This window comes from Lycium ferocissimum, chromosome 10 (genome assembly GCF_029784015.1).
Source record: "Lycium ferocissimum isolate CSIRO_LF1 chromosome 10, AGI_CSIRO_Lferr_CH_V1, whole genome shotgun sequence".
In the NCBI taxonomy this organism is placed as follows: Eukaryota; Viridiplantae; Streptophyta; class Magnoliopsida; order Solanales; family Solanaceae; genus Lycium; species Lycium ferocissimum.
The window spans coordinates 34971097-35043185 of NC_081351.1; the positions used below are offsets into that span (position 1 = coordinate 34971097).

The 72089-nt window shown below is 36.2% G+C and overlaps 1 protein-coding gene and 2 long non-coding RNA genes across 8 annotated transcripts; 2 read left to right on the forward strand and 1 right to left on the reverse strand.

Moving 5' to 3' along the window:
- The first annotated feature begins 3785 nt into the window (after positions 1 to 3785).
- On the forward strand, positions 3786 to 35524 carry LOC132033583 (uncharacterized). 3 transcript variants are annotated; one of them, XR_009408819.1, is made up of 5 exons: positions 3786 to 3964; positions 4337 to 4635; positions 16416 to 16490; positions 24508 to 24602; positions 35139 to 35524. It is a non-coding gene; the product is annotated as an uncharacterized LOC132033583 (long non-coding RNA). The 3 variants fall into 3 exon arrangements; XR_009408818.1 differs by having other exon boundaries at positions 3814 to 3964; positions 4561 to 4635; positions 35139 to 35518; XR_009408820.1 differs by lacking the exons at positions 3786 to 3964; positions 4337 to 4635 and adding an exon at positions 15776 to 16045 and having other exon boundaries at positions 35139 to 35519.
- On the reverse strand, positions 24853 to 59059 carry LOC132033582 (MADS-box transcription factor 23-like). Of its 4 annotated transcripts, none has more exons than XM_059423588.1 (9): positions 58831 to 59059; positions 58509 to 58690; positions 35433 to 35511; positions 27691 to 27752; positions 25774 to 25873; positions 25652 to 25693; positions 25479 to 25562; positions 25186 to 25337; positions 24853 to 25096 (listed from the first exon to the last, which is right to left on the reverse strand). In XM_059423588.1, the coding sequence occupies exons 2-9, from the start codon at positions 58688 to 58690 to the stop codon at positions 25081 to 25083; spliced, it is 717 nt and encodes a 238-aa protein (XP_059279571.1). In that variant the 5' UTR covers positions 58831 to 59059; the 3' UTR covers positions 24853 to 25080. The 4 variants fall into 4 exon arrangements, with proteins under 4 accessions (XP_059279571.1, XP_059279570.1, XP_059279573.1 ...); XM_059423587.1 differs by having other exon boundaries at positions 58509 to 58694; XM_059423590.1 differs by having other exon boundaries at positions 25521 to 25562; positions 58509 to 58696.
- LOC132033584 (uncharacterized) lies at positions 35795 to 45497 on the forward strand. The gene is made up of 3 exons (XR_009408821.1): positions 35795 to 35924; positions 44566 to 44681; positions 45210 to 45497. It is a non-coding gene; the product is annotated as an uncharacterized LOC132033584 (long non-coding RNA).
- Positions 59060 to 72089: the final 13030 nt, after the last annotated feature.

A 72089-nucleotide genomic window follows, 5' to 3' on the forward strand; every position in this document is an offset into this window, starting at 1 on the left:
AGACAGTTAGGGCACATCTGCATTTTTCTATTTCTCTATCAACCTCCTCTTTCTCCAATTGGACCACAATCTCACCATCTACAATTTGAGGTGGTATATAGAGCAAGGATAATCCATTTTCTGCAGATCTATTCTTCTTAAACAAGTTCATCCATGTTTCTGTTGGTTCATCCCTATTCGCATTCTTCATCAAACCCTGAGCATCATCTGCTTGAGTTAACAGCTGCATAGTGGGGTTGTGGCTGCAGGGGCACTCGTCTGCACCTCAGGTGTTGCTATTGTGGCCGTACTCATCTGCAATTGTCAATTCACCCCCCCCCCCCAAAAAAAAATTTGAGGCTGACCCAACCTCAGTAGTGCTTTGCTAACCAGAATTCGTCGGGGTAGCCACAGTCCCATTACCCACATTCTCTGGTGTTTTAGGGACCCTAGTACTCACTGAGCTTACAAAAGTAGCTAGGGGGACTTTCTTTGGATGTCCTCGCCCTCGAACCGCTTGTTGTTGATCATTGCCTTTACCTCTGCCGCGTCCTGTCGCCATGCTTACCTCACCGACGGTAGTTAGATAATGTGCGCCGGCCTCATAGAGAGAGAATTTTTTTAGATCCTCATTCTTGCTTATATATAGTAGTAAAGTATAATGCTGTAAGTCTGTAAGAACTATTAATGTCTCACAAGTTAGCGAACTCAAAATTCGTGTACCCAAGAGTTTAAGATTTTGGTCTATCTACTTACAACAAAAAAATCACACAACTAAGTGGCATGAATGAGTCACACAACAAAAAATTTCCTGACCGGCCACAAGTTCTAGACACGACCATGAACATTCGTTTTTGCTCCACTCACTACCCAAAGGTCAGTGTTAGCGACTGAGAGTTCAAGTTCATAACATGTGCTCAACACACACATCTCGTTAGTCATTTGGATCCTTACCATGAAAAAAGGTTACAGAGTGTTTAAATTTTCGATGGTTAGAATTTAGGCCGCATGCTTTGACACATGTGATATTATTCACCCCATTATTGTAAATGAATAATTATAAGTGATATGAAATATATACAAACACACGCACACACCCCATTTTTGTGTTTCGTTTATATTTTGACCTTTCTTAATAAAAATTTGGCTCCATCACAGTATATATATAAATGTACGTATTGTATGTTTTAAATATTTTAAACTATATACATAGATATTGAGTTGATTTAAGGCAATACTGCTGCTTAATAGCTTGCATTCAACCTTGAACATACCAAGTAACTTCTACCAACTTCTTGTTTTCAAAACTATAAAATCAGAAATATGTGATCTGATAGGCAAGGTTGAACTTCATTGGATACAGCTAAAAAATTACTGTAAGTATCAACCTTAAAATTTAAATACATGAGAGTTACAAGATTGAAATTTTTTACCCCGAATTCAGAATATTTATTGATTTGAGAGAAATGTAGTAGTAAATACCACTGAAGTATATATCCTTATTGCCTTAATTGCGGATGCCATGTCGGTGCTACTGTTCATGTCAATGACCACATCCCGATTACAGTTTGTCACGTGCCATTTTCACCCAAAGGAATTTAATGAAATAAGGAAAATAAAAAGGTAAATACATAAACACAAAAGTTCATATCATGCTCTCTTCTGGTTCCATGCCAAAATATCTCATCTTTGAAAACCCTAACACGTAATGTTCCCATATCCACTTTTTGCAACCCTATTTCCTTAACACGTAATGTAATCAAATCCTATAACTAACACGTTTCAACTATCCATTGGCAACAATTCACCAATTTCCCCACTTTTGGCCTAATCTGTACGACATGAGTCCATTTTTGTACACGTAGTCAATATGGAATTCCCAAATCCATGTGACGCTTTTCTCATTGGTTTTTTTTTTTCTTTTTTCACCTGCCTAATTGTGATAGGTACAATTACTTTGTTGCGTTCGTAGGTTTCTCGTATTTATTTTCTGTTCTAATAAGCTTGAGTCCTTGACATACTCCCGCACCACGCAACATCTTTTTATTATTAGTCACCCTAGTAAATAAATTGACATAAAGTCTAAAGATCTTGTACAATACAAAATTAATTTATGTACATATCGTACAGAATCTAATTTTCATCCCACCAATAAACAAATCTTTATACCAAATGGTATTCAAATTTCACTTTCCATTGTCTCGCTTAACATGAGAGAGAAATAAAAATCTTCATGTTTATTGTGTTTTTTAATTGGTTTGGAAGGCCCAGGACTTGACACATCTCACATTACAGGTCGGCAGGGAACATCTTTTTCTTTTACATTAAACAACTATAGGGAGCCTTTTCCTTTTATCCTTTGTGTTTTTTGTTTCATTTATGTAATGTTTCGCGCAGAGAAGAATAATAATAACACGTGCTGAATCATAACTGGTTGGGCCTTTTTTGCTAGCTTCCATCATCAGAGACCTAAACGTCAGCTTGGTTGTAGTAGAATGTAGAGGAGAGAACGTGGTTCTTTGCTTTATTTACACGTGGAGTTCATTTTTCTAAAAATAATAATATTAAATTAAGGGTGTGGCTAACGGAGGAGAAGATAAATATCTACAAGTATACATGGCGCGGCTCGGGTTAAGATTAAAAGATTATTTATCTTTTCTTTGTATTCGAAAAATTGTCCATGAATTAATTAGTTCAATCATAACTTATAACCTAGGTTCTAAACTCAAGAGAATGAACCTACCCATTTACTCCACTACATTCACATACAAGCTAGTCTACGTTTAGAGACACTGTTCATGACGAGCTTTTGCTTTATATATCTCGCACTGAATCCTTATCACCAAAAGGATTATAGGGTGTTTTGATTTTTTATAGTTTTTAATAACTTATATACTCTGACGCATAAAATGCTATAAAGATATATAGTGGATTCTAATTTAAAACACCTAACTGTAGGCTGTACACGTCTCTATAATATTTTAGCGTGTGTTTGATATGGAGAAAAATATTCTTCAACTTTGTCATGTTTGATTGGTTTTTCTTTAGGAAAATACGTTAAAAATGATTTTCATAGTGAAAGCAGAAAACAAGCTTCATAAGTAATTTCAAACTCATTGTCTCCTTCTCAGCCCCAACGGCCCCAAGACTAAAATGAGATGCAAAAAAAATGAAAGCCACTCTTTTATTTAAATTCCTCCCAGATACATGTCTTATACATCAGACTCAACAATCTTGGAAAGCAATCAAATCGAGGTTCGAACGAGAATCGACCATTCAATGTTGTGAAGTATTAATCGAGATCAAAATTGGAAAAAGAGATACAAACGGAGAGAAATAACCATTTGATGAAAGAACAAGAAGCCATTATGTTTCAATAGAGGTACTGGATGTGGGATCAATAGGTCAAGTAGTTGGATTTTGCGAGTTGTTCCAACCACTACTGGATGTGATTTTAAGACCCGAATGAGAATGAATAATACACATAAGAGTCAAGTGCGGCTACCTAATTGAATAATTAACCGATCCATTCCGGATTGACCGAATTGGTGTGGAACCCACAGCTTGACCATTCCACCCTCGCCACCCCAAACTCCCACTCCCCACTTCATCCCACTCCCATAATGTTTTCTTATATTAAATATAAATGATCTTGAGATAGTTTTTTTTTTTTTCTACAAATATAACAAACACACTTAAAGTTATATGAATCCATAAGAATAAGAAAGAATTAAATAAAATATGAAGAAATAAAATAATACCAGTTGGCCACTGTGTCCCCAGTAAGCAAAAAGGAAACCCGGTTTCTCATAAAATAATGACTAGTTGGCCACATTGAAACAGCAGCAAGCCCAAGAGACCCGTTAAACCCAAACCAACCACAGTCCGTGCCTCCCCTATATAAAGCCCTCTATTCACCAGGCAGATGTTTTTCCTGCCTTTCTCTCTCCTCTCTCTTTCCATCTCTACAAAACTATTTTTACAGGTACGTAATTCAATTCTCTCATCTCCTTTTTTGCGTCAAAATGCCACAATAATCATTCTTCAATAGTTCAATCGAATTGTCCGATTAATTTTTTGATGCTTTATTTTTTTTTTCTAAAGGTTTTGTTCTTTGAATTTCAGTGTTTGTTCTTGCGTTTATGGTGTTGATTCATATGATTTTCTATTTTTGCTTAATTCTCACTTTTTCGTTGTCTTTCTCGAAAGCTAAACGCAATTTTTCATCTTTCCTTTTGTACGGACTTGAGTTTTCGATACTTTTGCGTCATATTTAATTTTTCTCCCATCACGTAAGATTGTACAACTTGGTAGTAATTTTTTAATTGCTTTTTCATTTTTCTACTGGAATTTTCAGATCATAAACTTTTTGAAAGTCATGGCATGTAACGAGAGAGCATTGTGGAAAAGTAGTTGCTTAATTAGTTTCATTTTTCTACTGGAATTTTTTGCGTTTATACGGACTTCGGTTTTCGAACTACCTTTAATTTGCGTCATATTTAATTTTTCTTCTATCACGTATTTTAGTAAACAACTTGTTGGTCGTAATCATATTTTAATTGCTTAATTGTTTTTCTACAGATCATAAGTATTTGGAAGACATAGCATATAATAACGACCCAGCATTTGTGGAAAAGCCGTTGCTTATTTTCTCAGGTGCGCTATATATAGTACTCAAGACCAGAAGCATCTTATATTAAACTTTTAAAGTAGCGTTGTTAATTATATTTGCTTAGTCGAATCTGCATATTTGTTATCGCACGTACACTTTTCTTTTGTTTGTTTATTTGCATCTTTCTTTTAGTACAACTGATAAGAAAATTATAGTTTGGGGTCAAATTTGGTTCACTGCTAGTACTTATTTGGAGATCATTATGTAGGGATAGTTTATGAGGCGGTGATTAATTAATATAGGAATTATTTTGTTGTAATTATTAGTAATGAGTAATAACGACAGGAATTATTGTAAAGTGATTACTTACTTTAAGAATAGTTTGTAAGTTTATGATCAGGTGGTGATTAAATAATGTAGGAACCACTATGTTGTAACTATTAATAAGAGCATTGTTATACAGTTTTTATTTTTTATTTTTTATTTTTAATTACATAGGGATAGGGGAAGGGGAAAATCGGGGTGGGGATTCGAACCGTCACCAACAAGGTGAAAGTTCAGTTAGCTAACCAACTGAGCTATTAAATCCCTACAATTGTTATACAGTAATTACTTACTTTAAGATGATTTAAAAGATACCCAATTTGAAATACAAAACTTAGTGCTTGACTATTCAATCTGATATACTAGCGATTGAATCATGTCACTAGTCAACTAGTACTGATAATTGTCCTAGTTCTTTGACTTCTCGTTTTCACAATAAGAATAAGAAGAAAATTTTCAACTTGAATATGAATATGACTAGTAGTTTGAAAATCCCTCATTGATGGGATATTTTGATCCCTTTTTCCTCTCATTCTCCCATGGAGGATCAGGAAAGGGTCAATCCAAGTATCTTATTTTGAAGCAATTTCTGGAGTTTTTCCTTATTCGGACTGGTCTTGCATTGAGCCCCAACTATACTTTATAGGGATGGGATGGCTCCTACTAGCGCTCTCCCCCTAAGAACCGCACATGCGATTTCCCCCCACATACTTCTCTAGTGGAGAAGGCCCTTTCCTTTACATCTGGTAAGCGCTTCGATGTAGCCAAGCTTACTGCTAGCCTGTCGGCTAGAGCCAAGCTTCGACGTGATCGCTCATCGCTTTTGGCCACCTTATTCCGTCACTCGTGAATCAAGTAAGCACCAACAAATATCTATTTATTCATCACATTCGAGCCGGCTTGGAAGCAATCTATGAAAATAGAAGGTATACGAGAAAATAAGAGATGAAGGGTATTCGAAATTTACTTGGGCTGAAAGAGGAATAAAGGAATGAATCGACACATTGTTTCACGATTTAATGCTCCATTTTGCTAAGTCTATTGCTAGGGGCCAGAAAGAGCAACTTCCTTTCCAGCTTTGGAGACTCAGTCGGGCTTCCGCAACACCTCATTACTAACTAGGTAGCCAACAACCCATCTTTTTATTTCTTTTGAAACACACCAAATCCTCCCAACCGAATCTAGATCCTATCCCTAGACGATTTGAGTAGTTGGAGAATGACAATTGGGCCCTATAGTGGTAAAACCTTGTAAACCTTGAGTGGCTAGATAATTATGATGACCAGATCCTTTATACTCTTACTAAAATACACTTCTTTTTATGACACGGGAACCCGCAGCCGCTACCCTTCGGGTGCGCACAGGGTAAACCCAACTCCTGTGCCATAGCTCGCAAACCACACAGAAGAGTACTAAAATACACTTAAGACTCAACCAATCTTGAAAGTGGTGTGGACAACTACATATCTTGAATCTAGATTGCAATCCTTTCGTACTTTTCTTATCAAATTTTTAGTTAGAGAGGGCTCACTGTTGCCAAAATGCAACGATTTTTCTTATATATGATAGTACCTCTTGCGCTCCTTATTCAAGAGCAAAAGGGCATAGTGAAAGAAGGGAAATATATCTTTTAAATATATTCTACGCATAAAGGTTAGGGTTAGCCCTTGCAACAAACATTAGCCGGAAATGATTATCCAAGAACTAGAAGATGGTTGGTGCGACACACTTAAATCCCCCAGAATCAATCCATAAGACTTTAGGCGACTGGAGCAAGTTTTGAAAGAGCTCGACCTTCTTTACCCATTTAGCTAAGTATTTTCCTTTTTCCTTTAGGGAGTCAAGATTTTAAATATGTGGGCCTTTATCACCTTAAGACAATCTATCTAAAGAGCCTACCTTATAATAGATTAGCTAAAGCGGCGTTTGAAAGATTTCTTTCTCAATCATGAATTTGAGCTTAATACTTGAATCACGAAAGACGCCTTTCTCACTATCTATTCAATTCAAACTTCAAGCTCGCTTATGAAATTAAGATAATAAAGCCAAACAACAGAGCATGGGCCCACTGGTATGAAAACCAAGCAGAGTAGAGACATAAGCGCAAATCTAAAGCGATAAGCCGGATTCCTATAGTTGAAACTTTAGAAATCAAAAGTAAAGAAATGCAGAAATTGAAAACAAAGAGAATTGGGGATGAAAGGATTAAAGAATATGAGCAAGACCCAAAGGATAGTAAATCTATGGGCAAATTTAGGTATATGAAACCAAAATTCTCCTAATTGGATTCAACCCTAAGAACCTATACTATCTGAAATCAAAAGAAGACTCAATTTGAATTCCCCAAATGAGCAATCCAAGTATGAATTTAATGGAAAGGATTCATGTAGCAACTAAGAAATAACACTTAATTAACCAAACAAACTATGATTACTACTAAGCTAAACAATCTCTCAAAAACACTCAAGTTTCATCAATCTTCAAGGTGCATGAAAAAAAGGCTAAGGGTTCTATTTATACTAAAGCCTATTACAACAAAGCCTTAAATAGGCACTTTGCGAAATTAACCCAACATGGGCTCTTCTCCACTTGAATTGCAATCCTATCTTTGAACTTGCGATTCTAGCCTTGAATTGTATTCTTAGCCATGAACGGCACTCCTTAGCCACAGATTGCACATATAGCCATCTTTGCGCTCCTAGCCACTTTGAGTAGTAGCTTCTTCTTCAATCTCCTCCCAAGCTATCTCCCAAATGTTGTACGCTCTTGAGATCTTCTCCTCAAGCTTCTCCAATGCTCCTTTCCTCATGAATATGATTTGAAGTACTTAGAGCTCCCTTGCTTGGCTACGAGTGAAAGACCTTGAAGTAGTTGTGCCAATTGGGATCATATCATCCTCCCCTTCTTGGAGAAGATTCATCTTCGAATCCAAAGGCATACCTTGAGGCCGAGTGTCAAGTGTCTTGGCCACTCCAAAATGTCACATTATCTCTCCACTATGGGCTTCTTTTACAAACAACTCTCTCTATGAGCTCATAGGAACACACACCTTGCCATCCTTGAACAAGAGCCCATCAACAAGTTGGAATCGGTCAACCCTCTTCCTTTGAGTCAACTCCGCATAAATCTTTTTGAAATCGGGATCTTGAGAATAGAATCCCTTGAGGCTTTCAAAACCCATCATCCTATAAGTCATAGTATTTAGCAAAACATACCTTCTACACAAATCATCCGCAACCACATTTTCTTTAACCTTCTTGTAATGGATTACATAAGGAAATGCTTCAATAAGTTCAACCCATTTCGCATGCCTTTTGTTGAGTTTGAACTGGCTCTTCAAATACTTCAAGGACTCATGATCCGAACGAATCACGAATTCTTTGTACTACAAATAATATTGCTAATGGGTTAATACCATCATAAGTGCATGCAACTCCTTATCGTAAGTAGAGTAATTCGACGAAGCCTCTTTTAGCTTTTCAATAAAGTAAGCCAATGGTTTGCCTTCTTGCATCAATACTCCACCTATACCAACTCTGGAAGCATAACACTCAACTTTAAAGGTCTTTTCAAAATTGGGCAATTGATACAATGGCGACGAACTCAACATAGACTTCAACTCTTGAAATGCCTTCTCTTGCTCATCCTCCCAAACAAAAAGAACATTTTTTTAATCAATTCGGTCAAGGGAGAGGTAATAGTACAAAACCCCTTCATAAATCGTCTATAGAAACTTGCCAACCCATGGAAACTCCTCGCATCGGTTGCATTTTTAGGAGTTGGCCAAGTTTTAATGAATTCACCTTTTCTTCATCAGCCTTCACAATATTTGCACTCACAATAAAACCCAAGAACACCACTTTATCAACACAAAAACAATATTTCTTGAGATTAGCAAACAACCTCTCACGCAACAAGACGTCAAATACTAGTCTCAAATGGTCTATATGCTCCTCAATTGTTTTGCTGTACACAAGAATATCATCAAAACAGACAACCACAAATTTATTGATAAATGGATTCAAGACATGGTTCATTAATCTCATGAATGTGCTAGGTGTATTAGTTAGGCTGAATGGCATGACAAGCCACTCATAAAGGCCAAAATTAGTTTTGAAGGCCGTTTTCCACTAATCACCGGGGTTCATTCGAATTTGTGATAGCCACTTCTAAGATCAACCTTCGAAAACACACTTGAACCACATAGCTCATCCAACATATCATCAAGTCTAGGAATAAAATGTCGATATTTTACTGTTATTTTGTTGACGGCTCTACAATCAATGCACATCCTCCATGTGCCATCTTTCTTTTGAACAAGAACCACCGGTACGACATATAGACTAAGACTTTTCTTGACTAAACCTTTCTCAAGGAGCTCTTCAACTTGCCTTTGCAACTCCTTAGTTTCCTCCGGATTGCTCCTATATGCCAGTTTTTTGGGAATTTGAGAACCCGACACAAAATCAATTTGATGTTCAATACCCCTCAATGTAGGCAATCTCTTAGGCATCTCCTTCGGAAATAGATCATCATATTCCTATAAAAAAGAAATCAAAATACTAGGCAAAGTGCTAGTATCTTGGTTAGCATGCAAAAAAAGATATTTGTTTACAAGGCACACCATGAAGTGCCTCTCATCAATACTTTTCAAACAATTGCTTGGCCTTGCCAACATACACCTCTTGAGTCCATCTTGAGATAACCCTTCTCCACCAATAGCAACTAACGTCTCCTTTTCACGCTTCTCCATTTTCTCCTTTTGAACCCTCTCTCAGAGTTCCTTCATGATTCTATAGTCTTTGCTCACTTGATAGGGTGTTAATGGGGCAAGAGTAAACTTCTAACCCCCAAGTACATATGTATACTTGTTGGACCTTCCACTATGTTGAGCATCTCTATCAAATTGTCGAGGCCTCCCAAGCAAAATGTGACACGCTTGCATAGGTACCATATCACATAAGATCTCATTTTGATACCTACCAATGCTATACTTGATAACAGCTTCCTTGGTTATCCTTATTTCACTACAATCATTGAAACATTGGAGTTTATAGGGACTAGGATGTTTTCTTGTGGGGGATTTCATGTGTTCAACCAAGAATTGGCACCGCATTTGTACAACTCCCACCATCAATAGTCAACGAACACACCTTGTCAACTATCTTGCATTTAGCATGAAATAGATTCTCATTTTGATCAAACTCTTCTCTAGATAATGCACTCATGATTCTCCTAGCTAAATTGGCAAAGTTCAATCGCTCCTCTATCCTTTTTTCAACTTTACCCTCGGATTCTCCCTCATGCTCACTCTTTTACTCGTCATCATTAGTACCAACCCACCCTTTTCTTCATCATCAATACGGTACCTATCACGTAAGGCCACAATTGACCTCCTATTGGGACAATCACTTGCAATATGGCCTCTACCTTGGCATTTGAAACATTGAAAGGTAGATGGACGAGGCAAGTTAGGTTTAACATTTTTACCTCCTTTGGCCTTGTCATCACCCTTGGTCTTGTAGTCAAACTTAGCTTGAGGTGATTGAGTAGTGCTCTTGGACTTTTCCCAAGTGGACGATTTCCACTTATCTTTGCTCTTGCTCTATGATGAAGTCGTAGCATTCTTTGCCTTGTACGATCTTTCTTCTTTCAAATCCGATTCAACTTTAGAAGCATCATGGAAAGCTTTATTTAAACTCCTATAAGGTTATAACCTGATGTGTTTGGAAATTTCATGATTCAAGTTAGATACAAATCTTGTGAGAGTGTAGTCCACATGTTCTTCGATTTTGGACTTCATCCTCACATTTTTGAACTCGTCAAAGTACTCTTCAACACTCTTGCATCTTGTTTCAACATGTATACCTTCTTGAGTACTTCTTGGTAGTAGTTAGGAGGCACATACCTCGTCTCCATAAGCTCAACCAATTCATTTCAAGTAGAAGATCAAATATTCGTTATTGAGCCCTATCTTGCTTTTTGGATTCCCATCAAGTCGATGCATACCCCTCAAATTGAGTGAGGGCATACCTTGCCTTCAAATCTTCCGACACATTGTTGGTGAGGAATATCCTCTCACTTAGCAACTTTCATTCATGAAATTCTTCTGGATCACTACTACCTTTGAACTTGGGTAGTGTCAGCTTGATGGTATTTAACTTATGATCATTCTCTCCACACTCCTCATATCCTTGCCATCTTCCTCGATCGTCATGAACTTGGAACCTAGCTTCATGACCAAAAATCTTACAAATCCACCTTGTCTTCCTCTACCCCTATGGGCCATTGGACCATGCCTTCCTCCATTACGCGGTTTATCCCACCACATTTTTTGTTGAACCTCGTCACCTCCTCATCAAACAACGGGCTTTGGAATTAATTTTGGAAGGGATCTTGTTGTTGGTTTTGTTGAGGTGCTTGGGGAATGTTCTGTGGAGTTCTTTGGGGTATTGGTTCACTTTTAGTTCGGTACATTTGGGGGTAGTTTTATGGATTAGTGTTTTGGAAGGGAGGTTGTGTGGTTTGTGGAATCTTTTGGGTAGGTAAGGTGGTGGTGTGGGGAAAGCATAAAGCTCGTGCTTGTCGAGGGTAAAGGGTTGGATTCGTCTCCGGATTCTTACTCACATCACCTTCAACTTGAGAATGGGGAGTGTCCACTCTACTTGAACTCTCAACTTGCACCACCTTCGTCTCCAAACTCCCTATTCTCCCCTCTATCCCTCCTACTTTCGATGTCAACTCCGCTATTGCCTAATGATCATGTTCAAGGAGTCCGCTACATAGACAGGTCCTCCACACCTTAGAGTTGTTCACCTTGATTGTTTCGGTTAGACACGAGAACCTGCAAAAACTAGCAAATGATGTTAGTGGTAAAAGCCTCACGTCATTCGTATTAAACTCTCAAGCCTTACCTCCCGTGCTCTTTCGAAGTTGTTGATGAATCACTTGACTAATCAAACTCACACGGTTTCTTATCCTTTGTGAAAGAGTGGATCCTTGTTTAGATGAATAAAGGACGACTCGAAGCAATGGACGAGAGCCAATAAAGTTTCGACGAAATAAATGAAAAAACTTAAGAAGAATTAGCACGAACTAATTAACATACTCAAGAACTAGTTAACAACAAGTAACATCGATCACGAGTTGCTAAAAGAAGTGAAAGAAATGGAAGTTGAATCAAGATACGATTACCTTGAAATATACGGTTGGACCTTGGATTTTTTTTCCCTTTATACGGTTGAGACTTAAGAAAAATACGACCAGTATTTATGATGTATTATTGGAGCAGGAAATTATACGACCCGTACTTGTTATGTACAGTCCGTATTCCTTTGGTCGTACTTTGATGTCACAAGTCAGTAGTTTTGAAATCCTTGTTACTAGATACAGTTGAATTGTACAGTTCGTTTTTCTTTATACGGCCAAGATGTAGGGGTTTGACTCCAACAAAAATATGGTCCGTTTTATTTTATATGGCTAGTATTTCGCGGTAGTATTTTCTTTGTCACAAAACAGTGAGTTCCAAATCCTTGTTACTGGATATGGTTGGATTTGTACGGTCCGTACAATTATGTATGGTCCGTACAACATGACGTACTTCTCTTCAGTGAAATCTTCTTGTACTTCGTTCAGCTTGAGATTTGTGTTGGATTTTTTGAATTAGCTGACTTCTTGGGCCCTACTCAACCTTGTATTTACCTTTTTGAGGTAGGAAAACCCCTTTTCCTAACTTGACTTGAAAACTTTGGATCAAATGGTCCCTTGGAGTGTCTTCTTCCTTATGAAGGTTACTCAAGATCACTAAGAACACCCAATTTGCTAAGTACCTCAATGTCAACTCAAATTTGCTTCGACTTTCGGATCTGAATTCAATACGAATTAGACCCAAATAAGCTTCCAATCAGCAAAACCCAATTTGTGTTCTTCAAAGCTTGAAGACCCTCCAATGGTAGATTACTCCAAACTCGTCCAAACACTTCCAAACTTTGTATCCAACTATATTTGACCCTTGTGAACTCAATTCTACACTCAAATCAACACAAATTAACTCCTAACATCAATTTTTGATTTTTTTTTAAACTATGAAGAACCTAGGATTAAGAATTGTAGGAACAATCCTTTAGCCTAAGCTCTGATACAAAATGATAGGATTCCTATAGCCAAACTCTAGAAATCAAAAACATAGAAATGCGAAAATTGAAAACAAAAAGAATTGGGGATGAGAGGATAGGAGCAAGACCCAAAGGATAGTAAATCTATGGGCAAACTTGGGTATGTAAACCCAAATCCTCCCAATTGGATTCAACCCTAAGAACCTATACTATTTGAATTCAAAAGAAGATTCAATAGAATTCCACAAATGAGCAATCCAAGTACGAATTCAATGGAAATGATTTATGTAGCAACTAAGAAATAACGCTTAATTAACCAAACAAATGATGATTAATACTAAGCTAAACAATCTCTCAAGAACACTAAGTTTCATCAATCTTCAAGGTGCATGAAAATAAGGTCAATTTTCAAGGTGCATGAAAATAAGGCTAAGGGTTCTATTTATACTAAATCCTATTACTACAAAGTTCTTGGAGTGGGACTTTGTGAAATTAACCCAACATGGGCTCTTCTCCACTTGAATTACAATCCTATCCTTGAACTTGCAATTCTAGCCTCAAATTGTATTCTTAGCCATTAATGGCACTCCTTAGCCACAGATTGCACATATAGCCATCATTGCGCTCCTAGCCACTTTGAGTAGTAGCTTCCTCTTCAATCTCCTCCCAAGCTATCTCCCAAATGTTGTACAATCTCGAGATCCTTTTCTCAAGCTCTTCCAACGCTCCTCTCCTTATGATCATGGCTTGAAGTACTTGGAGCTTCCCTGCTTGGCTATGAGTGAAATACCTTGAAGGAGTTGTGCCAATTGGGATCATATCACAAAGAAAAGAAGCAAGATGACTACTTCCATTCCTCTCCTTAGACTGACGGTAATACAAGAAAGAAATAAATTAATTATTACCTACATGAATAATGTGAATTAGAATCATAATACCTCACAAACAAGATAGATGACTTGCTTATCCAGACTATATCGACCTTAGCCTTCTTTACTTTTTAGATATCCGTTCGTGATTGCCCTCCATCACTCTCTCCATCAATCTGTGTCTGTATTCTTTTTATTTGTTTTTGACCTTTTTAGCTACTATTTCATTTTCGAATCAATGCCGTGATAAGTCAAGTATTACTACTACAAGGGGAGAATCAAAGCTTCAGACAATTGCGCCTCTTCCTTGCTTCTTTCCTAATAATTAACTTCTCATGTGGGAGGCTTGGTAAGCAAGCTATCATCAACATCGGTAAATTCCTATCAATAATAGGTCAGGATGGTGGGAAGGAGGCCTTCCCTACTTCTATTGAAAGGGAAAATTACCATTTTGCAGCTGCTCCTCGACAACTACCTTCCACCCCAGTTGGTCACGAACAAAGTCAGAGAATTGCGTACATAAGAGGACGAAGCAAGGATATGCTTAAAGCTTTAACTTCCCAACAAGTAAATTTGAAGAGAGATTCTCAAACATCTGACATACAAAATTTCCATGGATGCGATCTTCTCTCTTGTCCTCAACCATGCATCCTTTTTTTCTTCTTTTGGCCATTCTTAAATTAGGTATTGAATCCTACCTTATTGAATCCTACTTTAATGACATCTGGTAACTACACTTTAATGACATCTGGTAACTAAATGTTATATTTTAATTACACAAGTAACTAATACTTCTTTTCATTGTATCCAATCTTTTCCCTCAACCTTCTCTGTCTCTTTTCTCCCTCAACTCTCCTCTCCAAGCATGACACATCTAGGAGTAGATTTCACTATTTTTTTTATTAGACATAATTCTCCTAAATTCTCCAGCTCTTTTCTCGTTGATCAAAGACCCACAGAGCTTCATTTTTGATCTGTGGCTTTTCTTCAGTTGTCTTCTATAGCCCTTTTCTCCTCCATGATCGTCATCTTCTATGGTCGAAATTCATGACCAATCGATTGAATTTTTCTCAGATCTGAGTATATTTTCTCAGATCTAAATGTATTTTATTTCTTGTATCTCAGATTTGAATGTATTTTCTTTCTTGTATCTCAAATCCGAGTATATTTTATTTCTTGTATCTCAGATATGAGTGTATTTGTTTTGTTTTTTATTGTAAAATATAGTGTTTCTTATGTATTTTTCGCTTGTATTTCGAAGGAGATCTTTTTGTATACAAATAAATATCGTGAATTTTAATACAACTGAATATGCCTGTATTTTCTTGTATTTGTGTTGTTTGAATACAATTGAATTTAAATATAATAAGTTGAATACGGTGTAAAAGTAGCTACAAATGACTACAAACGAATTGATTGCATTCGAAATCTTTTAGTATAAAAATGAATACAATGAATTTGAATACAGCTGATTTTTTTTTTTTACATTTATGTGGTTTGAATATAACCGAATTTAAATATAATAAGTTGAATACAGTGTAAAGTAACTACGAATGAGTATAGCCAAATTAAATAAAACGAAATACAGTCAAATTGAAATACAATTGAATTTAAATACACATTACCAAAAATAATTGCTATGCGTAGAAAAAAAAATTCCAAAATTTAGTCATTTGTGAAAGTTACCCCCAAAAAATACTCACCTGACCGGCACCCAGAGAAAAAAAAATTCCAAAATTTATTCATTTGTGGAAGCATAAGAGCGCGGGCTTGCCACAACTATGAAATGTAATTATTAGCAAAAATATAGTTATTATGCCTAAAAAAAAATAAAAAAATAAAAAAAATCCCAAAGTGTTGTAAGTTGCCCCCAAAAAAAACTCACCTGACCGTCACCCAGCGGAGTATATGAAGGCGGGTTTGCCATAAAATAATAAGGAGTCGGGCCACCGGGAAACAGCAGCAGCAGTCCCCAGAGAATCCTCAAACACCCCCTTTCCTCCTCGTGGGGACACCCCCCAAATTTCTCATCCGAATCTCCCCGTCCTTTGTAATTTTTATTCTTGACGCAGATATTGTTATTCCCCTCCCTATTCGTTACTCCCTCTCTTTCGACTTTCATCTCCATGAAACCTACTCTTGTACTGGTAGGTACACTCTATAATTTCTCTTTCTGCTGCTGCAAACGCAAATCGATTTCTTTTATTCTCAGTGCATCTTTTCCACGGATTGTCCGATTGATTTTTCGATCACTCCATGACGGAATCCCAATGCTTGCTGGTTCAATTCACCGACTTTCTGTTTGGTTCCTGATAAAAAAAAACTACTTATTATCATATGCTTTTTTTTTTTTGTTGTTGCTGGAAAGCTATGCACTTTTTTTCTCCTTGACTTTTAAATTGACTGCATTTTGCGGTAGTTTTTACCTTTCATTTTCATCATTTGATTTATCGCAACTTGCTGATCAGAATCATTTTTCGTTTTGCCTTTTCAATTTCCTTCTGGAACTTTTTTCAGATCATAAGTTTTAAAAGATACTAATATGTGATCACACTTCCAGCATTGTGGAAATTCGGTTGCTTCGTTTTTCAGGTGCGTAATGCTGTCTCTCATACTTGAATTAATATTTACGTTTCAGTAAGTTCGCATTTTCTTATTTTTGCAATTTATTTTAGCTCACAAAGCTTTTCCTTGTGAGTTATTAGAGTTTTCGTTTCTTTACGAGGTCCTGAAGCATCTTGTCTTGGTTTTGATGTTGCACTTTGAAGTACTGTTGGCAATTAATTTCGCTTCTGTATTTCAGTAAAAAAGAATTACTTCAACGTTTCTCGGTCAAATCTCTGTGCTGCCTCCATATTTGTTATTGCATGTACACTTTTCTTCTGTTTGTTTGTTTTGCATTTTTCACTTTTGGCACTAATTCGTCACAGTTGTTAAAAGAATAGCATGAAGTTATAAATATAACTTTTGCTTTATGTCATGCGTGTGTTAGAAATATGCTTCCTATCTGTGTTGTATAATCTTAGTGCTGCTGTCTTATGTCTCCTCCTGGGAGCTGTGTTATGGTCTGCCTGCATTATCTTGTTAATGTTGTCATAACATTTGGTGTTTTTGATCTAAAGTGTATCCATGCAACATCATGTAAAATACAGATAGCTAGACACATGAGCAACATGAAATTGACTGTTTTACCACTTTAATAGCCTACAGTGGAAATTGAACACCTTGTTAACTGTTACCTATTGCTCTAAGAGTATATTATTTAATGTTAACTAGCTTTTGAGCTGAGGGTCTATCGGAAACAGCCTCTCTACCCCATAAAGGTAGAGGTAAGGTCTGCGTACATCTTACCCTTCCCAGACCCCACTTGTGGAATTACACTGGGTATGTTGTTGTTGTTGTTGTAATGTTAACTAGCTTTGTTCCTCTAAAAGTGTTTAGAGATCATATTCCAAGAAATTTACCGCGTCAAATGGATTGGCTACCTAACCTACTCTCTTGTATTTAAGCACTGTACTGACATAAATTAAGGATTTTTCCCTAGAGAATTGAAAATTCATCTTGCGTAAATGATTCCTGTTGTTTAATCATATGTTGTTATGGTTGAAGTTTAGGGCATTGTCCATATTGAGGGGTAGAATAAAGAGTTGTAGGCTTGAAGGATGATCGTTTTTTGTCGTATTGGATCTTACAAGTTGCTTACGATAAGAAAAAATATTTTATCAACTAGTATTGCAACTTTATCAATGCTCTTCCTTTTCCTTAAGTTTTTAACATGTAAGTCCTACGCCACAATATTAATGGTTTTCTAGCCTATGATCACGCATAATAATTAATGTAAGTCCTTTTCCCCTCCTCACTGTGAACTTGTTTCTATACAAAATTATTGATATCACTATTTTCTTTAACTGCTTAATGGGTTTATTTGATTAATTCTTGGATAGAGAGATCTAAAAGTCATATAAACAAAGTTGAGTGGCGATAGGATTTATAAATGTTCATATTAGAATTTAGATAGGTGTTGTACAGATTGAATTACAGTAGATGAATTCATATTAGGATTTATAGAAAGAATTGCTAACGAACTCACTTTATTCACTTGATAAGGAGACCGATTCAATGCCTGAGCGGCACATCTGATTTTTGAAAAAAGAAGCAAGGATTAGCATTCGAGTAATGCCCTTTTACTTTACCTCTTCTAGCTTGTAATTTGCTTGTTGCTAGTGCTGCTATATCATCCTTTTTTGTTTGTAGTTGAAAGAATTCTATTTTATCTTTAAATTTGAATATGAAAATCATTGAAATAAGAAATATGAGAAATATTCGACTTGAATTTTTTGTTTCTAATGTAAATATATAAAACTGGAACACAAGTAGGTGAGGGAGTGGATGCAGCCAAGTGGTTAAAGGCAGTTATTTGTGAATCCATCATGCACAGGTTAAACTGTTTTTCACCTGTAACTTCAAAATAGTTGTTAGTGTATGGACTATGATCACGTCACACACATGTGATAACTCCTCAAAGCTTTATTTTGGAACAAGAAGGATTACTCATGAATGCTTTTATCTCTCAGATTGTTGAATTTAAAGTTTGAGTGATCATACAATATTTAACTGTTTCTCTGTCTAGCTCTCTAGCAACCTCCCGCTTGAAATTTATGACATTAAATAACTGCTTCTACCAAAATGCTTTCTTATGCTGTCGCCTATTTTGGTTACTGACCTAGGTCTACCTTTGTGAAGGTTAGGGCAGAATGTTCTTATAATTTGTTGCTTTAGATATTAAGGATGCATTAAACTAATAGTTTGAAACGGTAAGAAAAGCACAATATGTCACATTAAAGTCGAAATAATATAAAGTATTACTTTAAATTTAATTTGGCTGTTAATCAAACGAAATGGTTGTGGATTACATGTTATATAATAGTAATGTATAGCATAAATTAAAGAAACCTGTAAGATATTAAGTACCGAAACATATAAATATTCCTTATCTTTATAAACCACAAGTTATTGTGACTCTTGTTTTTTAGAATATTAGATTAGATATTGGTCGGCACATAGAAATTTCAATAGTTTTGCAACTGTTGAGTTTTAAGGATTCAATAATACTTTGTTTTTATCTGTGTATTTTGAATTTTTGGAAACATGTGTATACTATTAACAAATATAACTTTAATGAACTTAGTGTACTTAAAATTTTGTTAGGAAATTCACATTTAAATCATAATTTTGTACTTCCACATTTAACAAAAATCTTCAGAAAAAATTAATGGTATTATTGGTAAAAAAATTCTACTTCTCAAATTAACTCGCAAATACTGCTCCAATTAAGAATATTGAGAATATCTTGTTCTGCTATTACTAACATGATGTATATTTTGAACCAAATTTGAAATCAAGTATTACCATGAAAGTAGTTCTTTTTCCTAATCTTTTTAAAAATAGGGACATTAATTATTTTCCTATCAAGCATACTAGTATAAGAGAAAGTGATTCTGATATAGACTATGTCAGTTGTCTTTGATGTTGTAGAAATTATATTTTAATGGTTGTATGTAGTATATATTAACAAATTAACGAGATATAGGGGGTGATACATTATTTAAATTTCTTATAATGAAAGTGTCACTTTCGATATGCAAGTGAAGGGTTCAGGATGTAACTCAGAAAACTATTAGGAATGTAAGTTGATAACTAACGTCAACTTATGTACACTGTGGTGAAACTACTATGCCCAAGGTTTCTTGATAAGCAAGTAAATTTTACAAGGAGGTATGAAGTTTTTTATTTTTTGTTTTGTTTTTTTGATAAGTGAAGGCATAGTATATGTAGTAATATGTAATTTTCATAAACATGTATTAGAAGGCCTTATGCAAATTCAAAACAAACATCAAATGTTTATCTACTCAATTCAACATCAGTACTCTTTAATATCGTGTGTTTTGATGATCTTAGACAATGGAGAGACTAGTAAAGACTGGGAAGAAGTTGACATAAAGGAAGGGAGATTTTAGAAAGTTAATAACTTGACTGGTGGTGATGGCTAGTGGCTTAGCCACTATTCTCCAGGAAAGGCTCTTTAGAAAGTTTGATAACTATTTGATTTACACGTGGGAAAGGCGAATTGTCGGTGGTAGGATAGGCTTATGTGTTGACAATCATAGTGACAGAAACGAATATAGGACCAAGTCTCTTATATGTGGTGGAATTGTTGAGGAGACAAACAGATTGGATATTGTTACCGGGAACTTGTGGTCCAATCAGTAGCATTATGGAGGTGCGATTAATTGAAAAGAGGGAGTTAGGGGATTTTGGAAAGGGCCAAACCAATCTCACTAATTTTGAAGGTGATTTCTTTTATGGAAAAGGACCAAAAATACCCCTAACATATAGAAAATGGTTCACAAATACCCTCCTTCCACCTTTTGTCTAAAAATACCCTCAGCCTTTGTTTTTGGCTCAAGGATATCCCTCCTTCCACGTTTTGGTCTAAAAGTACCCTCAACCTTTTAACACAACTTCAACTAAATTATTTTCCTATACTGCAGCGTCGGACACCACCGGAAAGGAACTATAACTATCACCCCTTAACCTTCATACAGATTTGATTTTACGATAATTTCTCCACTAATCCAACTAATTGAGAAGACCCACTTAGCAAACTTAAATATCAAGAAGCTAATCCATAAATAAAAACAAGGTACCTAAGAGAAATTTGCAGAATATACTTACAAATACAGAAAAAAATAAAAAAAAATGCTATTTGTTTTATCTTTAGCGGATGCTCCGATAATTCTCCGATGGAGTATGTTACAGCTGATGATTTTTGCTAATTCTTGAGACCAAAAGGTTGATGGTATTTTTAGACCAAAAGGTGGAAGGAGGGGTATGCTTGAGCCAAAAGCAAAGGTTGAGGGTATTTTGAGATCAAAAGGTGAAAGGAGGTTTTATTATTATTTTTTTTTAATTTTTTAATTTTTATTTTTTAATTGAAAAATTGATAATAAAAAATAGGAATGTAATTCTCATGGCCATGACCCAAATAGTAATGGACTAATGGCAGAGATTCTGCTCTACAAGGCCATTTGAACCATTTTCTATACCTTAGGGGTATTGTTGGCCCTTTCCTGTTCTTTTATACTTAAGGTCTTATGTTCAACAGTTTCACCATCTCAAAGTGCTTTCATGGAAAGAAGACATCATATTCTACAATGTCGACATTGGAAGATGCTTTTGTTGAAAGAAGACATATTAGATGCAACTTTGATCCCAATGGAGTTGGTGGACTCCAGATTAAAACAGTAGGGAGGACTACCCAAGGTAGATCGGATAAAAACATGCAACCCTGGACTTTCTAGAGCTAGAGATAGTGGATTTACTTTGTTATACCCACTGCCAAGTTCTTAGTCCAGGTTAATGGGCCTCATGCCTTTTCCAGAAGCTCAAGCAGTCTTTGACAAGGTGGCCCTTTGTTTCCATGCTGTTATTAGCAAAAAAAAGAGTAGTGATCAGGGGTTATCTGAGATCCTTGCGGCTTGACCGTTGCACGGAAGGCTGGATTGGTGTAGAGGTGTCTCATCTTCTATTTGCGGACAATAATCTTGTATATTTTTACCCCGAGGTGCATCTACTTCGCTACTTGGAAAACACATTATTATTAGGTACCTTTAAGTTTGAAGATAAACATGAAGAAGTGTGAGATTAGTCTAGTGGGTTAAGGAAATTAACATAGAACAATTAAGTGAGATCGTACTTGTATGGTTGGTCCGCCTTCTTTCAAACTACCTGGGACTTGCTTTTTGGTTCTTATAGCCTTTCCACGGTGTAAACTGTAAAGCTACATAAGTATTGGATGATATTCTTTCTGCATATCCGTCAGGATTCGAGCTTTATGTTGATTTGCTGTTTTCTCTTTTTCATTGGACATTTCTTTGTGTTCTTAATTTTATTGAAGTGTCATATTTTCCTATCTTTAAACCTAGTTTCATTTTTGACACGGTCTTGTACCTCATTGATTTGGTGGCTAGTGGGCTGTGTTCACACCAGTTGGTCCTTTTGAGCTAGTACGGATTCCACCCACCGATAGTCCTGGATGTGGTGAAAAGCTTTAATGCACTCATTTAGTCACATCCTTGTGTAAAGTACATCATAGAAGTTCAAAGTGATCTTATATGCTGAAGAATACTTTCCTCTGTTATAGAGTTCGAGGGTCAAAGTACCTAATTTTCCGTATGGATTTAGACATAGATTCTTCAAGTTTTTGAAATAAAATTTACATATTTGGAAACTGCATAGCAAGTACTGTGGGTTACAAAAGTTGTTAGTTCAAAAGATTTTTAAAAAGGGCTGTGGTCAAAGAAAAACCTCTTTGACTCCCCAGTAAGTAATAGAATCCCCTTTTGTAAATGTGACAGAAGAAGTACTAGGTTTAGAGGGATAGAAGAAACAAATTAGATACTTACGTAACTGATGTAATTCAGTTAGAGTTGCTTAGTTAATGCAACAAAAAATGACTTTTTACCACATTTTTTATACAATAGATTTGCATGACTTAATTGTGAATATATGACTTATGAGTAAATAAAATGGTTATGATAGACATCAAAATGACAAGTTCATAATACTATTGATATACATTGTTTGTTTGTGTGCATCAATGTATTACTAGCCTCTAAGATATCGCCATAACACATTTTCTTCTCTTTCTTTCCATTTTGTAGTGTATATATACCTGCCTCTCGTATTTGTTTGAGTCTGTGCCTCTTATATCAAGATGGTTCAAGCCCCAACTCCTCCCCAATCGTACAAACTACTCTCTTTTTGCTGCCAATTTCCTTCTCTGTGAAAAAGAGAAGTCGTTCTCAATAAGTGCGAAGTTAAGTTTTGGAAAGTAATATTCTGGGCTAGCTTACGGTCTGTGGTTCACCTACCTTAAGTGATGCCACATTTTTGGAATGATTGAAATGGGTTAGAACATTTATAAAAAGCATAAAAAAACTTATGATGTTCTAAAAAAGTTGGGGAAGAAATCTTGGAGATTTGGCCTCATACTATATTGTAATGGCACCTCAAACTGAAACTTTAGGCTGTATAAATGACGTTAGAGATACGTTAACTACACTATCTCCTTGCTTGTCCTGTCAATAGACTAACTTATTAATGCTATGGTTATTACAGTGCCTACTAGTATATTTGCCTTTCTGTAATTTCTTTTACTTAATCCTTTTAAATAAGATTGCACATATGTTGCTAAAATTCGCATGATGACCTTCAACTAAACCATGATAACTATAAAAAGACAATTGGGAAGAACCTCAATATTGGCGTCTCTGAGAGAGAACCTTGTCATCTTACTCAAATATGGTGTTATAGGTCTATCCTTGTCCGGCTTGTCGGGGAAATTCTTGATCATGTTGCTACATTGATGAAACTGTTATTTAGCTGACATACTGCAGTAACACTGGATGATCCATTTGTTTTCTTGAGTGAGGCCAGTTTTCCCGGAAATTGTTCTTTTTTTTTTTTTTTTTTTTTTTTTTTTTTTTTTGATAATGGTTACAGGTTTTTATATATATAAAGTCGACTGCACAAGTTGTGTGATCAAGCCCAAGGAACCTTACAACACTACTTAGAGATGAGAGAATCATCTTCATTTTTATCGAAGTGCTAGTCAATGTGAAACCTTATCTCCACATGTTTTGTGTCTATCTGTCTTGAACTTAGAATCTTTGAAGGGAGATTGTTAAATTATGTCTTGTATTGTCACCGTTTGAAATTGCTGCTGCTGCCATTATTGAGCTTTGGTTGTATAAATTTTCCAACCAACCATTTAGGTATTGGCATTGAAAAAGATGCTCCATCGTGCTGATTATTCCACTAAAATCTAAAAGGACGCTTCACCTTTTTCTTATTTTTATAAACATTTCCGGAATCTCCCAAATTAATGGGATCATATGCTTTTGTGGTAACATTGCATGCTTGCAGTTTTACTGTTTGAATAGAAATTCAAAATTCTAGCTTTAATTTCATTTACCTCATCAATACGTAGTACCTGAAGCACTAAAGTTTGATAAGCTCCATGGAGTTTTTGCCTCCTTAATTTCCTAGTCTTATTCATTACCTAATATTCCTTCATTCACGTTTTTTGACAATCGTAACAGTTATTCCTTCATTCACGTTCTTGTAAACTACAATCTCTCGCGTTAAAGACTCTACTCATTGTAGATGACTTTGTTCTGCCTATGCGTATTCCCTAAAGTAATACAAAAGACTTCTCCCTAAGATGGACTTTATGCTCAGACACTTCACGACCTAAACATGAATTCGTCCATGTTAATTTTAGTACGTAATGTATTGCTATACAAATATGTAATTTGATGAGACTGTCTTCTGTAGTATAGAAAATCTGGTTGTTGATTGTGCATTCCATTCATTTGGGTTTAGCATTAGTGTCCTTGTGATGCAGAAATAACTGTTTAAGCTTCTTACTGTCTTCGGAAGCAAACAATGTTTGTTGAGCATGCTTCATATATTATCTGATCATCCATTCTGAAATTCTGGGAAGAGAATTACTAATATAAATTCCTATTGTATCTTTTTTCTTTAGCACTTGAATGCTGAAGTTCGACATTGGTGTGAAATGGACTTTGTTTATCCCTGCTAAAGACTATTGCACATAAAGCATATTGATGCAACTTTGAGGTATGTCTTAATATATTAAGTTGCTTAACTCTGCTCTGTACTGTTTGCTTGTGCCGTGTTTCTCAAGGAATTTCCATGAGGAGCTACTGTTATATATGATCTTTTTCTGCTTACATTTCTTTGCTCCCACCCTGTTTAAACAAGTCAACTATTTACAACTATTTGAAAATGTCAAATCAAGTACGATCCTAGTATATAGGCATACACATCATAAGCATGAAGTGTCAAGAAAGATAAAGAACTTTAGAGATACTGTACGAATGTATTCTTTTATTTGTTGTTATCTTGATTTAAGTAGCTGTGCTAAGGATTGCATCACACTTGTCAAACTTGATGTCATTAACCATATGAACTGAAGACTTGACATTCCTGGGTTCTCTACCATTAACTACCACTACTAATTAAAACATAGCTCTGTAAGCTTGGGCTTCTTCTTCAACATGAGAACTCAAAACTCTTACGAGTCTGGTTTTCACCGCTAATGCAGTTGTAGCCTGCAGCATTTTCCAGTAACACGATAGTCAATGTCAAGGTTGTGAGTTACCATTGTGTTTCCAGATGAAGTATACGAATAAGAAATTACCCTAATTCGGTAGTTCCTGATGTCTCACAGTTCTGTTGCTGTGGCTGGCTTAGCTGGAGATGAACAGGAGCATGAGGGTCTTCATGGATGGTTAAACTGTTTGGAACTAGGGCATTTCTGCTCACTCCATTTGCATTTCTATTTCCATAAACCTGGAGTTCAACACGAAATGTAGAAACAATTTGCTAGAGTTCCAAACAGAATGGTGAAACTCATTTAGTTGGTATAAGAATACAAATGGAAATAATTATTCTTGAAGCATAGTGAAAGCTTTTAGTGATGTACTTTGGTACCTTCTTATACAATTCCATATTTTCTTGACGAATTAGGTTTACCTTCTTATATAGTTCCATGTTTTCCTGATGGATGAGGTTTCCCTGCAAGGTAAAAAATTAATTTAGCTTCGTGAAAAGTTATCCTTTTTAGGATAAATCGATAGAAGTCGTTGCATTTTATGCTGATTGACCTTTCGGTTTAGTTCTTGTATCTCATCAATCAGAATTTCATCCTGTAGAAATGAGAGGTAGAGTTAGTTCGTTTTAATTCAATCAATATAGTGCACATTTGATGGATCTGAAAGTTTAATACCTTTCTCACACGAACACCACGGAGACTCATTTCCAGTTGGTTCTCCAAGTTCTGCAAATCTTTGATGCTCAGACCAGAAAGCTCTTCACCCATCATTTGTCTATAATGCAGAAATAAACTGTTAGGAAACATGCAACTCCAACAGAGAAATTGATATTTGACTGTCTGTGACTTAGATATAGATTCTGTTTCTAACAACCGTGACTTCTCGTTTCTTGGGGGTTTTGATGTTAAACAGCTTGAGGGGACCTTAGCAGAAATCTCTAACACCATTTGAGGTGGGCTTATTATTGGGATTTTCACTCCCCAACATTGAGTGGTTTTTTGAGTTTATATAGTGAAGATACCTCTACAGAATCCTCCATGCTACTACATTTAATCAGAAGAGAGACTGAATGTTGCGTGATACTTTAAAACCTGGATCTGAGGGAGAATTAAACATATTGTGGGGGTTACGATCATGGTCCTGAGTGCCTCATCCTTTTGATTTGGAATACCAGTAGCCTGAAATAATCTGAGTGTCCTTTCTGTTAGTACTTACAGATATAACCTTTTTATGGAAAACCTAGAGCAGATATCTGTCATCTGCTATTTTGTGAACTGATGCGACAAGCTATATAGTGGCACTGACTTTTCTCTGCCATGGTGACTTATACTTTAATTCTTGATTTCTTGCAAAAGAAATACTTATTAAGGGGAAATTGGTGGTTAGCCTAGAATGCCAATACTGTTGTTCTTTTTGGTGTACTTTCGAGGTCCCTATTTGTATAGAGGATTGGATCTCTTTTGTTGAGAACCGTATTTGATGTAGGTTCTCTTCTTTTGGTATACGGGGTTTCCCCAATTAATAAAACTATTTACCTTATCTAAAAAAAAAAAAGATGCTATGACATGTGCTTCTTCACCTATGAGCTGTGTCTTTAAGAAGGATAGCACTGGACAATAATTATTGTTGACAAAGTGATATAGTAATTGTTAAAAAAAGGTTATGACTGAACTTTTAGTTATTGGCAATAAGAAATTTGAAGTTTAATGTAAGAAATCTAGCTATTAAAAACTTAAAACTGCATCTTTTCATCTAAATCAAAATTTTAAAATGTGTTTTGAACTGACTTGACCTGACTTTTACTTCGCATATATAGCTTAATTCCATTCTTGTGTACTAAGAATTATTCTTGTTCTTTTCTGTTAATCGTTGCATTTTCTTGCGTTACAGTTTTTTTACTAGTGCTTTTCTTCGTTAAAGCCCATACTTCTACTGCACTTTGATCTTAAAGTCCCAAGGAACTTTAGCACATTTGCTTTTGACCACTTTGGTAAGATGATCTCTTTGTCGTATACCTCTTGAGCTTCCAAGAAACCTGTGAGATTCCATTTACTAGACAGCGAACCTGATTGTGGTTATCCAAAAGTGGATCGTTGTTTTAATTAAAAAGAAAAGTTCATCATTGTTTTCATCTCTGCCAACCCCATCTTCTAAATAAAGACGACCAGAAAGCACCTGTTTGCGTTGCCATCTGCGTTTTCCAGTCCAATATGCACAGTGCTCGTGTTTCTCTACTCTTCCGTTCTATCTCATTCGCTATATATGCTCATTATATAACTTAAATAGTAGATAAAGAATATTTTAAGTTTCTGATTAATCAAACACTTCTAAGAACGAAAACTTCAATGGGTGAAACGATTTGACTCTTTTGATGTAGGAATTCAATGTAAATTTACTTTCTTTTAACATATTTTTCACTTAAACGTCTCCAAAACTACACTGGAGACTACCTAGTTGCCACATGTGCTCAATTTAAGAAATTTTACGAACTGCTTAACATGCAAAAGGGTCCTTACGTCTGTGCTATAGGTGATTGAATAATTTTTTTGTGGAAATAAGAAATATATCTAATAAAGGACAAGAAAGTTTACCGGTGATTCTCTTGCAAGTTTTGTAGTTGTTGCCTCAGCATTGCCGCTTCCCTTTGCCAGAACTGCTAACAAGAAAACATACTTTAATACATGGCTTTGGATTATCATAGGAGAAATTGAAGGATATATCTGCATGGTTTGACAAAACTAGTTGTGAAATCAATACAAACCAAGCCTAGATGTAATGCATTCTATTTAGATTAATGTAGAGTCGTTCCCCTCCTTGTTGTCCGAGTAATAGATCCATATGTACCCTCAAGATTATGTATCTTTAAGTTATGAGACCTTTTAAAATACGGGGAAAAACAAAATCAGCTAGAGTTACTTCCTTGAGGTTGCACCATGTCAATGACGAAAAAAGTAGGAAAATGAAATACACCATCTTAAGGTTGCATTCCTATCTATTTCACTAGCTAATATAAATACAAATATTAATTCCTTTATATTGTCCAAGGATTGAAGATCTGGTTAAGAATCCTTAAATGTCCTGCTTGGATCAGTCTTAGTGCATTGTTTGTTGTTTCCTTTTCCATAGTATTATGGTTTTGCAGTTTTTGGAAATGATGTGCTTGGTACTCCTTGTGGATGTTCACTTCTGTTTTCTCAGATGAAAAGGGAAAAGGAAGAACTTAAATTCTTTTACTTCCAGGGTTAAATATTGGGATATTTCTTGTTGGTTAATTTGTTTCAAGAAGTAAATTCTTCCAAAAGAAGAACATGGGATTAATTAGACCAATGCCAAAAAAAAAAAAAAAGAGGCATCAAATGTTTTAGAGGACATAGCATATGAAACCTTAATAATCTACTTTGGCTTAGAGACAGTTATAGCCTGAAAGAACTTTGTAGGCATGCTGTCAATGCTTGTTTCTTGATTGCCTCGTTGATAGGTTTCTCCGATCTCCTCACATTGATGAGAAATGGTAGTATTGTTTTTGACAAATAGAACTTGAACTCTTTTTTGCCGCTAGTTCATACTAGGATTTTGGAACATCTCTGATTCAAGCAGAAAGTTCCTCATTAATGGAAGGAATTCAAGTTTCAAATACTCCGACGAAGAGAACATTGTTGGTGTCATGAATCATTTTTTTTTTTTTTGGACAACCGTGGTGTCCGAGTCAGTTTGCGCCCACCTCGACTAATTCTACGGGGTACCTGCTACCTCGCACCAAAGATAGATACCAAGTAACTCTGTCCACTAAAGCTTGTACAGATAGGAAGATATCTCCAACTGTTTGTCTCCGTTGGAAATTGAACCTGAGACCTCATGATTCTCAACCCACTTCATTGACCACTAAGTCACATCCCTGGGTGCTCGTGAATCATCTGCTTTCTTGAGTGTCTCTTTGACCATTTTCTTCCCTATCTCCTCACATCGATGAAAAAGAGGTGTTATCATACTTGTTTTCCATTAGGTCTGAGGGGGGAATGGGATTTATACTTTTGGTACAGAGGTCGACTTTTAGTAATAGAATAGGATTTGAGTTTAGCATGATTAGGACAGATTAAGGTGTTGACTATGAATCCAAGCCAGGTTGAATTGATTTTTAGTCATTTTTGTGGAAGACAATATTATAAGCATCGTGACGTTTTGTTGTATATTACTTCTGCTAACTTGTAAGGAATGCTTCAAACCAATGTGTTGGATTGTTTCTCAGTGGGGATCAAGGTTTTGACGTAAAAGAGATTGCCACAAGGTATCGTCTTTATATTTGTTGCTTCCTACCATTAAGAATTTTGCTCGACAATATGCCATCAGGGATAAAACTATAAGCTGTTGTTTTTTTGGAGGCCTTGAAGCTGATGGTCATAAACTTTTTTGTGTGGTACAGTATGGAGGAACCAAATGCGAAGTTTTGTAAATGAGTAGTTACAGTTGCGTCTTAGTTACTCTATAATATACTTTCATATGCTATTCGGGGAGAGGGGGGGGGGGGGAGTCTGATTGTAGTATTATTTATTATTAACTTCCCTTCTACTCGGCAAACCATATGTGGATTTTTACTACTGGATCTAGCATTGACTGCCCCACTTGTGGGATTATACTGGGTACGTTGTTGTTGATCTAACATTGACTGATAAATATTCCTACATCTGCAAAGATGAAATAGATAGGACTCCGCCATTTAATAAGTGCACAAGACTGATTTTTTCCTCTTTGTATGGTCTCTAGTTCATAGGAAGACTTTGTTCCCTCATTTACCATCTCCTCTTGTATCTCCTACTATCAAATTGAGATATGTGAAAGGGAATAAGATATTGATGCCTAATGTTATTGACAATATTCAACGCGTATGTTGGTGGTTGTAATGGGTCTTACCTAGAGCAGCATAAAGTAATAGTATTCCATTTTTCGGCTATTCATATCTGTGTTGAAGATCTAATCTAATCCTAAATATCAAAGACTTGTTTTTTATTTTTCTAGATACATTTTTATTAGAAAACTTTAAAAAGTAAGAGTCTTGATTTTGTGTTCCAGTATCATTTCGTTTCAACGCTCTGGAGATACTTCATGGAGGTTATTCTCATTCTTGCTTGTGAAAATGAATTTCAAGCCGTATAACATGCTCTAGATTGCATGGTTTTTGACCTAGGGGTACTAAGAGAGGAGTTCAGAGTTATTTAAAATGCTGAAGGGGCAGTATTAACGTGTCATTTAACATGAAGCTTATTCTCCTTCTTGCTTGTGAAAGTGAGTTGCAAGCCCTATAAATGCTCTAGATATCATGGTTTTTGACTGATGGGTAATAAGAGAGGAGTAAATGGTAAGAGGGCGGTGTTAACGTGTCATTTGACTTATTAGGGGGGAGGAAATTGGAAAACTATTCTGCATATGTCTTCAGTATTCTGGCACTAACAAAGACGTAATACTGTTGGCTTTTTTTTTGTTTTAATCAAGCGACAACTGAGCAACACAATGTACAGCAGCGCCCCTCGCCCTGCCATTTACACTCACATACAGCCACGATCACATCTCCATATAGAAAGGAAATACCTGAAATACCTACACCCCAACTTAGTTGCCTAAACTCCTGGAAAACCACATACTACTAATACTGTTGATTTATTATCTCCTGGATTTCAATGTTGTATTTCTGGGGATTCTATTGAACTTGTCCTGTGCATTTATGCATAAGAGTTAAGAATGTAATTTTTCTGCAACAGGGTCTAAGCACAAGCATAGACAAGGGTGTGATTAACAAGTTGTGGATGTTTATGTTAGGAGAATTTACATGATTCAGTTTGTAACAAAAAGAGATCTTTTACATGCTTCAAATAATGAATGTGTGTTCACAACTTTATTGATGAAATTTTATATTAATTGGAAATGATCTTTGTTTTGTTTCCGACTTGCAAAGGAAGCTAATCGTAAAATGACCGCTCCTCTAATTTGATGACGGACTTATGTGGAAAGAGGCTACTTCTCATCCCTCCCATGTTATCATCGTTGGTAATGTTAGGAACTTGAAATATTGTTTTATCAATTTTGACCAAAGGTAAGCAGAAGGTATATGTATGTGATAAGTGAAGAACTTCTCCACGTAATATAGAAAGAAATCATCTAGAATAGGGTTGGACACATATATTGGGTCTCTTTCAGGTGGCAAACTGAATCATGGATAACATTGTCCCTCTCTATTGTAGCTAATGCTTCTCTTATGAGGTTTCATGACATTTAGGAAACTAGTTGCCCCTCCATTTTGTTATATGTATCTTAGTTTGACTGGACACGAAGTTTACGAAAAATAAGGAAGACTTTTTAATCTTGTAGTCTTAAACTAAAGATGTGTGTAATGTACCAAAATGCCTTTAAATCTTGTGATCTTAAACATGCCATGTAGGATGTTGGAGCTAAAGCGTTAATAAATATAGAAAATGACATTGTATCGTGGCCTAGTAGTCAATTAAGTGGGTTGAGAACCATGAGGTCTCACGTTCAAATACCAATAGAGACAAAAATATTAGGTGATTTCTTCCCATCTGTCATAGCTTTGGTTGACAGAGTTACCTGGTACCTGAAGCTGGTAGGAGGTGGCAGGTATCCCGTGGAATTAGTCGAGGTGAGCACAAATTGGCCCGAACACCACGGTTATCAAAAAATAAATATAGAAAATGGCATTCTTTTTGAGACAGACTAAATAGAGACACATTGCTTTTGTGGTTTGGATGCATGTTGGAGAGCAAGGGTATCCTTCAGATAATTATTTAGGCTCTCTTAATGTTGGTCATGTTCAGTTAGCTTCATAGTCGAATGATAGTATGGCATGTGATGAAAATTGGTTTGTAGAATGGATTTCGTCTATGCTCTAAGGTCTCTTCATAGGAGTCCAATCACCTGAAGGCTTAAGGATTTATCTGATTATAGTTCTTGAATGTTAAAGGGGAGTGAAATATACGTTTAGGGAGGATACATTTTCCTGCTTTTCAAACCATCAAAGCCATATCCTTGTTCATATATTCTTGTGTTTGCATAATTGTAATTCTCAGTGTTTCTTATATCCCTATTGGGGTGTGACATACACGTTTTAAAAAACTAGTCAAGCACAAAAGTGGTGTGTCTTTGACATACTTTGGAAAGGTTAGGTGCGTAAAGGGTTTCCCATGTTTGAGAAGGGTGTCAACAGGATTTGGCCTTAAGGTCAGGGGGTAAACTATGTATTCTGCCTATAAATTTCTTCCGTTCCTGACATATATGAATTCTTTCTTGTGCGGTAAGAATTAAATGCGCCCGACTTGAAGATTATAAAGCAGCTCTAGACGAGATCTTTTGTTCCTGGATTTTGTGTTCCATAGGAAGTGTGTGCTAAGAACAAGAGTGCAATATGTCATGATGGCAGTATTAACCCTGAGGAGAATGCTTAGTTATGTCTTAAATTATGGTGACCTATGCAGTCTTATTATTCAAAGGAGTCAAGTGCTGCTCCCATGATCAATCTTACCAGGATTTACCTTTCAATACCATATCCAAAAGCTCCTTGCTGCACCTGAACTGCTATGGCTGTCAGATGAAGATTCCCTGAACATAGGAATGATCTGGGTCTATGCAGGGTGCTTTTGTCCCATTATATCGTAGACTAATCTACACTGCTTCAGTTTCACCGTAATATCAGGGCGTGTAATTTCTGAACACAGGAAGGCCCAATGTTTCTCCTGTTTCACTTTCCATCACATTTTGTTTCCTATGTGCCTGAACTGCATAATTCCTGTAATACTGATCTGTAAAGAACGAACTTTTTTTTAATGGGAATTTTTATTCCTTTGCGGTGTCTTGAAAACATGAAACATGCGTCGGACTTCTGTTTTCCCTTCTGCAATTGCAAAGAAGGATTAGAGATTGATCTCCAAATACCGAACAGATGACATGACAAAGACAGGTTTGAAAGTTGGATACCTTGTGTGAAGCAGGACTACCTAGAACCTTGCCCTATCCACGTATGTCATTATCTGCTTAATAATGACAAGCGGGATTGTGTAGAAGTTAGAAGATAAGGGGCAGGTTAACACCAGCTGTCATCTTGGTAGTACTTTGACAAGTTAAGAGATGAGTGTGCCCTAGCTGACTATTTTCAAGAAATGGGCTTCACCTCATTACTACCCCTACCACAAATTGAATCTCCTTGTTGAGTCGACATGACTCAAATGATTAAGATTCAGAAGATATTGTGTAAGATGTTGACACTGATTAGAAGGGGTGTTGGGGGGGATACACAGTCTCTGGAGTCCGTCATACTAGAACTTTGCCCACAATAATAGAACCTTTACACTGTAAAGGTAATTTAAAAGATGGCCAAACTTTCCTGTACAACAGGATCAGACAGACTGCTAAATCCTTGAAGTTGATAGTAGTGATCGTCAGTGAAAAGGTACCATGTGGTCTTTTTTCCAATCACGTGGCATTTTAGTACCCCTCTCAAGAGCATGAAAACCTTTTGTTGTTTTACTTTGCAGGATATCAGGCTGTCCATGTAGAATCTTTTTTTCGCGTTAATAATGCAGACTGTAGTGGTTATATGAAAATTGTTTGGCTGAAGATGTTCTTTTGCTGATATGATGCAAAACTCTTCGAAATAATTGTGAACTATTAGACAGATGTATCCCTAGCTATGCCTTGATTGCTAGACAAATGAGAGTCATAGTCCCTGATCTATTCATTTATGTGACCTCGTATTCTAATAGATTCTCCACCCTGTTTTCCATTCCCTCGTATTATAAGATTCTCCACCCTGTGGTCGACATTCTGTTCCCCTTAGTCATAGTTGCTAATATCTTTTGGATCCGTTTCCACAAAAGAGGTGTAAACGACAGTACACCATAATCCATGCATGTTGTAGAAAGAGGAGAGTGTAGAGGAACTCTTACTGAACTATTCTTGTTAGAAAAGCAATCGAATCTTACTGAATTTTTCGGGTTAATATATAAAAGGGCTCTTTATTAGGAGCTTTTATGGAGTAAAGAACCCCACACACTTGCATTACCACCTGAGCTTCACTGGAGCTCCGCCCAGCTCCTACGCCTACCACGAACTTGACTCATCACATGGCTGCTAAAGCAAGTTAAGCTTCACACAGCCTTGAGGAAGCCAAAACTCATCATTGTCTGTTTCAATTTTGACATAATAATTAATAGTTCTCCTGACAATAGTATGATGCCTAAGAATTATTATCACTAAAATCATCTTGACACACTTTTGGACTTTATATAGACTCCTCGTATCTTGGATAGGAGTTGACTCCTCGTATCTTGGATAGGAGTTGAGTCAAACTTTTGTACATGTTTAATGCCTGATTGTTGCTGTTTCTGTGAATAAATTCTACTTATCAAAAACAATGTTTGGAGTTTCAAGCCACCTTGTGCTGTTTGAAACCAGGAGATATTAAGAGTCACCAGAATAATTGCCAGTCACCTGAGAAGAGTTGCTGGAATAGTGATCGTTCGCGGTAAAAGGTCGTATTATTTCTCACAGTCTGTTGTCAATGCAGCCAACGAAGTGCGGCTTACAGCCCATGGGGAAAGATCTTTTTCAGAGAGAAAAGAGATATGGTGACAAATCTCTAGGACATCATGGAAGCTTGAATTAACAGTTGAGGAGTAGAAGAAAAATCATTGGGGAAATTGCTGATAAAGCCTGCGATAAGTGAATGGAACAGTAATAAAATCACCAAAGATACTTAGGGTTCTACAAAATATCATAGAAGCCTAATACGCCCAATACATGGAAGGAGAGAGACGGAGAGAAATTCTTGTTGGAACTGGTTCATAATATCAAGAGGGCTGCTTGTGTAAGGAAAGTTTCTAAGGTCTCCAATTATTTTAGATATAACCACTAGGAATATTTTCCATATTATTATTCTTAATGATCACCTTAACTTTCATCTATACTATAATCACTAATAATATTCTCTACTATTTGACTATTCTGTTAACTTCAAACATATTTTTTTTCTTAATAGTGGTGTCCAAATCAAGTTGCTCCCGCCTTGACTATTCCACCGAAAAGCTTGCTGCAGCCCACCTTACAGGTGTCCAGAGATCAGCTCACCATGGTAGCATTTATAGGTACTGTGCGTTATAGCTTAGCTTTGAACCTGAGATCTTAGGTTGTTACTCCTATGCCTCAAACTACTCTAGAATTCCCTTGGTGTTTCATAAATTATGTCCAACGGCATGAACTTGTTATGATAGAAACCTTAGTTATGCATATTTTTCTTTTACTAGTTAACTGTAAATTAACCAGTGAAACTTACCCTAACCTCAGAAGTTGGAGTTGCCAATTGATGATTCTCCTCCTTTGTTTTGTTGTATCTTTCAATCACCGACTTCATGCTGTAAAAGTAAATATATTCAGAATTGTCTTTATTGTACTGATTGAGCAAGTATCGTGGAGTATCAGAAAGGTTGTTCTGTTTTGTTTCTAGTCTAGTCTATACATACATAAGCTTTAGATTGTGTTCACTATATACTAGGTCACCGTAATAAATACTGTTTGATCCACTTATAAGAAAGGACTCAAAAAAAAAAAAAAAAAAAAAAAAAAAACAAGGCAGGTAATATCTTTTGCAGCCTGATGGCTGCAATTCTGGTATGTAATTTTCTTTTTCTCTTGGTTTTTCGGTTGAATGGACTTGGGAGACTGATAGCTCGCAAAACCTTTACAAAGTGAGTGGTATTGTCTTTAAGGCAGGTCTCTGAAGTTTGTTTTGCTCCTTTCACTGTAGTTTCGTGTATCAATCATCGAGGTATGAATTGACACATTAGTTGTGGCTGTTGCCTTCATGCTTTAATATCAGAAGCAAAACAAGGGAAAAAATTACTGAACATGCTCTAATGAGTGTACGGAAGCTTATTATCTTAAAAACACGTTTTTTCTGTAGGCATTGTCTATGCTGCTTCTAAATTCTATACCAGTTATTGAATGTTGATCCAGTGATACAGATTTGTCTAAACATACAACCTGACTTCTGACAAAGAATAACACGGGGATATTTCAGAATGAAAACCCAAATGCATGATAGCTATATGTATTATGGTCCAATGTTGAAGTTTTCCCTTATTAAAGATTGTATAGTTATCCAAATTCCATTCTGTTAACCCGTCTCAGTTTTAAATATAAGATTCCTTGGAGAAGAGATGCATAATGATAACTGAGATCATAGTTAAGGAACAGCAGAGAGGTGGTTGGGGAACTTGAGTACTTCTGAAGCCTCCCATAAAATTGAAAACAATCAGTATAACATAAATACATGCAGGAGAAGAGATGTAATAATGATAACTGAGATTGTAGTTAAGGAACAGCAGTAGGTGGTTGGGGGACTAGAGTACTTCTGAAGCCTCCCATAAAATTGGAAACAATTGTGTAGAATGTTAGTAGATAAAATAATACTAACAACGAAACATCAACAATAGTAATTTGTCAGTCAGTAGGTAATGACAAATGAGAAATGCTTCATGAAATGATGATACAGCAGATATGTTTAGGTTAGAATAGACCAGTGTTATCAAAAGCGAAAAGCGCAAAAAAGCTCCTAGTTCAGCTGGGGCTTTAAGCACAAAGCGCAAATAAAGCGTGAGCTTTAATGAAAAAAAGCGCAATGGTCCAAAAATACAAATATATATATATGTTTAGTCCAAGATTAATAATAATAAGCATGAATAATGAATATATGGACAAAGAAATTGTAAAAATATTACGGTAAAGTGAAATATCAATCATCTAGTGTCACCTCTCCAAGAGAGGCTCATTGGCAAGGAAAAGTATGTCTTAGAGCCTTGATGACGACACTGAAGCGCACATAAAATGAGGCGAAGCACTCAACATGTTTTGAGCCTCGCTTCAGGGCTTAAGCGCTCTTAAAGCGCGCCTTTGATAACACTGGAATAGACATGCTGGAAATCAAAAGATAGAACAAACGATTGGAGCAACAAATTTCATGGGCCATTTGCTATTTCAGACTTGTTTCTGTACAACAGAGGACTGTATAGGATCACCCCTGTTTTGGGTTATTGAGTACATGCAACTATTTTCTTTTGTGAAAGTTATGCAAGTAGCCGTCTTTAATTTCCTGTATTTGGGTTTGAAACCCATGATTGTTGACATCGGAATTGGAAATGGAACTGACATTCCAGTTTAAGTATCTACAAGTCAAGCCAAATTATAGCACCCAAAGGTGTGGTCTAGTGGTCAATGAAGTCGGTTGAGAACCACGAGGTCTGAGGTTATGTCGAACTTTGGTGGATAGAGTTACCCTACCCCGTGGAATTAGTCAAGGTGCACCTAAGCTTTTTAGGACACCAAGGTTATAATAAAATCAAGCCAAATTGTACTTCTAGTGCCACAATGATAATTTGCAAAGAAAACGTGACCCGGCTTCTGACTTTGTCTAACAATATAACATGCCATACATTCCCTTCTTCTATATATGACACAGGGTCTTTTTTCTGGTTTTGTCGATAACATGTTGATTGTTATCAAACCCAGAAGCTCAGCGAAACAGGAACACATTCATGCATGAAACACAGACATGCCTTGCCTGATGTTCAAGAATAATAAAAAAAGGGCAGCCCGGTGCACTAAGCTCCCGCTATGCGCGGGGTCCGGGGAAGGGCCGGACCATAAGGGTCTATTGTATGCAGCCTTACCTTGCATTTCTGCAAGAGGCTGTTTCCACGGCTCGAGCCAAGAATAATAGTACGAGCAATATTCTAAACTAGTCATTTCAGAAAGGATTGATTAGAAAAACTCACGATATCCTCATTCTGGAGTCCTAACTGAAAAAAGATCCTCCTCTAGAGTCCTTTATTCATGTATGACTGCTGGTGCAACTAGATCTATTGTCGGAAACAGCACCAGAAAATAGTATCATCTGCATACAGACTTCGTAATACAGGTCTTTGTCACCCTTAACAGTGTTCTAATATCATCTGCATTTTTGCTGGTTTCCGTTTTTCGATGGTCCTTCTATATTTTGCGTATGCAATATATTCAGCCTCATCTCCTACCTTTACATTATATGATTAAATGAGGAATCAACCATGATTTCAAGTTGAGCTATATGGTGTGGCTGCTATTCAGATAGTGTTCCAGTCAAGTTCTCATAATAATGTCATTTGTGAGATGCAACGAGATAGAAAGCAGTGAAAAAAGAAGTTGGGGTCATTCTCACTTCTTCATTTAAGCTCATTTCATATAATCCTTATACTAAATAAATAAAATTAAAAAATAGGTTAAATATATATAAATAATAGTATGAATTATAATAGTAAAAATAATAATAATAATAATAATAGTAACAATTATAATAATGATAATAATAATCCTTGGAAGTTCTCTAACAAGTCTAAACCCTATCCTCAACTAGTAGCTATCACTTATATAGATCTTTTCTTTTCATTATGCCCTATCTTTAGGTAAGTCTGCATTGATACCAAGCATTTGTTGGTCTTTCAAGACTTTCTTCCTTGTGATTTTAGGTCTACCCCATCCCTTTTCACACCACTTTCTATAGTTTCACAACTACAGACCTGTGCATCTGTAGGTCGGCGAAGAACATGTCCAAACCATCTCAAGTGACCTCACATTTTATTTTCAATACTTGCTACTTGCACTTTTTGGTGAATGTGTTTATTTTTAATCTTATCTAATCATGTATGACCGCATATCCATCTCAGCATCCGCATCTCTACAATGCGCATCTTTTGGACATGGGGACTTTAGCAACCCAACATTCACTGCCATATTACATTGCCAGTTTTATGGATATTCTTTATTACTTACCTTTTATGGAGGCAAAAGGAACTTCAACAGATATGTGATGATCCAACAAATTGGCTGGAACATCCTTAGTACTATCACAAGAGCTTTTCCTAGAGTTGTTTTGACATTACCCTGGATCAACTTTTTGTGACAAACTTGTGAAGCTACAACCAACCCCAATCTATTCTACTGTATGTTGGAATTTTCCAGAAAATGGTGTTCTTTAGTTGAACACTGATGGAAGTTCTGGCCAGCTAGTTTCAAGTCTGGATTGGGGGGAGTTATGAGGGACGACAGGGGTAACTTCATCTTTGCATTTTCTGCTCCTTCGAGCTGTAGCAGTAGCACTGAAGCAGAAGCAAGGGCTGATAGCTATGGATTGGCCTCTGTCTCCAACAAAATCTGAGGGACTTCACATTGGAAACAGATTCTGAGACTCTTTTTCAGATGATAGACACTGAGTATGTTTTTTTTTTTTTTTTTTTTTGATCAAGTAAAGGTATTGTCATTCATAAACATGGCCAAACTGGCCGTATACATGGGGTATACCAAAAGATAAAGAATCTACAAAATATGATTCTCTACAAACTCCGCCCAATCATCTATACAACAAAGAACTTTCTGTTTACACCAAAAGAAAATAAGGAAGCGGAGGCTACTCCTCAACTGAGAGAAACTCGATTCTACTCCTTCAAAAGCTCTCTATTCCTCTCTCTCCAGACTACCCACATTAGAGCAAGTGGAACCATGTTCCAAGCCCTTCGTCTTCTCCTTCTCCCGCTCTTCCAACTAACCATCTAATCTTTCACAATTCTTGGCATTGTCCATGGAATGTGAAATCACTTAAACATATCCCACCATGATCTCATGGTAATCCCGCAATGGAGGAGAAGATGGTCCACGTCCTCACCCGTCTCCTAGCACATGTAACACCAACTGACGCAGACAACCTTCCGCTTTGTAAGATTTTTTGCTGTTAGGATCACCTCCTTAGTGGCTAGCCAAGTGAAAAAACACACCTTCCTCTGCATACTTGGAACCCATATTGCATTACAAGGGAAATCAATCTCCTCCCTAACCAAAAGTTTCTCATAAAAAGACTTCACAAAGAACACCCCATTGTTTCCCAAGCCCCACCACCAAACATCGGGATCATCCACCGGATTGACTTGCCTATGAAGTAAGTCTAGCAACCTTTGAAACTCACTCACTTCCCAATCTTGGAAACCCCTGCTAAATCTCAAATCCCAAAAGGTCTCTCCATCTTGTGCCCCCCTAATTTGTTGAATAGTTAAGTCTCTTTGGCAAGATATTATATACAAACTCTGGAAATCATCTTTCAATAATACTTTCCCGCACCAGTTATCTCCCCAAAAGTATATTCTCTTCCCATCCCCGACCTTGAATGAGATATTTTCCACGAAATGATCCCATCCCTTCAAGATATTCCTCCACAAAGGTATTCCTCCACAACCCACAACCAAACGTCAAAACGATATCTCTAGTCTTCCACCCCCATTCCGTAATTCCATATTATCAACTATCACCCTCTTCCACAAGGCTTGTACCTCCACAACCATTTGCCTAACAAAGCTTTATTAAAGACTTTTAAATCTTTGACTCCAAGTCCTCCCCATTTTTTGGGAGATGTGACAGTCTCCTACCGAACCAAGTGAAACTTCTTTGTCCCATCTGCCACATCCCAAAGGAAATTTCTTTGAATCTTCTCCAACTTTTCCGTGACCGAAGTTAGAGCAAGAAATAAAGACAAGTAGTAAGTGGGAATGCTCGATACTGTGCTCTTAATAAGCACTTCCTTCCCGCCCTTGGACAAATATCTCTTCTGCCACCCTGCTAATCTCTTTTCAACCCTCTGAACAACCGGATTCCACACTGTAAGATCCTTGTTCGAAGCACCTAAAGGTGCTCCAAGATATGTAGTCGGAAGAGCCCCAACTCTACACTTCAAGACCTCGGCAAGAGATTCAATATCATTCACCTCCCCAACAGGAATGATCTCACATTTCCTCAAATTAATTTTAAGTACTGACACCACCTGAAACCAAGTGAGAACTTGGCCCAAATAATCCAGCTGGTTCTCAACTGCAGCACAAAAAATCATGGTATCATCTGCGAACAAAAAATGAGTCATTGAAACTGTCCCACCACCCACCACCGCTGCATCGAAGCCCTTCAAATAGCCCCCAAAAATAGCTCTATCCATCATCCTGCTCAAAGCTTCCATGACTAGAATAAACAACATCGGTGATAGTGGATCCCTTTGTCTCAAACCCTTCGAGCTCCCAAAAAATCAGCATGGGTTAGCATTCACCAACACAGGAAATCTTACCGAAGAAATGCAAAAATAGATCCATCTCCTCCATTTCTCCCCAAATCCCATTTGAGACATAATGGAATCTAGGAATTTCTGGTTCACATGATCGTATGTCTTTCCAAGATCAAATTTGCACAACACACCTGGTACTCCTTGCTTTCTCCTTGAATCCACTACTTCGTTTGCCACCAATGCTGCATCCAAAATCTGCCTGCCCTCTACAAAAGCATTCTGTGAAGTAGAAACAGTCTCATGCAGCACCTTCTCAAGTCTAATAGAAAGCACCTTAGCAATAATCTTATAGATGCTTCCCACCAGAGAAATAGGTCTATAATCCTTCATGCTCGTCGCTCCCTAGGCATTCAAACTTTTTTCGAATTCACCACTATCTTGGAACTTAGCAATAGTATCCATCACATCAATTTTGACCATATTCCAACAATGCTGAAAAGAAGCCAAAGAAAAACCATCTAGACCCGGAGCTTTGTCGCCCGCACAATACTCCACCGCTTTTTTCACCTCCTCCTCGATTGCCCTCTCCAACCACTCGCCCTTCTCCCCTCCGATTTGACTGAATCCTAGACCCCTTACAGTAGGCCTCCACTCCGTCTCCTTTTTAAACAGCTTTTCATAGTAATCCACCGATTCTATAAAATTCCTCCTATTTGCAACTGCTACCCGGTGAAAGAACTTTGTATTAGAATCCCCCTCTTTCAACCATAACGCCCTCGATATTTGCCTCCAACTAACCTCTTGTGCCAACCCTCATTTCTAACTCTCTCCCTTCTCTACCCTCTCCAGCTCCCCAACTTCGTTTATGATCTCCCTGATCTTCACCTTTTAAGAGATTCTACAAGGGACGAAACAGGCTAATGTCAAAGCATTACACCGCCTCAGAGAGGCCAATAGAGTCGCAGATCATCTGCCAAAGCTGGCTATGAACAGTCAAAATAACTCTTTTTTTTTACTCTTTTCAGCATCTTTCAGTAGGGGCTAAAGGACCATGCTACTTGGGTAAAAGTCAATTGCCATCCATTAGACTGAAATATGATAAGGCAAACCTTTTTGTTAGCTAAATATAGATTAGTTTCTTATTGCGGGGGTTAGTTTGTAGCTATTAGGCTCCTAATCCTCCTTTTGTGGAGGATAAAGTTATATTCTGAGGTAAGGCCAAGCCCCCATCTTGTACTTTATCTCATGATATATAACACTTCTGCTAGCAAGAGATTTCTTTTAAAAACCAAAAAAAGCTTTCACTTTGATAGACATCCTTCTGTCAGATAACACCCCAATAACGCTTCTCCATTTTAATCACCTGGCTTTAGTCCTATTGTTAACATCTTCATATATTATTCTATTCTCTTGAAAAAACGAGCCTAGATATCTAAATTATTTGCATTTTGGCACCGCAATTTCGTCTAGTCTCACATCGACTTGTCTCTTCTCATGCTGACAAAACCTGCAATGTGTATATTCAGTCTTCTAACAACAACAACATACCCAGTGTAATCCCACAAGTGGGGTTTGAGGAGGGTAGAGGGGTACGTAGACCTTATCCCTCCCAAAGGAGGTAGAGAGGCTGTTTCTGATAAACCCTCGGCTCAGAATCAGTCTTACTTCTACTTATCCTAAAATCCTTACTCTCTAAAATGCTTTTCCATAGTTCAAGTTTTTGGTTGGCACCCCTCGCCAGTTTCGTCAATTAAACACAACTCATCAAATAGTGTGTATAAGATCATGTCCAAACTACTAGCTGGGAGACTCACAAAAGTGGTAGACAAACTGGTGACACTCATCAAATGACTTCTATTAAAGGCAGACAGTTGGATGCAACATTGTTAGTTATTGAGTGTGCTCAAGAATTAAAGGAAAACAACCAGGGATTCTATTCAAACTAGATACAGAGACGGCATATGAACATGTAAATTTGGGGTTCCTCCTAAAAGTCTTGAAAGATGAGATTTGGCAGGAAATGGGTGTGATTTTGTATCAACACTGTCAGGTTTTTAATTCTGATCAATAGGTTCTCGAAAGGTTTTGTTCCATCATTTAGGGGTTTGAGGTATAATGATCCTTTGTATCACTTTTTTCAAGTTCATTATAGCAATGGAAGGTTTAAACGTAGGTTGAAAACTGCAAATCAGATTAGAGATCACTCATATTTTATATGATTATGACTCTTTGGTCTTCTGTAATGCTAAGTCTGAACAATTTATGCATTGACTCATCTTTAATGTGTTTGAAGTAGTGTCCAGACTACTTGTCTGTTGGAGAAAGAGCCAATTTAAGTGTCAGAAATTGATATGCTACCTTGGATATTGGTCTGTGAATCAGGTTATTTTGTAACAAACTTCTTTGCGGTGTCTTTGATTTCTAAGGAACAAGTCTCTGAAAATATGTAATGGGGTGTTGGAGAGATGTGAAAGGAGGCCGGCTAGATGGAAAAGCTAGTATTTATCCTTGGGGGACAGATTGATCTTAGTTTACATGTTCTTGACTCACTACCAAACATATATGTTGTTTCTATTCCATATACCAGTAAGCACTGAAAGAAGACTGATGCTTTGGGAAGGAATTCTATATGGCAAGGAAACAGAGAGATAAGAGGTGCTTTAATCTAGTGAAATGGAACACACTATCAGTAAAAACAAACGGCGCTTGAGCATAAGGAACTTAAAACAACTCAATTCGAGTTTACTTATGAAATGGTTATAGAGGCGTGGTCTAGAAGAACAAGCTCTATGGAGGGTCATCAGTGAGAATTATGAGAATGGAATTCAAAAGAGTGGTGTAAATTTTTCTTTTCAATAATTCAAAACTATTTTTAGAAGTTTTAGAATCCATGTAGGAAGAACTAATGATACACTCTATGTTTTTTTTTTTTGGAATTATATATATGGCAACCAGTACTGTGTAACATTTGGACCTTTCTCCAAAAAAAACTAGTGCAATGCACAACCAAACGAACAGAAGGTTTTTGTTGCCCTATCATTTGTAAACTTCATGCCCTAGGAAATTGTCATAGACACTCTATCTGTGACCGTAACTTGCATTTTCTAACATCATTCATGATTGCGGGTCATAGCTGAACCAGCTAGGAGATACTTTGATTGAACACCACTACAAGATCAAAATGAGGTGACGGATGAACTAGCAAAATATGGATATAGGATGCATGATAATTCTAATATAATACATTTTACCATTTCTCCCATGTTTGTCTTAGATGCTTTCAAGGCAGACAATCTCGGAATTACTTATTATAGTAGCACTACGACTTGAACTGATGCAGATATAACTATATACTCGACGACGACGACGACAACAACAACAACATACCCAATGTAATCTTACAAGTGGGGTCCGAGGAGGGTGGTGTGCACGCAACCTTACCTTTGCCTTGTGAAGGTAGAGAAATAAATATATAATCCTTTTGTTAAATTTAAGCGTTGTGTTTGACATACACAAAGTTAAAAGAAAACTCACGATACTTGTGATCGTAAACATGTCATGAGATTTCTGTGATTACAAAATGAGTTATTAAGGGTATAAAATGATAGTTTTAAATATAAATGTTTTTGGAAAGATTGTTACATAAAATGAAACAAATGCAATAATTAAGTATCATTTTCTGGAACAAGTAATGACTTCGAAATAATACGAGTCTATCGCAGGGAAATTCCCTAGATAAATTAGTTTGGTCTTTTTGCACTTCAACTAATGAAAAATCCCGATGCCATTAATTAGAATTTATATTGTTATATGACGGTGAAACCCACAAGTACAAAAGGGTTGATGAATTGATCAGGCAGTATTACCAAACTTTATTTTGTTATGTTATGAATTCGTCCCTTACATTCAAATAGTATGTTATCTGTTTTATCATGTTATATCTTAGAGTTGATGCGTATTTTGGTTTCATTTAACTTCGTGTAGGAAAATGTAGTTCTATAGCTGAGGAAGACCAGGAACGCTGGAGCACTTTACGCTATGTCACAAGTCCAATTCTAGAGGAGAATAATCTAGTTTGACTCAAGTTTGTAAATTTTGTTTTAAAATTTTCTTTAAGGGGGTGAGAAATTTTGAATAAAATTTGTGGGAGATTGCTAATTCCTATAGCCCTAAAACTTGTTCGTGTTGATTGTAGTTGGTAAACTCGTGGACCCTACGCTGGAACTTCAATATATCCAAACTAGTATAAAAGTGATAGACCTTTAACCCAAATATTGATAGATCAAAATGGTTCATTGAAAGTTGATGCGTCTTTTTACCCTTGCAACAATCAAATTAACTATCCTAAATTAATGTTTAAAAATGTAAAAAAACATTTCTTAGTGATTATGATGTTGAGTCTCTTCACTAACCTGTTATTATTATGTTATGCCATTACCACAGGGTAAAATATTTACCTGCATTGGGTATTTACATCAAATCAAGATGTATTTGAATATAGAAAATCACTTAATCATAATTAATTAATATAAATTTCTACTTTATTAAATTACTTAAGCGTGGTAACTTAAATTGGCAGGTGGGAATAAGTATTTACCTTAACAGAGCTACACTTTTATATTCAAGGATTGCAAATTGGACTTTGCTTGTCAAATATTATCGCATGCGAGAAGCTTGTCATAAGAAAATAGAAACAAGAGGATATTCTGTGAACTTCTCAATCTAATTTATTTGTGCTATATATTTGTAGAGCCAAATTAATATAAATTTAGAACCCTAAGATTATTCATTCCGAATTGAATGTCTAATTTCCTCTAGCTTGATGTCTCCATATTTCCGTATCTCTTCTACAGCAACAATAGCAACATACCAATGTAATCCTATAAGTGTAATCCATATTTCCGTATCTCTTCACAAAGTAGGTGTACGCAGCCTTACACCTACCTTGGTGAAGGTAGAGAAGTTATTTCTGATGGACCCTCAGCTTAAGTAAAGCCTATCAAAATCAGTATGAAAATGAAAAACAGCAGTGAAAAAGTCATGCAAAAAATAAAAAGGAGCAACAACCAATAATACGATAATCAAAGCAAAGGAAAAACATGTATAAAATCAAAGAGTATGATAGTAGAAGAGTAATAATACTAATACTGATAAGGAAATTAGACAGACAACACTCGATTATCTAATAACTTTCTACCCTAATCCTCGACCTCCATATTCTCTTATCTAGGGTCATGTCCTCGGTAAGTTGCAGGTGTATCACGACCAACCTCTTTTCAGACCCACATATTCAACCTCTCATACCTCCTCACTAGGGCATCTGTGCATCTCCTGTTCACATGTCTGATCATCTCAACCTCGTCTCCATCATCTTGTCCACCACGAAAGTCACTTCCACCTTGTCCCGAATATATTCGTTCTTAACTCTATCTCTCTGCGGTATGCCCACACATCTATCTCAACATCCTCATTTCCGCTACTTTCATCTTCTGGACGTGCGAGTTCATGATCATCCAATATTCCGCCCTATACAAAATAGTTATACTAACAACCACTTTATAAAACTTATCTTTAAATCTTTGTGGCAGATTCTTATCACACAATACACCGAATGAACTTCTGATTAGTGAGTAAATTGTTTAGGGGTCTTCAGAGAACTTCTGCAGCAATAATGAAGAGGAAGGTGATATCAGATCACCTTGTTTCATGCCCTGAGAGGAAGTGAAAAAACAGTGCATTGAACCATTCATTATCACCGAATGCCATACATTTGATATGCTTCTCTAGACAAGATTAATCCCATCATCAAACCCAAACCTCTCCAGAACTCTAACGAGAAAGGACCGTGACAGCTATCATAGGCCTCAGCCATATCCAGCTTTAACAATACATTCCCACCCTTGTTCTTTTTGGAAATATCATGTACACTATTTCTTGAGTAAGCATCACATCTTTTGTAATGAGCCTACCTGAGACAAAACCACTTTGATTTTCTTAAATAAGTTTGGGAAAGAGAGGGTTAAGTCTATTGGCCATGATATTTGAAATGATCTTGTTGGTATAATTGCTCAAACTTATGAATCTGAGGTTAGAATAGGTGGTAAGAGTCTACTTTAGGAATTAAAGCAACACAAGTATGGGTGAAAAATTAGGTAAGGTTTCTGCCTAAGGAAAATCTTGAACAAATGCTATAATATCAATTTTAATAATTCCCACCAAGTTTGGAAAAACTTGTGATCATGGCATTTTCCTCATCAGTGATAATCCTAGGAATGTACCAGGATGTTGCTATTCTTTTCTTGGTGGTGTAAGTTGAACTGTTTCCTGTAATGTTTCACAACAACCTTGACAATGTTATTTTCCTTCTGAATCCATTTGCCTTTGTGGCTCTTGATTATGTATTTGCAGCCTCCTCTTGTTTTCTCGGAACACTATGGAAGTAGTTTATGTTCTAGTCTCCATTTTAGAACCATTCAAGCTGTGTCTAGAATTGATTCTTGCATATTCAACCATTTCGCATATTCAACATAACCTTTATTGAGATTTTCCTTACCTTGTTCATTATTATGCTCTTTTCTAATATTTCTATCTTGGCTTCCCATTGAAGTACCTGCTCATGCACATAACCAATCTTGTTTCTAGACCACTGACTCAAATCTCTGCTGGGCCTTTTTAATTTGCTTTGAAGTTTCCACATCGCATTGCCTCTTACCTGTCAATCCATAAATTTTGAACAATGTCAAGGAAATCTTGTTCTATCCAAAAACTAAGAAATTTGAAGTATTTGATCTGACCACCTTGATCATTGTGACATTTGAAAAGAAGTGGCCTATGATATGATCCTATTCTAGATTAGATGCATGACAGAGTTGTGTTGCAACTTTTATGCCCAGTCATCATTGATAAAAATTCTATCAAGCCTCATCCATACCCTCTTGCTTGGCCTCCAACTATTACATGTGTACTTTAGTCTATTGAAACCAACATCATTTAGTCCACTGGATTCCATACAATAAATAAAGTCCATGCTCTTTCTGATTCCATAAGGTAAACCTCCTAGCTTTTCTCATGGATCAATAATCACATTGAAATCACCCAGATATTTGTTGTTCCAAAGCTCTTCCCTTTCTTTTGGAGTACATTTGGCATACACATCAATTACAAAAGTACTTTTATCAAAGAACAAAATTTCTAAGTTTGAGCATGATTTGTTGGTTATTGCTAACTACAGTTTCTATATGGCCAAAGCCTTTCTAGAAACACCATATTTGTCCATTTGCGTTTGCTAAACAAAGGATCAAAACCAAGATGTCTTTTGTACCCATTGATCTTGTTCATATCAATGAATGGTTCTGAAATTGCTACAAAATCACTTTACTGATATTGACAAGTCCTGTGAGTCTTTGTATGTTTTTTTGGACCTTACCCATTTATGTTCCAAAATATTGTACTAATCATGGATTTTGGGGGGCATGTTGTCTCAGAGTTTGTTTCTTTCTTATTTGTGATATTGTATGATTGACATTGGTTTTTCTAACCTTTTTCCTGTTTCTACTTCTTCCTCTTGAATCAGCAAAACTTTTTCCTTTTCTTTGACTTTGTATTGTGTCTTGACGTTCTCCTTTGTTAGCTCTGGAACCATTGGAGTCAACTGAGAGAGCATAGTTTTTGCCAAAACTTTTGCTTTCTTTTCTGCCTCTTTTGCTGGTTTCAATGTGTTTGTTCTTCCTTTGTGTTTGGATCTTGTTCTGGCTGCTGCCATTTCTATGTTCCTTTGAGGTGTCTTCCTCTAATTGACTATTACATTCATCGTGTTAGTCCACCATCTCCTGATTCAACTGTGCATCACAATTGATTTCCACAAACAGATCTATTCCTTTTGCTTTTTTTTTTTTTTATAAAGAAATGTAGACTAGGAGATTGAATCTCTCCTTCTTCTACCTCCTCATTAATATATCTGGTCTATCATATTGGATATCCTGATCCTTTTTGCTAAAACCATCCTCTTTAGTGTCACTAACAAGGGTAATTTCCTCATGACTTTCAACATTTCCTTCCCTGTTGTACTCTCTTACAACATTGTCTACTCCACTTTTCTGAACTTTCTTCTCCTATTTCTCTTGCTATATTTCTAGTGCTTCCTCTTTCTACCTCTCTTGATCCTCTTCTATATTCTGAAGAGGTACTGTCTTGTCTCTTCTTTTCCTCTTGATAATCTCTTTAGGTGGCACGGTCTTAAAAAGCACTTTATTTTTCTTTTTTTGGCATCTTCTTGTTATTCTTATTTTAACTCGTTTCCTAAGTCTCTTTCTTGGAATTTCCTAAGTAACATGCTCATTTTCAACAGTTGGCGCAGCTACATCCTCTTCATTTTGTTACTTTTCATCAATTTGCACCTTCATTTGCTATTGTTAATATGTGCAGTAATAGTATCTTTTCCCTCATCTTTGCTATGATATTTTTTCATCCTCCTTATCATTTTGTGTTTCTGTGTTAGGGACTCCAGATGATTCCCCTATTTCTTGAACATGAGTTACTGATAAACTCAAATGCATTCGTGTTTTGATGATTGTCAAACTGATTCAGAACCAGATAGAGACCTAGTCTGTAATCTGCTCTTTGTGCACCTTGCATGGTAAGCAGAGATAATTGTAAAGCCGAGCTACTCACTGCACAAGTACAACAGTTGAACTAGTCCATGCTTTAGGTCAAATATTGAATGAGTGGTCTCTATCTATCCCATATGCTTCCCACTATATATATAACATGTTGCAACATATTGTGTATCACTTGGAAAACCTAAAAACCACTCAAAAGGTGCAGGCGTCACAAGACACTCCAAGTGTTCAACAAAGCTAATCACAAACCGAAGGATTTGTTCCAACACCGAAGATGCTTTATTCTCTTAGTTTGCTTTAAGCTTTGTTTATGCACTTTAACTTATAAACCTACTCTTCTCTTATAAGAAACTGTTGTAGGTATGTCAAATTCTTAGTATTTGTTAGGCAAAAGGACCTTTCAATCTATTAAGTGGTACCCTTGGCAACAGATAGTCTAAGCATTAGTTGGGGTAGGTAGTTAACCTTAGTTTCCTTGGCTACGATTAGCCAAATGGAGGTGTTTGCAATAGGGTGTATTGCAAAGGTTGAGGACTACGGGAGTTAGTTCCTAGGTTGCTACTATTGTAAAGGTTGAGGGATTATGGGAGTTAGTTCCTAGCTTACAATAAGTTATAATCTGAAGTTGCTCATGTAGTGGAGTTGAAAACCTACTGGGGTAGGTCGTGGTTTTTAATCCCTTGAGCAAAGAGTTTTCCACGATAAAAACAGTGCCTTCTTTACTTACTGCATTGCACAAGGGAACTGCTACACAACCAGATCCCTCATACATTATTTGGTGGACGCATAACCTGCAATAATTGGTATCTGAGCAGGTGCTTTCTAAAAGGTTAACACCTAGAAAGAATCTGTAAAATGGATGCTCCACCCAATACGGAAGAAGGTCAATCTTTCACCAGGCCACCCAGATTTAACGGAAAATACTATAGGTAGTGGAAGACTAGAATGCACGACTTCATCATGGCTGAAGACTCAGACCTGTGGGATATCATTTATGATGGTCCCTATATTCTAGTACACATAGGTAAAGATGGTATAAAAACCACTGACAAAACAAGGAAAGAATACAACGATGCTGACAGAAAGGCAGTGGAGAAAAGTTATGAAGCCAAGAATATCCTTGTGTGAAATAGACCCGATAAATACAATCGAGTCTCAAACGTGCTCAATCAAAAGAGATCTGGGAAGCTCTTCAAACTTCCCATGAGGGAACAACACAGGTGAAGAACTTCAAGATCGACATGCTCACCACAGAGTATAAAATGTTCAAAATGAAAGAGGGGGAATCTATTCATGATATGCAAACTAGATTCACCTCTATTATACATGAGCTTCATTCTCTGGGAGAAGTCATCACAACCACCAAATTGGTAAGAAAGTTGCTGGGTGTGTTACCTGACTCCTGGGACAGCAAGGTAAATGTCATCTCTGAAGCCAAAGATCTCAGCACATTGACTGTCGATGAGCTCGACGGAAACCTTAAGACATATGAGATGAAGATGTCTATGAAGAAGGAAGAAAATAATGAAATCAAAAGGGAAAGGATCCTAGCTCTCAAAGCGGAGAGGGAAGATTCAAGTGACGACGAATCAGAGTTGGCATATCTCACACGGAGATTCCATAAATTGATTGGAAAAATTGGTGGAATGCAGAGGATGGAAGCTCATTAAGAGAATCTCAAAGGAAATGAATATTCTTGCCATATAGGTGAAAGACCCGGTCACTTTGCTAAAGAGTGCCCTCTAAACAAGGTGACAACTATGACAGAATCGCAAGAAGGAACCGCTTTCGATGAAGTTCGAAGAAAGAAAGCTGCCAATGCTATGATAAAACAAGCACTTGCTGCGTTGAGGGACTCTTCAAGTAAGTCTGAAGAAGAAGAAGATGAAAAAAGGAACACATCAATGGTGGTCATAGAAAACGAATCCTCCAAGTATGAGTCAATTTTGCACTCATGGCAAAATCAGACTCAGATGATAGTGATGAGAGTAATGAAGACGCAGAGGTAAGAAGAACCTGAAAGCCTACTCTCGCAATAAACTCAGGTTGCTGTCAGGCATGCTAATTGATGCATATCATGCCCTTATCACTCAGAAAGGTGCACTCGCTCATAAAATCAGTGATTCTGAACTCGAAAGAGACAAGATGTTGGTGTCAATTGGAGAGATGAGGGAACAAGTTAATGAGACTAATCAGCTGAATATTATGCTGGAAAGGGAATTGAAAAGGGATACAAAAGCGCATCTTAAAGGAAAGGGCGAAGCCAGTAGAGCTCACTTGGAACTCGAAGATAAACTCAAAAAGGCAAAACTACGTCTCATTACTGAGATTGAGAGAAGCAAGCAGTTAAAGGAAGACTTGAATAGAATCAAGTTTGATCTTGACAAAGCTCTCAAGTGGACATGGTCTTCTGATGTGATCACTTTCATGTACAAAAGTAAGGGAAGTGATAAAGAAGGAAATGGTTTTGTGAAAGAGAAGACCCCTTACAATCCCCACAGCAAGAATGTCTCCACCACTGAAAATTGCTTGTGCACCCATTGTGGACAAGCAGGACACTACAAGGAGTCTTGCAAAGCAAGAATCAAATCGGTTAAGAGGAACAGAGAGTTTATCACAAGGAGAGTAAGGTTGTGTATAAAAGAAACTAGTTCTCAAAAGAAAGGATGTGCTGCCTGTTTGGGCAAAAAGGAACCTGATCTACCCCTTCTATAATTATAAGGAACCCAAGCTGGTTTGGGTTCCCAAATCCAAACACTGACATCTTGTGTAGGCTGAGGGGAGAGAGAAGAAAGGAAATAGTTAATTAATCTTCTGAGTTAACTTGAGAAGTCTCTCCTCAAAGCCTTCACGACAGGATATGTCTTTGTCATCTAATGGAAAGGACACATCTCAATATCAGAAGCTGCAGTTTAAAATTCAATCACTTAAAGGAGAGCAAGAAGGAAGATAAGCAAGAGGAAAAAGCAGAGTGTGAAAATGCTGGGTCAAAAGGTGGATGTGTTAGAAAAGGGGGTACGCACACATGAGAAGTACAGTACGCGCATGAACAAGTTCAAGTTTTTAGAATTGCTACTCGGCACTATCAAGATTGTTTAGAGACCCGGTCTCCTCGTGACTCAGGTTAGTAGTTCTCTCAGCACTCCCATATGTCTCTTAACTACTTATAGTACCACATCGGTCAAGCGTCTCCCACCTCAAAAGTAAAAATAAAGAAAATAAAATAAAATAAAAACACGAATCCCTTGGATCGACGCTTCAATTCGAAACCAATACCCCTTCTCTTATATCCACTCTGAGCAGTCATCTCAGACACCTTAACAACAACTACAACCTCTCTCGTTTGTTCACTGTCAATCTCTCTCTCTTACATAACGCCTTCTCTGGTTTACATCGTTTCACATCTCTTTCCCACTGCTAAATACTGCCTAGTATGACATACTGACATCTAACCAAAGCAAAATGGTTCCTGTGTCATCATCCTCATATGATCCAACCTCCTTAGACCAAAATACCATCGACTCTGTTTCTCTTGGAGGTGGTAACCGCAAAAACTAGGGGAAATCCACATCTCTATCTGAGTTGTTCTACTCAAGTCAGCAACACTACTCCATTGATAGTGCTGAGAATTCATACCTATCAACATCAAACTCATCCCTTTGGAAACGTAAAAGTTCTTTTTGGAATGATGATCGATACAAGCCTAGAGGAGGAGACTGCATAAAAGAATTGATGGAAATGTTGGAATTTCAAAATTGGACTCATTTTTTTTACTCCACCGGCTCCTTGCATATATGAAACTGAAGTGGATGAATTGTATGCAAACCTATGTCACCTTGATAATAGCACATTAGTTCTAACAGTGAATGTGATACATTTTGTTTTAAATGAATCAACCCCTGCAAAAATGTACAGGAGTACAAAATTGTAGAGGTGTAGACGTGGATGCGGGAAGAGCTTCTCCTCCTTCAAAAATATTATTGTTAAAAATGGATCGTCAACTTGCACCGAAAAACTCTCCAAAAGAGAGATCCAGCCTGTCTATCAACTAGTCCTTGAATTTGTGGACAAAGTACTCATAACAAGAATTGGAGGAAGTGCTAATGTCACTCCGGCACATTTGGTTCTCATGGAAGCTCTATCAGCTTTTGAACCGATCAATCTACCAGCCATCATGATCGGAAAAATGATCAAAGTAGCGCGCATTAGGGAAGATGAACCTGGTCTTCGCTATGGCTTCTTCCTGACAAAAGTACTGGGGCACTTCAACGTAAGAACTGGAAAGAAAACCTTAGAAACATCAGAGAACACACTCACTATGGCTAATCTAGAAGATTGTGAATGTGTCGCTGAAGGAACGGGTTCCACCATCTCTGTCCTGACTAAAGCCCTAAAGGCAAGAATTACGAAATTGAACAGCTAAAGGCTGAGAATGCTCTCCTGAAGGATCAGCTAAAAGCAAGAGCGGAAGAACTCGGGCACCAAATGCTTCAGGATCAGTGTGAAATTATTGATAGAATTGATGGGATTCTTCACGATCTAAATCATTCCCAGTAACCCGCTCCTAAGCGAACTCTTCCCAGTCTCCGTTCTTCCTTTCCTTTGTTGTCTAGTTCTGTGCTGCTATGTGATGGTATGTTTCCCTATCTCCTCCTGTTGTACAATAGTAGTTGATTTAACATATGTATGTACTGTTTGCACTACTATCTATCACGTGATCACTCTTTGTTCTTGCTAGCTTACTCTAGTTATTTTTTATGATGCCAAAAGGGGGAAGATTGGTTGATGTGTTGGTAATGAAGTGAAATGATGAGAGTATGCTGAAATGAGAAAATAATGTATATGTGCGGTGATTAAGGAGGAAGACATGTTGAATAATTGTGCTGAAAATTCACAACTGTGGGAAGATATGCTGAGCAAAGGGGAAGAACTGGGAGACTGATATGTGATGATATTGTGGAATTTTTTTTTTTTGTCTTCCAGTTGAAATTGGTATTATGTTGCTAACATATTGCAGGTGCCTTGACAATGATGGTCTGCTTCGCAAGGGGAACATTGGGAAGCTGGTTCTCAGGGGGAACATCGTCTATAAGTTTGTCATCATTAAAAAGGGAGAAATTGATAAGCTCAAGCGCATTCGTGTTTTGATGATTATCAAACTGATTCAGAACCACATAGAGACCTGGTCTGTGATCTGCTCTCTGTGCACCTTGCACGGTAAGCAAAGACAGCTGTAAAGCTGAGCTACTCACTGCACAAGTACAACAGTTGAGCTGGCCCATGCTTTAGGTCAAATATTGAATGAGTGGTCTCTATCTATCCCACATGTTTCCCACTATATATACAATATGTTGCAACATATTGTGTATCACTTGGAAAACCTAAAAATCACTCAAAAGGTGCAGCCGTCACAAGACACTCCAAGTGTTCAACATAGCTAATCACAAACTGAAGGATCTGCTCCAACACCGAAGATGCTTTATTCTCTTAGTTTGCTTTAAGTTTTGTTTATGTGCTTTAACTTGTAAACCTACTCTTCTCTTATAAGAAGCAGTTGTAGGTATTTCAAATTCTTAGTAGTTGTTAGGCAGTTTACCTTTCAATCTATTAAGTGGTACCCTTGGCTAGTGTGTAGTCTAAGATGTATTAGTTGGGTTGCCTAGAGGTAGTTAACCTTAGTTTCCTTGGCTAGAGTTAGCCAAGTGGAGGTGTTTGCAATAGGTGTATTGCAAAGGTTGAAGGACTACGGGAGTTAGTTCCTAGGTTGCTACTATTGTAAGGGTTGAGGGATTATGGGAGTTAGTTCCTAGCTTACAATAGGTTGTAATCTGAAGTTGCTCGTGTAGTGTAGTTGAAAACCTACTGGGGTAGGTCGTGGTTTTTAATCCCTTGAGCAAAGAGTTTTCCACGGTAAAAATAGTGCCTTCTTTACTTACTGCATTGCACAAGGGAACTGGTACATAACCAGGTCCCTCATACATTATTTGGTGGACACATAGCCTGCAACAGTTACAATTTCCAGAACATTATTTTTTCTATTAATGGCTCTGCATTCCATCATATAGTGGCCTATTTTTCTACAGTGCCTACAATATTTAGGAACACCCCCATATTCAAGTTTTTGATAGTAACCTCTGAGGGGTGAATCTTTGTCCTCTAATCCAACCCAAACTTGTTCAGGCAAAGGTTCCAATAGGTTGACCTTAATTCTAAGTTTAGCCATGTTGGGTCTAGTACGACTACCAGTAGCATTATCAAGAGCAAGAGGAGTACCTATTGACCTGAGCAATTGTTTGACGTAGTGCCAAGTGTGGAGATAGAATGGTAGCTCTGAAAGTAACACCCATGCGAGAGCAACAGGGAGGTCCTTTTCCGGTTGAAATTTGACAACCATTTCTGCGAACACATTTGATTCCCCTCAATTTCAATAACTCATCTGAACCACACATTCCTGAAATCTCCTTCATTGTTGAGATCAATGAAGACATTGTAATTTTCAAATACACCGATTTTAGAAGAACCATTGATACACCATTTCTTTGAACTGTGAGCGAATTCTTTCAATTTGAGGTCAAGCGAGAATCTACCAACAATAGTATATCGACATTCCTCCGCCATGATTCCATAATAGTCTTTCGCCTTGAATATCACCACTGGTATTCCATTGTGGGTGCTTTCCTTACAATGACAAATTCTTTTGCAGTGCAATTTGAATTTAGGGTTGAAGTGCTTGGGGCAGTGATTGAGTTAGCATAATTCATTTTTTTGTAATTCCTTCCGGTGGGGCTGTCGCAACATCCACTGGAGGAGAATCCTCCGTCGGAACCACGCCTACCGACAGCTCCAGCATGCTGGAGCGTGTAGTTCACTCTCTCATAAAGTAGCCGTTAGAGGATAGAGAAGAGAAAAAATTCAAGTTATTTCTGTGTGGGGGGTGAATAACATTAGATCATCAACATAACAAAGATGGTTAATTTGTGATCCCTTACAGCTAGTAGTAAATCCATTATAACTGCTCTGGTTATTAAGTTGATTGAGGGCTCTAGTAAGGGCTTCTGCAGCTATGATAAAGAAAGTAGCAGACAAAGGGTCCCATTATTTCACCCCCTAGAGGAGTTAAAGAAGCCTACCTTTACCATTTATGATGACTAAATACCAATTGTTTGACAACAATTTGTAGGTAAAATCAACCACTATTTATGAAAAACCCAAGTTGACTCATGACTGTTATAAGGAAGGTCTAGGAGAGCTATCATCATAAGCCGTAGACATATCTAACTTAATGACGATGTTACCTCCTTTGTTTGGTTCCTTCACATGTATGATTTCTTGGGTTAATAAGACACTTCCAGTTATTACTCTTCCCCCGACAAACCCAGCTTGATTCTCAAAGATGGGCTTGCGTAAAATGGGGGCCATTAGATAGATAAAATCTTTGAAAGATCTTATTGGTCACACTGCACAGACTAATTGGTTTCAATTGTGAGAATTAGATCTATGGAAGAGCTTACTTTAGTTTAGGGAGAGTTACAAATCTACCCCGACATGCACTATTGAAGTAGGCTATAACAAAGTTGCAGACCTCCCTTAATTATCCCATGTGGACTGGAAATAATGTCCATTGAAGCCATCAGGAGACCAAGCTGCACTGTTAGGATCCCTTTTAGTATGTTATTGTGGTTAAGTTCATAGTATGTGTGTGAAGCCATTAGGTATTGAGCCTAGAAGTGTCTATGACCACCTATATAAACCTTTTTATTCTGTAATGTAAGAGTGGAATTTCAATAATACTGAAATGAGCTCAATGTCTATCTCCTGCTTCTATCCAGGTCCATGACATATACCATCGGATAATGAGTATGCATCTCAACTGCACGAGTTACTGTGATTACCCATATACAAAGTTACTTCATCTCACATTCATGTGGTGCTGGTCTTTCAGTACACTTATGAAAGTAGACCAATATGCTTCTATGCATAGATACTTGTCTACTAGATTAACAATGAAAAGCTATCTTTGTTCTGTTGGTTATTTCATGAAAAATTTTGTAGCTATGAATTATTTTAGGGGGAGTGGATACAGTTATTCTCAATGTATTAACACTAAATGCAAGTTTCACAAACTGCAGCTAAACAGAAATCATACAACAGAACCAAGTCCCTAGTAATAAGCCAAGCAATTAGCCCATAAACATCATCCATAATCCACATTAAACGGCCACAATCTCTTAATTAGACCAGCTAGCCTCATTCTATAATCCACACATTTTCCCCGCCCAGTGAGCTCACACAAAACAGTCATTAAACAAACTGAGTGACATAATAACAAGCAGAAAGCGCGCAAACAAAAATGAAGCATTATTTCTAGAGAAACAAAAGCAATTTGAAACATGAACTCTCGGATTATGAGCTCATCCTACTATTTAGATTTGAACTTCACTGACTAGTAGAACTTATTTACACTATATTTTTAGTATCTATAATACCACATTATAAAGGTCAAACTCACAAGTAAGATGCAAAATTGGTAGGTGAAAACACTATTGAGCCCACAGATCTCATTAATTAATCCACATAAACAAAACACGAAACTAATTAAAGTTCCGAAAATTTTCATTAATTAGTCAGTCCATATAGAATTATACTCAAATTTACGGATACAGACCTGGTGTTTGAGTATTCATAGAGCTTTCCAGTACTGGAGAAGATAATGACTCCAACTTCTGCATCACACAGGATCGCTAACTCCTTTGCCTTCTTCAACAATCCGTTTCTCCTCTTCGAAAACGTCACTTGTCTGCTCGTTGAATTGTCGATCCTCCTTATCACTATCTTTCCTCTCCCCATCTCTCTCTACAAATACACACAGTTAGGTACAAAATACAATTACACACCGATACATACACAAATATGCGTTCTACTTATTCGATTTCTCATATAGGTGAACACATAAAATCGAAAATATATATATGGAATTGTAGACTTACCAGAGAATTAAAATTGAATTCGCAATAAAATCAGTGTTTGGATGTGAGGGAATTTTCCGAGAAAAAAGGAAGAGAAAATTTTTGCGGTTGATGGAGACAAAAGGAGACTTCACAAATCGTCGTTTTGGGTCATTGTTCTGATTGAATTTGGCTATATAAGGAAAGTGTTTCTATATATATATATGAAAAATGATGAAACGCGTTGGGGTGGGTGGGTGAAAACGTGGGTGCGGGGGCATTAGGGCGTCTGCAAAAACCACTACTATCGTTGGGTTTATAAAAACCGACAGTGGTTTTGTGTGCCTTTATGACACGTGGTGCATTTTTATTGCGCAGGTGGTTTATTAATAGGTCAGACTCGTACGAAAAGTTTCGTCATGCGTATAGATTGCTGACGCGTGGCTGCCTTGGAATTTAATATTAACTTCCCACTTTAGGAAATTACCTTTTCGAACTAGAAGTTACTTACTGACGGATTTGCCCTTTCTGGATTTGGGTGCCTAATTTACCCCTTTGGAGCTAATAATGGAATGACTCAGTGATCACTCTATAAATTGCCTATATATTTCTTATCTTAGCTAATTTCTATTTTGAGTGTGTGTATATATAGCGCAGATCTAGATTGCTTATTATGGGTCCGGTAGGAACTCACAATATTTTATTTGAACTCAATGTATATATATTGTTAAAATCATGTGACGCATCTAAAGAATTACGGGCTAAAGAACTGACATACTTTTAAGCACGTAAACTTATGAAGAAGAAGTGCATATGACACCTTAGGGGGGTTCAATTGAACCCCAAACTTTCGACACGGAGTATAAATTTTTGTGTAAAAATCTATCAAAATTGCAATAATAGTAGACATGAACCCCATAACTTTTAAATAAATGGTTTATACGCTAAGAATGTTAAAAGGTTGAACCCTAAAGTTTAAATCCCGGATCCGCCTCTGCTTAGGAAAACCCCAATTAGAAAGAGGGAAAAGTCAAAGTGTTATATGAGAGCACAAGTTCACATAGTACGTGAAAAAAACTCATGCAAAGTATTGTTCGTTTTGGCTTTACAGATCTCACGGATTATCACTTGGGCTATGTCATCATTAAGCTTGAAATCGTGCATAGCATGTAACTTGTGCCCTATCTCATACAGCACTTGACTTTTCCCTCTCTTTTTGATTTGAGATTTGTGTAAGGTGTCATATGCACTTTTTTAGGTTGTTGAGTTGGACTCCCATAGTATGATGGTGGGGCAAACCTCAGTGAGGATGTTGAGTCCCTAATAGGTGTATGTAATGTCCGTAACAGAGGGCGGGCTAATGAGGGCGTCCAAAGTGAAGGACTGACAGACTTCTAGGTTGACAAGTTTCTAAAAAATATATTCAAATCTCACATCGGAAACAGAGGGAAAATCCAAATGCCAAATGATATATAAGACAAAGCATAGGTTCACATAGCACGCACATTTTTTATTTGATGCTGGCTTAAACCAATAGAAAATCCTTGTAATCTGTTGAGTCAAAGAAAACAAAATATGTCATGGCTGAGTTTTTGTTGAATCTTAGGCACATCTAACTGATCGAGGGATAGACGAGTATAGTGAAAAGACAAAAGGAAAGTTCCGGCAAGAGCTATCTTATTTTGGTCATTAAGATAGGTAAAATCCTATTTAAAAGGTAAAGGATGTGTATGCCAAATTTAAAAGGTTAAAGCTTTTACTTTGAACTTCTTTGATAATATAATTAATAGACACGTCCTTTTCGATGAGATATATTTTCCTCTTTTGAGAATAAGTATCTTACTTTGATCATTTATCATATCAGCAAAGTTTTAATCAAGAAAGGTACTATATGAGGAAGGGGATATATTAAGAAACAATTCGGGGATTTGGACTTTTTTGTTCCTTTAACCAAAATGTCATAAATGGGGCCGTTGGATGAGCAAGTGGTGGAAGCTCACGTGTCAACTGTCCAACTTGTAAATATTCTGCATAGTACTGTCCTTAAAATGGCTTCTGTTTTTAGATTTCAACATTACAACTTACCAAATAAGGAAGTCTTACTCCATGCCTGCAACTTCTGATTTCAATGGTAAATGTCCTTTCTTTGTCTCCCTCTTCCTATCCTTTCTTTATCTCATACTCAAAGTGGAATTGAAGAAAAAGAGAAAATAGGAGGACAAAAAAGGAAAGAACAAAAGCATCACTCTAGAAAACATAGAGTGGATACAAATAGTATAGATTATTTCGTACAACCAATAGAGAATACCTATTAATTTAATTTTACACAGCTCGATGGAACATGTTATGTGAAAGTAAAGAATATTCGGTTAGAAATAATATATCCTTTTATATGTTGACGATTGATAAAAATAATATTCAGTCAGCAATAATGTCATTGCGGATAGTTAAGTTATGAAAGCATAAAATTGTTACTAACATCATTATTGTTATTTACTGTGTCTATTCTTGGCGTAAAATAGTATGATGAGTAGTAAATTTAACGTAATTGACGAGGTGTAGAGATCAGATTTCACGTGAAAGTCATCCTTTCCATAGTCAAACTATTGTAAATAACCTTTTTGCCATCATTTCGTCAAAATAAAACATATTTACGCAGTGTAATTGAAATTCTGAAAACTCTTACACAAGGTGAGGAACAAGTATATGCCTCTAACACGATTTAAATTTTGAAATCATTTTTCATGCGTTTTTCTTCTTCTTAAGGAACTAATTAGAAATGTGAAGTATTATTTCTGGAACCAAGTTTTAATACAATGGTTGTATATCATCACATTTTCAATAAGCATAATTCTTGATGTTGGTTGATTCAACAATATAATGAGAAAAAATTATAGAAACAAATTAAAATGAACACTAGCCAAGAAAGTTAAATTGATTGCAAAATATTTTTTACCCATCTACCAAGCACTAAAAATGTAAGAAAATAACTTCTTCTTTTTGTTGTATGGAAAAAATGCTCTGATAATAATTACTTCAATTTATTAATTTGTCATGAAAGAAGAAAAATCTACCTCTGACTTCTATTCTGATATATTAATTACCAAACATCGTGAAACTTAAGTTACTCTTTGGGACCAGACGCCCGACCAGGTAGCAAACTAAAAGAGAGCCAAAATTAAAAGGGCCTCTGTTAGATAGTTTGTAATATAAGAGGTCTTAAATTGAATAGACACATTTGTTCATAAAAGAGCACAACTATTCTGAAAAGTCATCTCACAAATTCTATAAACATAAGGACACTCTTGAAGTAGCATATAGATTTATCTGCAAGTATAAACATAGGCTTTGTTGTATCCTGAAGGGAATTGCTTGTATTTTTCCCAATACATATACGAGCAATATCTTCCAAAGGAAAGTCAATTTATCCACGCCTCAAAGCCATTGATTTCCTATTTTTCTAACAGCCTCTTCATGCATGAAAGCTCCACCAGCTGCCCTAAGAGGGGCTCATCTACAAACGTTAATTTAATTATAACCAATATAACAAGCTTTGTTACATATAACAAATTAAAGTGCTAATTCATGTAATTATGGAATAACCCTTTATGTAAATATCTGATTTTAGCATTAATGTAAACCCATCTTATTAGTATTTCAGCATGAATAGAATGCGAAGTCGGATATTTCAGCAGGTAGAGTTCTAATCGTAGTACTAATTAAATCCTATCTGTTCTAACTTCTCTTACTATATTCCTCGCGGGCCATCACTAAATAATGACAGAAAACAATAAACTACAGGGTGTTGCCACAATTATATATATATATATAAAATACAGCTAGGCAAAAGATGAGTGATGTGGTACCTCTTTTTGGCTAAAGATCCTATTTATCTTTTTTCTCCTTTTTTGTCTTTTTCTTCATTATTTTATTTCAAAAAGTCATCTTCATAACTCACACATTTATTTTAATAACTTCTATTTCAATAATATGCATTAAACTTTTCCTTTAATTCACACATTTTCATCTCCATAACTCCTACTCTTAATAATCTCCATTACTCCCATGTCTTTTCAAGTTCATAACCCCCAAACAATAGGTTACTTATAAATTATGACACCTTATCATAATTTTCTCATAAATTTTCTTTTGGTCACAGGTGAAAAATGGCAAATCCATATTAGAACAAGGAAAACAGATTCTTTACCTAACGCTTGGTCACTTTTGTTAGATATCATCCAATACTTGGTTATTTTCATTTTACATCCAATGTGTATGTTTAAGTGATTTTTTTCTTATTTTCCATTTCATTTTTTCCAAATTTCCTTTTATTTCCATTCCTTTTTATGATCTATTTATTTTATGTTTATTTGATAGAAATGAGAATATTCGGTTGCAAAGGAGGTAAGAGTTGAAAGAAGAAAGAAGAAAGAAAATGGCACCAAATCTGGGGCAGCATATGCTTATACATCGTTATATGTCAAAGACGTTGCTAAATCTATTTTTTCTGTGCTAAAGCATTTGGTTACAACGTTCAGTCGCGTAGATGATAATCACAAGTACGTTCTTTGTTCGATTTTGTTCGGTTAATTTTAGATTTGAGTTTAAGAGAATTGCTTTTATACAGAGGTTCATGAAAATTGTATTTAGAATTTGATAGTTTATTTTTATTTTCGAAAGTGATAGACAAAAGATAATGTTCCACTTTTATAATATGATTTGAAGTATGAAAGTCAAACCTCTTAATTTTCGATATCAATTTGGACAAAAATATTTCAAGTCCTTTGAAATAAAATTTACATGTTCATAAACTATATAAAAAAAAGTACTATAAATCACAATAGAAAGTAAAAATAATATTCATTTTTATTTTATTCTTTTTGTGGAAATGAAAGGGTGGAAAATAAGTAAAGAAAAAAGTAAAAATAAAAAATAAAAAGTAAAGAGGACGTAAAATAATGGAAGAGGGAAAGGGAATGACAAAAATTAATGCTAAGGTTGGAGAAGAATGATGGGCGGGGGAAGATGAAAAGGAAGGAACAGAAAAAGAAAAAAGAAAAAAAAAAAGAATAAAGAAGGGAAAAAAGTAAAGAAAAGTATGAAAACAAGTTGTTAATGAACAAAATGTTGTAATTTTGTATGTGATTTTTCCCCTCTTAAAGAAAATAATCACTACTCTCTATGCAATGTGGCGTCATATAGTGACAAGAGATCACTTTTTACACAATATATAGTAATATGTATGCGGTAAAATTAGGTGTGTAATTCAAACTTCGATAATGTTGCGGGCATATGTTATTTTTGTATTATCCTTCCTTTTAGATTTTAAATAAGGAAGAATTATGAAACAGAATTATGAAACTATTAAATTTAAACTCACTATGAAAAGATAAATTCTTATGTATATATATAAAGTACTAATTATACAACAAAATGTTTTAAAATTTATTACTAATCCGTACATAAAGAAATCAATTTTCTTTAAATTATACAAGACTAACAATGTTTAAGTAATAAAAAAAAATTAGAGAAAATATAAAATTAAATGTTAATAATAAAATAGACTAAAACTTGAAACTAAACTATTTAAATTCGAAGGCTAACTTTTTTATATTCATATATAAGAAAAAATATTATTTACATCCTTCCTCACGGCGCGAAGCGCGGCAACTTCACTAGTGAAGTAATAAACTCGGCACTTTCTAATTGTCCGTACGATTCACTTAAACAACAAATAATTAATACTAGTAAATATGAAAAAGCACTTGAGAGTAGCTGACCATGCCTTCCTGTCCTGAGTTTTTTGCTCCAGAAATCTGTAAGTTTTGAAATAGCCAGCTAGATTAATTCGGCATTACCTGATCAGATATGATTCGTACCTCCCATAAACCAGTAACTAAACCTTTTTTTTAATTATAAGTTGTCAATCTTTTTTGCTTGTTTCACGTGCCCTTATCTTTGTAGAGAAATATAGCAGAAGAAAAGTAAATGGGGGAAACCTTCTGCTAGCCCAAGATCGTTAACTAAGATCGGAAGATTCAACGTAACTAAAGAAGAGAAACCTTAAAAAGAGGACTTGGTTATGGAAGAAAGGCTTCTTGAATTGGCTTTGACTGACTTGTATTGGGTTAACTTGGCTTGATTACAAATGTTCAAGGCCACCCGTATTTATACTTGTCTAGGGATGGTTCTATATAGAATTACCTAGATATATCTACAAAATACCTAGTTAGCCTTATCTTCTAACAGTTCTACTCTAGAGCATCTAGATATTATTCTAGGATCTCGATAATTCTATCCTCTACAAATATCTAAGTGTCTAGAATTTCTAGACAATTCCTAAGTATAAATATCAAACATATTACAATACAACTTTCTAGAAACTCTTCTAAATATCTAGCTATGATATTTATTCTTTCAAAAAATTAACTTTAATTTTTCACACTCCCCCTTAAAGTAAATTTTTGGAAGCTATCCCGAACTTGTCGCGGAAGAACTCAGACAGAGCTTTTGGGCGTGCCTTGGTGAAGATCTCAGCAATATTTTCCCGACACTTCTTCCTTCTTCAAATGATGATGGTTTCCTATCATCGATCGTTTCTGCAAAGAAGCATGAATTCGTACCGACAAACTTTTCATGTATGTGGCGGGCAGGCTTGATAATAGTTCTTTTAGGCCTTTGTGAACCACGTGAATCATCATGCTGAGTTTCACGTTCTTGAGTTTTCAGACTCCCCCTTTCTCTTAGCTCCTTGACAATTCGATTATCTGGATAAACACCATCAATTTCCTGCGAAGCCTCAGTACCACCGCAGGGTCCACCACCAGATTTCCTTTCCAGTTTCTCAATAAGCAGTTTGGCAGTTTCAGAGCTTCCAAAACACATAACGTATGCCTTTCCATCTGAAATTAAGCCTTCAAGATCAGCTTCTTCATCTTTTCGATCTTTAGCTTCTCCACCTGCTTTCAGTATTTGCTCTGAGCCATTGATTGACCTTGATAAGACAGATGATTGACCAGAGACTTCAACTTCCACTACAACTCCCTCAATGCTTTCTTCGGAATGGTCACCATTGTCATATATAGTTTCAAAGACTACCTGCTCAAGTTATACTTTAATATCCTTCACGTCCTGACTTTTATTACCTGTTTCACGATCTGCTTTGTTTATTTCCTCAGTAGCAGCTTCCACGTCACTAGTCTGAACGTCTTCGGAATCTTCTTACTTTTTGTTGATGACACAAATGCCTTCCTTCTCCACGTGATGGACTGTATTATCTCCTGAATCCACGATCCAGTCCCTTTCGAAATTGAGGGAATCCAAGGCATGTATTGCTTGATTCTCAGCTACGAAGCACCTTCCCCAGTCTTCTTCTTCTTCAGGAGCTTTCTCGGTTTGAGCCATGTTGCTTTCCTTGGCTCGGCAAAATCTTTTTATATGTCCTGCTTCGCCACACTGATAATATTTAATAGTCTTCTTACCATTATTAGAAGACTCCTCCTTCTGTCTTGGCGAGCTTGAACCCTCTTGGAATTGAGAATACGTCATCTCTCTTGAGCCACTTTGCTTTTGCCTTACTTTAAGATTCCTTTTGTTAGCTGCAAGAGCATTTCCTTCCCCCTCTCTGATCGGTATTTTTTTTTTTTTGGCTAGTAGCCCCTGTGATGACAACAATTCTCAAACTCCTCCAAGGATGGTTGTTGAGCCCATCCTTGAATTGATGTAACAAAAGGAATATATTCTGACTTCAAACCACGAATGATAGTTCTTCTCATTCGTGCTTCGGAGATAGCCTCGTTCGGATTTAATAAAGAGATCTGAACATAAGTTCTTAATCCTCAAAAAGTACTCGGCAATAGAAAGATTACCTTGAGTGGTGTTCGCCAATTCATTCTCCAATATTTATAGCTGGGCTTCATCTTTCTTGTTGAACGTACCGATCGAGGGTCCTCCATATATCATGAGCTGATTTGCACCTTATAATATGATCAAACAAGTTGTGCGAGATGGACCTCTTTAGGATGAATTCAGCTTTTGCATTAATCTGCTTCCACTTCTTGCATAGATCGCCATTTTTCGGTCTATTGGCAGGAGGACTTGTGTTACTCCCATTAACAACATCCCACAAATCCTCAACAATAAGGTATGACTCCATGCATATCTTCCATACCTTGTAATTGGACTGATTCAACAACTCCATCCCCAGTCCATTAACACGACCACTCAAATCCATTTAGAAAAACCAGTTGAATCCACCACTGACCCGATCTTGAAATAAAACCCAGAAGCCAATTACGGCTATGACTCTGATACCATGTAGAGAAATTAGCAGAAGAAAACTTAAATTGGGGAGACCTTCTGCTAGCCCAAGATCGTTAACTAAGATCGGAAGATTCAACTAAAGAAGAGGAAGCTTAAAAAGAGGACTTGGTTATGGAAGAAAGGCTTCTTGAATTGGCTTTGACTGACTTGTATTGGGTTATCTTGGCTTGATTACAAATGTTCAAGGTCACCCCTATTTATACTTGTCTAGGGATGGTTCTACATAGAATTACCTAGATATATCTACAAAATATCTAGTTAGCCTTATCTTCTAACACTACTCTAGAGCATCTAGATATTATTATAGGATCTAGATAATTATATCCTCTATAAATATCTAAGTGTCTAGAATTTCTAGACATTTCCTAAGTATAAATATCAAAGATATTACAATACAACTTTCTAAAAACTCTTCTAAATATCTATAATGTTTATTTTTCCAAAAAAATTTAACTTTAATTTTTCACAATCTTTTTGAGAGTGAAAATTGATTCTTTCATTTTGCTTTTTTATGTTTTCACTTCTTAGCTTACAAGAGTACTAACTTCAAAATGATTGAATATATTTATGCTCCCATGTTCTTTGAAAGCAATTGAATGATAGAAGAAAATAGACCAAAGAACGCATAGAAGTCCGATCTAACCATTTCTTTCTCCTTATTCTCGTTTTATATTGTTCACATAGTTTTTTTTTTCTTTGGAAATAATTGTTCACATAGTTGAACGTTATAAATTTAATTTATCGTTCACTCTCAATATACACGTGAGCTGGTTCACCTACCGTATGGACCTGCAATTTAGATAGTGGTGACATTTTCAATTATTTTGATGCGATTCTCTTATCGCGATTCCACAAAAGGAGAAATTAGATATCCCTATAGTAAACTTGATCTTGACGTTTAGTACTTTAAAATCCTTTTTGCAATCACTTTCACTATTAAACGAAATCCATTTGACGAAGCGTAGTTTTATTGTTCTTTTAATAATACATGCTTGTGGTAGTGATGCCTTTGCTCAATTCTTGTTAATAGTCTCCAAAAGTTGATTATAAAACAGATTGTGCGGCCCTCATTTATTTAAAAAGTTTTATATTTGTAAGATTTGGCCATCAAAGCATCATTGTTAATTAAAGAAGTTACATACAGAATGACGACATTTGCAAAAAGCACTTTTGTGCTGCGTAAGCCCAAGGAACTACTTCCTCTGTTCACTTTTGTTTGTCCCTTCAAAATTAATAAATGAAGTATATAGTTTATCATAATATTCATATTAATTGGTGTATTTAAAAAATAGATTTAGAAAATAATTTTAAAATGAGTAATTAATGTTCAGGAAAAAAATTATCCTTCTCTTGATATGTTAAAAAGTAGACAAGTAAAAATGAAAATTTATTTTTAGTATAATGGCCAAATAAAAGTGAATAGATGGAGTAATTTTTAGTTGGCTGATCCCATGTGAGCAAGATTTGTTGGACCAATAATATTCCTTCTTACCACTTGAACCATACAAGGCCTTAAGCGAACATCAAGGGGAGCTAATTATAGTACTAATTAATTAAGGTTCTTTCACCTGAAACTAAATATAATGAACACGTGTCGATCATCCTAGTTCGTATACAGGCACACAAGCCAAGACCCAAGTGTTCCTTTCCCATAACGTACCTTCAACACCTTTCCTATAATGTGCCTTCCAACACCTTACTTAAAAGTGTGTTCTTATTTTTTGTTTATCAAGTCACTGTCTCATTGAAAATTATTCTTTAATTATTGGTTAAAGAGAATTCTACTTATTATCTTATTCCTTCGTCTCAAAATAAGTCACATTAGTAATATATATATATATATATATATATATATATATATATATATATATATATATATCCTAAAATAAGTATCACTTTAGGAGGTCAATATAAAAATCGATGTGTTTTCGACTACGCCTAAGATTAAAGAAGTAGTCTTTTTTAATATTCCTCAATTCTCAAAAACATCTAATTAATAGGGATATCTTATTAAATTTCAAATTGTATCTATTGATTTCTTAATGAATGTGATTTTTGTTAAAATGACACTTATTTTGGAACGGATGGAGCATTAAAAGGAGATATATTTTCATGTAGGATGAGGTCCTACTTTCATAGTTAGGAGTGCTATGTCGCCCATGAATTGTTTACTTGCTTTCCAGTATCCTTTCTTTATGTGGAAACGAAAATTTTAACCAAATTAAAGGGCATGTATTTTGTAGTTTGTAATTTTCACAAGAGGAAGAGTTCACATTAAATTCGCACACATACACTATTTGTAGGGCGGCAAAAATTAGCCCATAAAAGATAGTTCGCTCAAATCATTTAATTTTAGGCGGATTAATGACCCATCAAGTTATGGACACAGCTTAATTTGACTCATCTAGTTTAATCCTTCTAAAAGTCCGACTAATATATATAGTTCAATTTGACCCATGAGATATCTTGTCTAAATGTTTTTTAAAATAAAAATTGTGTTTGATATGTTATATACAATCAAAACAAACAAAAAATGAGTTTTATTAGGTACTTAATTAAATTATGAAAAAATCAACAAAGAAATTAAAATTCTGTTTTTTTTTTTGCGCGGATTGCCCTTCATTTGGGGTGGTCTTTAATTTTTGCCCTTCAAATTGGTAATCTTTAATTTTTACCCCTCGCCTAACACCCTAAGGTTGTGAGTTCGAACCACAGCTCAGGTAAAAAAAAAATCACTAGGCAGAATTTCGCAAATCTAGAGTTTTATTAGGTACTTAATTAAATTATGAAAAAATCAACAAAGAAATTAATATTTTTTTTTTGTGCGCGGATTGCCCTTCATTTGGAGTGGTCTTTAATTTTTGCCCTTCAAATTGGTAATCTTTAATTTTTACCCCTCGCCTAACACCCCGAGGTTGTGGGTTCGAATCCCAGCTCAAGTAAAAAAAAAAATCGCTAGTAGAATTTCGCAAATCTACCCAAAGAAAATTCTGCTTGAAGGGCAAAATTTAAAGACCACCATTTTGAGGGGTAAAAATTAAAGACCACCCCAGCGAAGGGTAATCCTGCAAATAGCCCATTAAAATTTACTAAGATTGAGCAGGTTCGGTTATGACACGTTTACCCATATCAACCCAAAAAAAATTCAGCCAAGTAACTTTTGGGCGAGGCAATGTCTCACCCATTTATTAACGCAATTCATTTTCACCCGCACAAATTCAACTCAATCCCCCCAGTTGACACCCCAAACTATTTGTTACTGTACGTAAGAGTATATAACAAATTCGTGGTTAAAGACGAGCACTAAAACATCAGTAATTGCACATTAACACAATAACACTCCCTACCTTCACATAGATAACGATATAGGATATATGTTAGTGGCAATGGTACAAATCAGAGATTTCACGTGCAAATAGCAGAACCACTAATTCATATTTTCACTAATTTTATATAAGAAGTGTTCACATTATGTAGACACCACAATACTCCCTAACATATTATAGTATGTACAAAATCGAATTGGAGAAGCTCTGATGGCCCCAGTGGTGTATTTAATCAAGAGAAAATCATTATGCGTCCTTTAAACAGGATAAGACTAGGTCGTCAAAAATACTTATTTAAATGTAGGATCATCAGGTCCATCAAATTGCTAAAGCTAGCCTAATCGGTCTTTTGGATAGTTTATTTATATACGCTATAAAGCTGTAATAAGGATTCCCGTATTCATCCTGTTTCTTTTTACTTATATAGTACACTAAAAATAGATTTTCCCTTAGTCTTCTATTTTAACAAATCAAGATACAATTAAGTATTTTTTAAAAAATTTTACTCTTATCATGTAACTATTCCAAATTTATTGGAGTACTATTAGTCAAATTTGAATTTGTAAAGAATAGTAATTAGGCAACTATAACAACCCCCGTCTACTTTCAATCGTTGCTTCCAGCGATATAAATAAGATTTAAAAGTGATAGTATTAATTGAGATTAATTATTGTTGATAAGATTAATTTAATAACATATATATTTAATCAATAATTTCTTAAGAAACATGCAAAATACATATACTAGACAAATAAAAAGGAATGAAGGGAATACCTTTCACTGCTAAGTACGTAAAGAAATAAAGCAATTAATTTTTGGATGCATCAAATGTAAGTGTGGACCTCTTGATCATTTAATTTTTAAAATTCTTGAAGTAGGCGAAGACTAGATGAAGCTAACCAATGAAACCACTTGAAATTGGTTAATTAGGCACCGAACAACATATATAAAGCATAAACTAAGACATTTCCTCAATTAGTGTCACTATACATAATACACGTACATACTTTTTCTTCTTGATCTTCTTCTTCTATTTTTTTTTTTTTTTTTTTTGAAATTGAATCAGCTAAGGAAAAGCATAGAGTATCCAGGAGAACGCAAGGAGTTCGTTGTCAGGATAATGCTAATATTATGAGGAGCAATTTTATAGTTAGTTGGGATATCCAAGAGACTAAAGACCATGCATATTATATTTAAATTATCTACGTATATTTCTTACGGACCGAAATCAATTGTGGCGTTGTTTTACTCAAACCATTCTAATAATTTACAAACGCAATTAAAGTCCACTTATTAATTTGGACTATACATACATTATGAATTGATTAGTGTAATTAGCAACAGTGTTATAGGCCTGTGATGGGCGCGCGTTACTAGAGTTATGATAAGAATTTACTCATACCGAATATTTACACCAAAGTTAAATTTGCTTAGTCTGATCCATGTTAGGTTAGATATCTGATAGTATGATATATAGAGAAACATGCATCTACAACTTGTCCTATTGGGGCAATTGTAAATTGGGAGTATATCCATAACCATAAATAAGGTTACTAGTAGTCATCATCATCACGAATCATGTTACTTCTCTAAATTAAGAAAGTTAATCATGGGGTATCATATAAAGTACTATTATTTTGATTGTTAATTATT

Bases quoted from the DNA above. Each gene is read 5' to 3' on its own strand.
- LOC132033582 (XM_059423588.1), bottom strand. From the start codon at position 58,690: ATGGGGAGAGGAAAGATAGTGATAAGGAGGATCGACAATTCAACGAGC. The intron at 25,694-25,773 runs GTATTAAACTTT...TCATTTCTACAG, and splicing joins GTGGTGTTCGTGTGAGAAAG to GATGAAATTCTGATTGATGA. The intron at 25,563-25,651 runs GTCAATCAGCAT...TTTACCTTGCAG, and splicing joins TACAAGAACTAAACCGAAAG to GGAAACCTCATCCATCAGGA.